The following is a 72089-nucleotide window of genomic DNA, read 5'->3' as shown; positions in this document are numbered from 1 at the left end:
CCCCCCCCCCCCCCCCCCCCCCCGAAAAAAAAAATAAATAAATAAATAAATAAACACAATAAAAGAGGTTCCAAAGAGTGCATGGCATCGTCAGTAAACCACTAGTTTCTTGTTATATTTTATTGCCGGAAAAGGCGCCGGTTACCGAAGATGAAAGCTATAGTCCCTATAGCAAGTACATGAAGTTCCTACAAAAAATTGAATAAAAACTTTATTCATTTTTTTGTCCGAGTGTCTTATGAATGCAATAGCTTTTAATATATCTGTTGTACACATCTATCGAGCTTATCTTTCTTTGCTTATAAACAGTTAAAACATTTCAAATTTCTTTCTAGAGTATTGTACTCCAATATTCTGTCGATTTCTTGCCACAGTGCAAATCTTCATTTAATCTTATCGGGACTTTTGACAAATATTTCAAATACACAGATATTACAGCCAAATACAGGTATAACCTAAATTTTTCCTTTTGTCTTGTCTCAACATTATTATGTAAACATATAATTGAAATTAAGTCGAACTCATTAAAAGAATATGAGATTGCAACGTTTCTCGTGACAAGAACGGGAAGAGTTAAATTTTCTATACTTCACGAGAGATAACAACCCTTCATATACTGCATATAACGTTTTAAGCAAGAGAATATTTTTCATTTTCCTGTGAAAGTAAAGAATTGTCTGTTTCAGCCTACGGGTCAAAGGCGGATCGAAAAACAACGTTTTTTCTAATAAAACCCCGGTTCTAAGAACTCCTGTGACATTTTATGCGATTAATAATAATAATTAATGTGTCTCAAATAACAGCAATGAAATATGCAGATTTGACATGGGATATACGGTAATCTACTGGGTGAGCATAAAAAATAAACTTTGTCTATTTCAACCAACTTACGAGGGCTGTTCAATAAATTATGTCCTCGGTGCTCGGAAAGAAGCAAATGACGCTTTTCAATAATTTAGTCTGCATGATTTACTTGTAACTTAAATATTCTCTTTGAATTAAAACACATATCCGTAATTTTTTATCCAATTTCTGAGTGTTTTTAGAACTTATTTTAAGTATGGCCCTTCGTAAACTGGATTATTGCAGATCCTTAGATTTCCCGGACTGGTTTCTTCTTTCTGAAGTTTTTTTTCCAAGTTTTGAAAATGAACCCAAGTCAAAGAGTGACAGATCTGGCGAATATTATTGTGTGACAAAATATAACGTTTATCCCAAAAACTCCTTCACTGTTCATGACGTGTGGGTTTGGACGTTTGTCTTCAAGAAATATTATGTAGTGGATTCCTGATTCCAGTTGCTTCCGCTAAAAAACCTTTCTTTTTTTTTTTTTTCTTTTTTTTTTTTTGTTTTGCAAAAAAAAATTGTTTTTCAAACTCCTCCAGAAATTAAATTGCCTTCTCAAATAAGAATTTGAACAACAAGACCATTTATATTTAAGAAAATTATATAAAACTGTCTTTGTATTCTTGTAATTCTTTGGTCTTTTCAGACCTTTGCTGTATTTGTCAAGTGAATCTTATTGTAAAAATCTTTTGAGGGTAATAAAGCAATGGATTCAAGTTTCATTATCTGTTTCAAATTCGGAAAAATGTGGACTACAATTTCTGATTTTTAAAAGTGATTGTTAAGATATTCTTACGCGATGTCGTTTTTACCCATTTTTCAAAATATATGCTGACTATTGAGTGCTTAGTTTTTTTTAATGTCAAACTACCCCCAAATTGATGTTTATTAAGTTTGCTATGTGTTTTAAAGTCAATCAAACATAATACGAGATAATTTGTTTAATCTGGCAAACAGAACATTAGTTGTTTTCAGCCCTTGTCGCCATGGACGGTACTCATTTTCGATGCCCATTACATAATATCATTTTGGTTCATTGAAATTCACCTGCTATTGTGTCTATAAAACAGGCATTGGTTGCTGTAAATTTCACAAATTTCAGTGAATATTTTTTTTTTGATTCTTATCAGTTTTTACAGCAGCTTAAATGAAGTTTTTAATTTCACTCTAGTTTACTGATTTTATACCATGCATTTTTAATGCAGTGTCTCAAATAGCCCTTGTGTTCCAGTTAAAAATCATTATATATTCAATCATGAGAGGAAATCAAGCTCAATGTCATATGATATCTGTGTTGTATGTCATAGAGTTCAGGACATTATTGAACAACCCTCGTAAACCAGAGAATGGGTTACATTCATTTGATATAATAAATTACGCTTTAATTTTTTTTATTTTACCTACTGCATGTAGTTTTCATCTTATAATTGATTTTTTCCTTATTCATGTAGTAATATGGTGTTTATTTCATCTAATGTATTCACTACTCACGAGCTTGCTCAATCAATTTTTAAAGCGAGGCATGCTACCGACTAATAAGCTGATGTTACAAGGATTCCAACAACCTCGTTTAGCATGCATGTTAAGGGATTCTGACCCTCAGCGAAGAAGGACAACTCTTTTATTTATAATTTAATTCAAAAAATCTTTAAATTTATCTTGAAAATTAAATATTTTCATGCAACAATTTTCATTATATGCCTCTCAATGTGCTTCAAGGTTTTTTGCAAAGCTCCATAAATCACTTCTAATTTTATATCATATTAATAAACATTTGTATCTAAAAATGCTTTTTCGGGATAAAAATTTCTACTTTTAATTAGACCTATCTGAGAAGTTCAAAGAACCTTGAGGCAAATATAAATGAAAATTGTTGCATGAAAAGATTTAATTTTCAAGCTTCATTTAAAGACTTTTTTAAATTAAATTATAAATTAAAGAGTTGTCCTTCCTGGCTGAGGGTCGGAGTCCCTTAAGCCGAATGTTGACTGATTTTTCAAATCAATTTTTAACCCATTATATACAAAACGATTTGACTACGATTTTTTTGCTTGTGCGATCAAGACAGTGGGCACTAATGGGGGGGGGGGGGTGACAGGTCAACAGGGAGTACTTACTCTTCCTTGGCACCTGACCCGATTCCTAATCTGATGTCTAAGAGGTCGGTGTTTGCTTTGTTCCCGATTTGTCGTGTTTGAATGGACTTCGAAGCTTGAAAAGTGTTCGTTATCTTATCTTCATATATCCTTACAGGCTATAGGAACGGTAATGACTAGATGCTATGGCGTAAAAGAAGTCGAACATGAGTTATCGTTCATATAACGAGTTACCGTTCATAAGATGCGTAATACGTCATCACCAGGGACCTATTCACTCGTACATGGAATATTCCAGTATGTTAAAATAAACAGAAATAAAATAAATATTCTTTAATCATATTTATTCGATTGGTAAGTTGTATTAATTTCATATGTAATTTACAATGGGGTTATTATATATAAATCCGTATGCCGAAAAATAGAAATGTCAGTATATATAAACAATTTATCAATATAAATTAATCATCAAACATGGATTAATTATAAATAATCGTGGATTGATTTTAATGAAAAATAAAAGGAGTTGAGGTATAGTACCTGATATATTTTCTTTCTATATATTTATTTGTATTTCGGTTAATGCAGTTTGGTTGTTATGTGTATTGCGAATGGAAAATGCACAGAAGGGGGGGGGGGTATTACCTACTGGAGACAGGCATCTATCGTTAAATGTGGTCATGTAAGAAACGAAAACCAAACGTGTTTAAATGCTGCCTTAAGATCCTTGCTCCAATTTTTCACTCATGGGAACACTAACAATTGCCGTTGGAAAGCTGCTCGACACCCTGGGTCATTGAGATGTTAGGGACCTTTTTCGTGCCAGCACCAACAGCGACAGGGAGGGGTGGAGCGGTTGTTTGTCAGAGTTAAGGAGCCCACAAGCACACTAAAATTATTGAATTATTAAATCTTATGCATATATTGTAAAGAAAAGGGGGCCTTGGTCCCCTGCACAGTGAGGGACCTTTTTCGTGCCAGCACCAACTGCAACAAGGGACCTCGGTTTATACGGTTTCATTGGAGGACCGGTCTGCACGTCCTTCAGAGGGATTCAAACCTGCAACACAAGGATTATCTCCTTAATCCGCGACTTTAAAGCAGACTTTCTTACTACTATTTCACAAGGCGGCGCAGATTTCAGTGGCGAATCCAGGAATCTTGAAAAGGGAAAATGAGGGGGGGGTGTGCTGTTGTTTATCAGAGTTAAGAGTTTGTCAGTGTTAAAATATACAGAAATATAATGAAAATTTTTTGATAATATCTATTCGATTGGTTAATTACATTTTATTAAAAATTATTGAGTTATTAAATCATATTATATATTCGACAGAAACGCGCGCGCGCGCGCGCGCGCGCGCGCGCGCGCGCGCGCGCGCGCGCGCGCGCGCGCGCGCGCGCGCGCGCGCGCGCGCGCGCGCGCGCGCGCGCGCGCGCGCGCGCGCGCGCGCGCGCGCGCGCGTTCGCGCGCGCGCGCGCGCGCGCGCGCGCGCGCGCGCGCGCGCGCGCGCGCGCGCGCGCGCGCGCGCGCGCGCGCGCGCGCGCGCGCGCGCGCGCGCGCGCGCGCGCGCGCGCGCGCGCGCGCGCGCGCGCGCGCGCGCGCGCGCGCGCGCGCGCGCGCGCGCGCGCGCGCGCGCGCGCGCGCGCGCGCGCGCGCGCGCGCGCGCGCGCGCGCGCGCGCGCGCGCGCGCGCGCGCGCGCGCGCGCGCGCGCGCGCGCGCGCGCGCGCGCGCGCGCGCGCGCGCGCGCGCGCGCGCGCGCGCGCGCGCGCGCGCGCGCGCGCGCGCGCGCGCGCGCGCGCGCGCGCGCGCGCGCGCGCGCGCGCGCGCGCGCGCGCGCGCGCGCGCGCGCGCGCGCGCGCGCGCGCGCGCGCGCGCGCGCGCGCGCGCGCGCGCGCGCGCGCGCGCGCGCGCGCGCGCGCGCGCGCGCGCGCGCGCGCGCGCGCGCGCGCGCGCGCGCGCGCGCGCGCGCGCGCGCGCGCGCGCGCGCGCGCGCGCGCGCGCGCGCGCGCGCGCGCGCGCGCGCGCGCGCGCGCGCGCGCGCGCGCGCGCGCGCGCGCGCGCGCGCGCGCGCGCGCGCGCGCGCGCGCGCGCGCGCGCGCGCGCGCGCGCGCGCGCGCGCGCGCGCGCGCGCGCGCGCGCGCGCGCGCGCGCGCGCGCGCGCGCGCGCGCGCGCGCGCGCGCGCGCGCGCGCGCGCGCGCGCGCGCGCGCGCGCGCGCGCGCGCGCGCGCGCGCGCGCGCGCGCGCACGCGCGCGCGCGCGCGCGCGCGCGCGCGCGCGCGCGCGCGCGCGCGCGCGCGCGCGCGCGCGCGCGCGCGCGCGCGCGCGCGCGCGCGCGCGCGCGCGCGCGCGCGCGCGCGCGCGCGCGCGCGCGCGCGCGCGCGCGCGCGCGCGCGCGCGCGCGCGCGCGCGCGCGCGCGCGCGCGCGCGCGCGCGCGCGCGCGCGCGCGCGCGCGCGCGCGCGCGCGCGCGCGCGCGCGCGCGCGCGCGCGCGCGCGCGCGCGCGCGCGCGCGCGCGCGCGCGCGCGCGCGCGCGCGCGCGCGCGCGCGCGCGCGCGCGCGCGCGCGCGCGCGCGCGCGCGCGCGCGCGCGCGCGCGCGCGCGCGCGCGCGCGCGCGCGCGCGCGCGCGCGCGCGCGCGCGCGCGCGCGCGCGCGCGCGCGCGCGCGCGCGCGCGCGCGCGCGCGCGCGCGCGCGCGCGCGCGCGCGCGCGCGCGCGCGCGCGCGCGCGCGCGCGCGCGCGCGCGCGCGCGCGCGCGCGCGCGCGCGCGCGCGCGCGCGCGCGCGCGCGCGCGCGCGCGCGCGCGCGCGCGCGCGCGCGCGCGCGCGCGCGCGCGCGCGCGCGCGCGCGCGCGCGCGCGCGCGCGCGCGCGCGCGCGCGCGCGCGCGCGCGCGCGCGCGCGCGCGCGCGCGCGCGCGCGCGCGCGCGCGCGCGCGCGCGCGCGCGCGCGCGCGCGCGCGCGCGCGCGCGCGCGCGCGCGCGCGCGCGCGCGCGCGCGCGCGCGCGCGCGCGCGCGCGCGCGCGCGCGCGCGCGCGCGCGCGCGCGCGCGCGCGCGCGCGCGCGCGCGCGCGCGCGCGCGCGCGCGCGCGCGCGCGCGCGCGCGCGCGCGCGCGCGCGCGCGCGCGCGCGCGCGCGCGCGCGCGCGCGCGCGCGCGCGCGCGCGCGCGCGCGCGCGCGCGCGCGCGCGCGCGCGCGCGCGCGCGCGCGCGCGCGCGCGCGCGCGCGCGCGCGCGCGCGCGCGCGCGCGCGCGCGCGCGCGCGCGCGCGCGCGCGCGCGCGCGCGCGCGCGCGCGCGCGCGCGCGCGCGCGCGCGCGCGCGCGCGCGCGCGCGCGCGCGCGCGCGCGCGCGCGCGCGCGCGCGCGCGCGCGCGCGCGCGCGCGCGCGCGCGCGCGCGCGCGCGCGCGCGCGCGCGCGCGCGCGCGCGCGCGCGCGCGCGCGCGCGCGCGCGCGCGCGCGCGCGCGCGCGCGCGCGCGCGCGCGCGCGCGCGCGCGCGCGCGCGCGCGCGCGCGCGCGCGCGCGCGCGCGCGCGCGCGCGCGCGCGCGCGCGCGCGCGCGCGCGCGCGCGCGCGCGCGCGCGCGCGCGCGCGCGCGCGCGCGCGCGCGCGCGCGCGCGCGCGCGCGCGCGCGCGCGCGCGCGCGCGCGCGCGCGCGCGCGCGCGCGCGCGCGCGCGCGCGCGCGCGCGCGCGCGCGCGCGCGCGCGCGCGCGCGCGCGCGCGCGCGCGCGCGCGCGCGCGCGCGCGCGCGCGCGCGCGCGCGCGCGCGCGCGCGCGCGCGCGCGCGCGCGCGCGCGCGCGCGCGCGCGCGCGCGCGCGCGCGCGCGCGCGCGCGCGCGCGCGCGCGCGCGCGCGCGCGCGCGCGCGCGCGCGCGCGCGCGCGCGCGCGCGCGCGCGCGCGCGCGCGCGCGCGCGCGCGCGCGCGCGCGCGCGCGCGCGCGCGCGCGCGCGCGCGCGCGCGCGCGCGCGCGCGCGCGCGCGCGCGCGCGCGCGCGCGCGCGCGCGCGCGCGCGCGCGCGCGCGCGCGCGCGCGCGCGCGCGCGCGCGCGCGCGCGCGCGCGCGCGCGCGCGCGCGCGCGCGCGCGCGCGCGCGCGCGCGCGCGCGCGCGCGCGCGCGCGCGCGCGCGCGCGCGCGCGCGCGCGCGCGCGCGCGCGCGCGCGCGCGCGCGCGCGCGCGCGCGCGCGCGCGCGCGCGCGCGCGCGCGCGCGCGCGCGCGCGCGCGCGCGCGCGCGCGCGCGCGCGCGCGCGCGCGCGCGCGCGCGCGCGCGCGCGCGCGCGCGCGCGCGCGCGCGCGCGCGCGCGCGCGCGCGCGCGCGCGCGCGCGCGCGCGCGCGCGCGCGCGCGCGCGCGCGCGCGCGCGCGCGCGCGCGCGCGCGCGCGCGCGCGCGCGCGCGCGCGCGCGCGCGCGCGCGCGCGCGCGCGCGCGCGCGCGCGCGCGCGCGCGCGCGCGCGCGCGCGCGCGCGCGCGCGCGCGCGCGCGCGCGCGCGCGCGCGCGCGCGCGCGCGCGCGCGCGCGCGCGCGCGCGCGCGCGCGCGCGCGCGCGCGCGCGCGCGCGCGCGCGCGCGCATGGGCCGGGATGGGGGTGGGGGTGGGGTGGGGGGTGCACTACCTGTAAACTAATCCGCCAGTGTAATTGAATGACTATTATACTGAGGTTGTGAGATAGAAATAATTATTTTCTTATTTTAATTAGAAACTTATACCTATACAACAACCACTAATAAGAAATCTGGTATTGTTTCACATGAGTATCCAGGTTAGCGATAAGACTTAATTTCTCACAAAACTCAAGTTTTTTTCCCCCAAGGCATATCCTAACGCAATAGAGCAAGGGATACGTAAATCTCGAAACCTACATTTTTCGCTATTCGGCAGTTACTACTTTTCTGGGTCTGGTATACCTGGTATTTCACACTAGGTAATTCGAGTGAATTTTTTTTTATGAGATCCAAAGTACAAACATATGACATTATGCTTACTTTATTAATATTTCTTCACTTATTAGGGCAGTGATGTTTGTATAATACTTGTTATAATGTATAGCGACCATTTTACGTACCTAATAAATGAATGGTCTGATAGTTTAAATCTTGATAGAATTTTGAAGATGGTATCAAATAATGCTTCACTGAGAATTGTACAAAACTTTGATTTTTGTCCAATTAATTGCACCTTAAATTTTACATTAATTGAAGTTCTATGGGCTGCACATGTTTTTATTTAAGATATTGTAAAAAGTTATTTGTTTTTCAATCAAATATCTTTGTAAATATTTGAATAAACTATATCTTTATTAAGTTATATACAAAAAATGACTCCTTTACCGCAGACACTTTGAGAATTAATAAATTTTCTTCTTTTCATCAAATGCAGATAACTCTTCATAAACATTTAAGGTGAAATGTCACACCAACTTTTTATTTTATAGATCTTTGAGTCATCCTTCTTAAACAATGGTTTCAGCACTGAAAGGCTGATATTAGCTCTTGATTATTTATATTAATTTTTTGGAGTTTGACCAATTTGTCATGAAAATTTTAAACTTATTCTTTTGCCATATCTTTTGAACAGTAGATGCCAAGACATTTATACTTCACATATGTAATCTTTTTTGAAAGACCTTTCATTGGATACCAACAGCCTTGATCCTTTGACCTCGTAGATTTCCGTACTTGTGAAGAAACCTTAACCTTGGCTATAACTTTTGAACAGTAGGGGATAGGACTTTCATACTTCATATACATGATCCTTGTGAGAAGTTACTTCATTGGATACCAAGAACATTGACCCTTTGACCTTTGAGATTGAGCTACTTTAAAAAAGAAAACCTTGACCATAACTTTTAAAGTATTATGGCTAGTGCTTTCATACTTAACATATTTAATGCTTGTGAGAAGTTACTTCATTGGATACCAAGAATATTGACCCTTTGACGTTGGAGTTTGACCTACTTTTTAAAAAAATAACCTTGGTCATAACTTCTGACCGGTTAGGGCTAGGACTTTCATACTCTATATAAGAATTCTATGTGGCAAGACCTTTCATTTTGATACCAATTACATTGACATTTTGACCTTGACCTTAGAGATTTTTGTACTTATTAAAAAAAACTTTAACATTTGCTTACTTTCAAATTTTTTCACAATTGTTTTCCATTGAAAATACCTTACTTTTGGTACCTATTAATTTTTGCATTTAAGAAAAGTTTAATCTTTGCTATGTTGCCATACATCAGTGTTACACAAACACATCTTGTTCATTAGGTATTCATATAATGCATTCATTTACAGCAAATTGTTTTAAAAGAAATCATCTAATTTGAATGTAAATAATCATAATCCTACAAGTCATTCATTGCTGCTGATTTAAGATTGAAATTATTACCATGATCTTAAAAGGGTTTTCCTACCTACCTGTAGCTTGTACATGCTAATAATTCGACATCGAACTCTGCAACTTCTTCCCTATTTACCTGAGATTTAAAAAATAAGTATAACCTGAAGATATGTCCCAGATCTCAGAGCTCTTCTCACCTTGTACCAGATGTAAGAACGCGGAAAAATATTCGTCATATTCCTACCTGTGTTTCATAGATGCTGTTTTATTTATACTAACATTATTACCATGATCTTACTAAACAACTCCTTACCTGTTATGGAGATTCAAAAGATAGGTTTAACATGAAGAAATGTCCCTGATCTCAGAGCTTTCTCTCACCTACCTGTATCTTGTACCAGATTAGAATACAGTTAAATATTTGTCATAATCCTACCTGTCATTCATAGTTGCTGATTTATTTTATGCTGAAATTCTTACCCAGGTCTTACTAGGCAACTCCTTACCTGTTATGGAGAATGAAAAGATAGGTTTAACATGAAGATATGTCCCTTATCGCAGAGCTTTCTCTCACCTACCTGTACCTTGTACCAGATGAGAACGCGGCAAAATATTCGTCATATTCTTACCCGTGTTTCATAGATGCTGATTTATTTTATACTGATATTATTACCATGATCTTACTAGACCATTCCTTACCTTTTATAGAAATTCAAAAGATAGGTTTAACATGAAGATATGTCCCAGATCTCAGAGCTCTTCTCACCTACCTGTACCTTGTACCAGATAAGAACGCGGCAAAATATTCGTCATATTCCTACCTGTGTTTCATAGATACTGATTTATTTTATGCATAAATTCTTACCCTGGTCTTACTAGACAACTCCTTATCTTTTATGGAGAATCAAAAGATAGGTTTAAAATGAAGATATGTTCCTGATCTCAGAGCTTTCTCTCACCTACCTGTACCTTGCACCAGATTAGAATACAGTAAAATATTTGTCATAATCCTACCTGTCATTCATACTTGCTGATTTATTTTATGCTGAATTCTTACCAAGGTCTTACTAGGCAACTCCTTACCTGTTATGGAGATTCAAAAGATAGGTTTAACATGAAGATACGTCCCTTATCTCAGAGCTTTGTCTCACCTACCTGTACCTTGTACCAGATAAGAATACGACAAAATATTCGTCATATTCCTACCTGTGATTCATAGATGCTGATTTATTTTACACTGACATTATTACCATGATCTTACTAGACCACTCCTTACCTGTTATGGAGATTCAAAAGATAGGTTTAACATGAAGATATGTCCCTGATCTCAGAGCTTTCTTTCACCTACCTGTATCTTGTAACAGAATAGAATACAGTAAAATATTTGTCATAATCCTACCTGTCATTCATAGCCGCTGATTTATTTTATGCTGAAAATCTTACCCAGGTCTTACTAGGCAACTCCTTACCTGTTATGGAGAATGAAAAGATAGGTTTAACATGAAGATGTGTCGCTCATCTCAGAGCTTTCTCTCGCCTACCTGTATTTTGTACCAGATAAGAATGCGGTAAAATATTCGTCATATTCTTACCCGTGTTTCATAGATGCTGATTTATTTTATACTGATATTATTACCATGATCTTACTAGACCACTCCTTACCTTTTATAGAAATTCAAAAGATAGGTTTAACATGAAGATATGTCCCTGACCTCAGAGCTTTCTCTCACCTACCTGTACCTTGTACCAGATAAGTATACGGCCGTATATTCGTTATATTCCTTCCTGTGTTTCATAGATGCTGATTTATTTTATGCTAAAATTCTTACCCTGATCTTACTAGGCAACTCCTTACCTTATATGAAGATTCAAAAGATAGGTTTAACATGAAGATATATTCCTGATCTCAGAGCTTTCTCTCACCTACCTGTACCTTGTATCAGATAAGATTAGGGCAAAATATTTGTCATATTCCTATCTGTCATTCATAGCTGCTGATTTATTTTATACTGAAATTCTTACCCTAGTCTTACTAGGCAACTCCTTGTTATGTTATGGATATTCAAAAGATAGTTTAACATGAAGATATGGCCCTTATCTCAGAGCTTTCTCTCACCTACCTGTACCTTGTACCACATAAGAATACGGCCGTATATTCTTTATATTCCTTCCGTTGTTTTGTAGATGCTGATTTATTTTATACTGAAATTCTTACCCTGTTCTTACCAGGCAACACCTTACCTGTTATATAGACTCAAAAGATAGTTTTACATGAAGATATGTCCCTGATCTCAGAGCTTTCTCTCACCTACCTGTACCTTGTATCAGATAAGATTAGGACAAAATATTTGTCATATTCCTATCTGTCATTCATGGTTGCTGATTTATTTTATGCAGAAATTCTTACCATGGTCTTACTAGACAACTCCTTACCTTTTATGGAGATTCAAAAGGTAGGTTTAACATGAAGATATGTTCCTGATCTCAGAGCTTTTTCTCACCTACCTGTACCTTGTAACAGATTAGAATACAGTAAAATATTTGTCATAATCCTACCTGTCATTCACACTTGCTGATTTATTTTATGTTGAAATTCTTACCCAGGACTTACTAGGCAAATCCTTACCTGTTATGGAGATTCAAAAGATAGGTTTAACATGAAGATGTGTCCCTTATCTCAGAGCTTTGTCTCACCTACCTGTACCTTGTACCAGATAAGAATACGACAAAATATTCGTCATATTCCTACCTGTGTTTCATAGATTCTGAAATATTTTATACTGAAATTCTTACCCTGCTCTTACAAGGCAACACCTTACCTTTAATTTCGACTTAAAAGATAAGTTTAACATGAAGATATGTCCCTGATCTCAGAGCTTTCTCTCACCTACCTGTACCTTGTACCAGATAAGAATACGGCCGTATATTCGTTATATTCCTTCCTGTGTTTCATAGATTCTGAAAAAAATTATACTGAAATTCTTAACTTGCTCTTACAAGGCAACACCTTACCTTTTATTTCGACTTTAAAGATAAGTTTAACATGAAGATATGTCCCTTATCTCAGAGCTTTCTCCCACCTACCTGTACCTTGTACCAGATAATAATACGGCAACATATTTTTCATATTCCTACCTGTCTTTCATAGATGCTGAAAAATTATACTGAAATTCTTACCCTGGTCTTACTAGGCAACTCCTTGCCTGAATCTACCTTTTCATTTTTTAATTGTTATAATTATTATTAATTAAATAAATAATTTATTTATTAGGAAATTTATTTGTCTGTTTATTTATGAATACATCCTTTTCTTCATAAATTAATTATTTTAATGAATAATTAATTTTTCCATTAATTAATTAATTAATTATTGTTTTTTGCATTATTTTTAATAATTAAGTAAATGTTTGATTTTGTGATAAATAATTTATTTATTTATTTATCATATTTATTCCTTTTTATTATTATTCTTTTAAGATTATCTAAATAATTTATTTATCATTTTAGTTATCTTTTTATTTATTTTGCTATTTACTTATCTTTTGTGTTATTTATTTATTTATGTACTGATTTATTATTTATTTTTTTTTATTTATTTATTCATTCCTTCATTTTTACTTTTTTTTTGTTTTAGACAGGTTCTGTTTATATATTGCTAGGTTTTATGTTCCCATCACCAGGGTTTGTATACCCATCACCAGGGTCTATAAACCCATCACCATGGTGAATATTACCTATCACCAGGGTTTGTATACCCTCCACCAGAGTCTGTATACCCATCACAAGGGTTTGTATACCCATCATTAGGGTCTGTATACCCATCATCAGAGTCTGTATTATCTATCACCAGGGTCTGTATACCCAACAACAGGGTTTGTATTATCTATCACCAAGGTCGGTATACCCATTACCAGGGTCTATATACCCATCACCAGGGTCTGTATTAACAATCACCTGGGTCGGTATACCCATCACCAGGGTCTGTATTACCCATCACCAGGGTCTGTATTACCTATCACCAGGGTCTGTATTACCCATCACCAGGGTCAGTATACCTATCACCAGGGTCTGTATACCCATCACCATGGTCTGTATTACCCATCACCAGGGTCGGTATACCCATCACCTGGGTCTGCATAACCCATAACCAGGGTCTGTATTACCCATCACCAGGGTTTGTATTATCTATCACCAGGGTCTGTATACCCATCACTAGGGTCTGTATACTCCTCAACAGGGTCTGTATTATATACCCATTACCAGGGTCTGTATACCGATGACTTATTTCTCGTTATGAACAAGGGTCTATTACCAACAGTCTGTATTTACATGGGTTTGGTTTTGATATCACCAAGAGTATGTACATCGCAGAGGGTCCGTCAATAATCAAGGGTCTCAGTATCAACAAGGGTCAATGACTCTATGTATCACGCACAGTCTTTATCACTAAGGACTTGTGTTCACTAATATATCGGTATCACCAAGGGTATGTGTTTCATTAAGGGTCTGTGTGCTACCAACAAAAGTGTCTATCACCAACAATCTATGTATCAGTAAGGGTCTATGTATCACCAAGGGTATATTTATTACCAAGGGTATGTGCATCATAAAGTGTCTGTCAATAACCAGGGGACTGTGTTTCAACAAGGGTTTCTATCACCAGGGGTACTGTATATGTATCACCAAGGGTCCATGTAACACCAAGGGCCTATTCATCACCTATTCAATGTATCTCCAAGGGTCTATGTATCACCATGATTATGTGTATCGTCAAGATTATGTGTATCACCAAGGGTAAATGTATCTCCAAAGGTCTATGTATCACAAAGATTATGTGTATCACCAAGATTATGTGTATCACCAAGGGTATTTGTATCATAAAGGGTCTGTGTTCTACCAGGGGTCTATGTATCACCAGTGGTCTATGTATTGTCAAGGGTCTTTTCATCACCAAGGGTATATGTATTACCTAGGGTCTGTGTACCACGAAGTGTTGGTGTATTAGCTAGGGTCTATGTATCACCAAAGGTATGTGTATCACCTAGGGTATGGGTATCCCCTAGGGTCTATGCATCACCAGTGGTCTTTGTATCACCAAAGGTCTGTGTATCACCAAGGGTTTGTGTATTATTGAGGATATGTGTATCACCAAGGATATATGTATAACCTAAGGTCTGTGTATCAACTAGGGTCTGTGTATCACCAAAGGTCTATGTATCACATAGGGTCTGTGAATCACCGGTGGGGGGTATGTATCATCAAGGGTCTATGTATCACCTAGGGTCTTTATCAACAAGAATCTGTATCACAAAGGGTATGTAGTTATGTCACTAAGGGTCTGTATTACCAAGGATATGTGTATCACCAAGGGTTTGTGTATTATCGAGGGTCTGTGCACCTTTGTCCATTAGCATATCGTATATCGATTTTCTTATGATTAAAATTTCTTGATACTAAAATTGATCTTATTTACTTTTTATATTGAAGTGTAAGCCTGTTAAAAAGGATGCAAAGGACATTCAAATTAACTTAAAACGATAGGCAAAGAGTTTTATTTATGTGGATTGTGGAAATATCTTTACATTGTTAATGTGAATCATGATGTATTTTGATTCCTCTTTTGGATAAATTGAGTTAATTTTTATTAACAATATATTTATTTATACCTTAGTCCGCTACTCGATTACTTTATTCGAATGATAGTTGAATATTTGGAACATTTGATGGAAATAAAATTTTAAAAATTCAGATTTCACTTGTACATAATGAGTTATATTTATAACAAAAAACCCCTTACCTGCATTTATAAAAAGTAACATGAAATATCTATGTGTATTTTGCACATAGATGTTTAGAGGCACCTAACGTATTGACAAGGCACGTAACATGAGGAGGGAGGGTTGTCCCCTTCCCCCTGTTTTCTAAACGCATCATTTAACTTTTGAACAAATTCATCGAAAGGTCGACTCCCTATACTTTTGAGAAGATCGGACTCTCATATTCAACAATGAATTATCTATTTCAAACCGTTTATGAATACTTTATTTTTATCTTATGATGATGTTTAATTTTCATACACTTATTATAAATCAAAAGCGGCTAAGGGTAAGAATAACAATTTTATTCGTAATTTTAATTGGGCGATTGTGGCCGGTGTCAACCCTTTCCTGTCTCAAACAAGCTGACAATAGCCAGCAGTTGTTCTTTCAGCAACAAGGCCGGCTAAGAATTACTAGTGCCCTGATCAAAGCATAATTCACCTGTGTAATACCCTTGACAAAACTATTAGGAGTCCAATTTATTTTGCATATGATCTTTGACCTTGACATTTGCCCTTAACAAAACTTTAATCTCGGCCAAAGCTTTGCACCTGATTAGACAGGTCTTTTACATCTTCATGTGAAAAGATTTGACAAATGAACTTTGCCATAGACGACTGCATCCCATTCAAAAATTACAGACATTGCATATCATTTCCCTGCAGCAAAACTACACTTTGGTTTTCTGCTTGACAAAATGGCATTATTCAGAGTTTGTAGAATGCATCTATTTTGGCACTTTTGTTCTACTCTCATAAACCTTGACATCGAACATAAATGAAATTTGAATTTTGTGTTGGTCGATCTACTTTTATGAGGATTTCTACCATTGCACACTTCATTAATTATGAAGAGATGTATATGTTTATATTTTTTGTGGAACAAATGAACAACATGATGGAATTTTATGACAGCTTCCCATTTATGAAACAGATGAATCAAGATACATAATGACTGAAATTTACAATGTTAAAATATCTCCACATAACTAAAAAATCTTTGTCTATCGATATAAAGTTCAATGCCCTTTGCTTCCCCCTTAAAAGGATCAGCTACAAAATAAAAAAAAGTATGCTATAACGAAAACATAAAATAATAACTTTAAATCAAAAAATTTTAATCTCAAGAAAATCATTATAGATCATTATACAATTCGATCAGGCCTATTCTACAAGATGTTAACCTTGTAACTGAACACACCCAAAGACATCCTTAAAATTAATTGGATTTCGTTTTGATAATGCAAAAAATGTTGGACACCCTGCAGAAAATAAGGGTACTTCGACCCCGAAAATCCTAAATATTGCTGTTCAGACTTATGTTATAAGTACAGTGTTTACACACTCTTCTGACAGGTTAATGATCATTGCTGATGGACAAAAAGTTCACAAACCCTTGGTGATACAGAGACCCTTGGTGATACATAGACCCGTGGTGATACACAGACCCTAGGTGATACACAGACCCTTTGTGATACATAGACCCTTTGTGATACACAAAACCTTGGTGATACACAGACCCAACGTGATACATAGACCCTTGGTGATACATAGATCCTAGGTGTTCCATAGGCCCTTGGTGATACATTGACCCTTGGTGTTCCATTGACCCTAGTGATACATAGACCCTAGAAGAAAACCCTTGGTGGTTTACAGATCCGTGGTGATACAAAGACCTCAGGTGATACACAAACCCTTTTTGATATACAGACCCTAGGTGATTCACAGGACCAAGGTGATACATATACCTTAGGTGATACACAGACCCTTGGTGATAAAAAGGCCATTGGGGATAAACAGAATCTTGGTGATACACAGACCCTCGGTGATACATAGACCCCTGCTAATACAGAGACCCTTGGTGATACATTGACCCTTGGTGACACACAGACCCTTGGTAATACAGAGACTCTTGGTAATACATTGACCCTTGGTGACAAATAGACCCTAGGTGATACAAACAAGAACTTCGTGATACACATAACCTTCGTGACACAGTCCCTTGGTGATACACATACCGTTAGTGTAACACAGGGCATTGATAATATACATACTTTTCATGAAACATAGACCCTTGGTGACAAAGACCCTTTGTGATACATAGAGTCATAGACCCTTGTTGACACCGAGACCCTTGACAGGCCCTCTGCGATGCACATACTCTTGGTTATATTAAAAACCAAATCCTTGCAAACACAGACTCTTTCTGATACACCATTTTTAATATAGAGAAAAGTGATCAATATACAGAGACTGGTAATAATTTGTATACCCTGGTACGTGACAGGTAATACCTATCCTAAATATAAATATACAAACCTTGATGATTGGTAATAATAGCGGTAATGACTCTAGTGATGGGTATATAGAACCTGTAAAGTGGTATACAAACCCTGGTGATGGGTATAAAGACCCTGGTGATGGGTATACAGACTCTGGTGATGGCTATACAAACCCTAGTGATAGATACTATAGACCCTAATGATGGGTATGTAGAACCTGGTGATTGGTATAAAAACCCTGGTTATGAGTATATAAACCCTGGTGATGGGTATATAGACCCTAGTGATGGGTAATACAGACCCTGTCGATGGGTATATAGATCCTGGTGATGGATATATAGATCCTGGTAATAGGTATATAGACCCTGGTGAGGGGTATACAAACCCTGGTGATAGGTATATAGACCATGGTGATGGTGATGGGTAATACAAACCCTGGCAATGGGTATATAGACCCTGGTGATGTGTATATAGATCCTGGTGATGGGTATATAGACCCTGGTGCTGGGTAATACATACCCTGGCGATGGGTATATAGACCTTGGAGATGGGCAAACAAACCCTGGTGATGGATAATATGGACCCTGGTGATGGTTATATAGACCCTGGTGATTGGTATACCAACCCTATTGATGGGTATACAGACCCTGGTGATGGGTATTTAGACCCTGGTGATGGGTATACAAATCCTAGGGATGGGAACATAAACCCGGCAATACATAAACAGAACCCGTCTATACAAAAAAATATGAATAAATAAATAAATAAAACAAAAGATAAGTAAATAACAAAATAAATAAAAAGATACTGTAGATTGGCAAATAATCACGATGGTTTTGATTTCGCTATGTTCGCGATTAATCATTTTTCAGCGATATTATACCCATCGTGAATGTCTTAATTAGTTTTTAGAAACGTTTAAATGCTTATAGGATATTCTGAATTTATTTCTTGCATCGTAAAAATAAAACCATCGCGATTGGTACTTTTTGAGAAATTGTGAAATTTTAACACCGTGGAATTAAAACGATTTACAGTAATTAAAATAGTAAATAAATTATTTTTTTTAATATTAAAAGAATAATAAAAAAGGAATAAATATGATAAATAAATAAATTATAAATAAGAAAATCAAACATTTACTTAATTATGAGAAATAATAAATAAACCTTAATTAATAATTAGAAGAATTAATTACTCATTAGAATAATTAATTAATGAAGAAAAAAATATTTTCATAAATAAACAGACAAATAAATTTCCTAATGAATAAATAAGTTATTTAGTTTATTGATAATTATTACAATTAAAAATAAGAAGGTAAATTCAGGTAAGGAGTTCCCTAGTAAGACCAGGGTAAAAATTTCAGTGTAAAATAAATCAGCATCTATGAAAAACAGGTAGGAATATGACGAATATTTTGTCGTATTCTTAACTGGTACAAGGTACAGGTAGGTGAGAGAAAGCTCTGAGATCAGGGACATATCTTCATGTTAATCCTACCTTCTGAATCTATATAACAAGTAAGGAGTTACGTTTTAAGACCAGGGTCAGATTTTCAACAAATTATAGATCAGCAACTATGAAAGACGGGTAGTAATATGACGAATTTTTTGCCGTATTCTTATCTGGTACAAGGTACAGGTAGGTGAGAGAAAGCTCTGAGATCAGGAACATATCTTCATGTTAAACCTATCTTTTGAATCTCCATAAAAGGTAAGGAGTTGCCTAGTAAGACCAGGGTAAGAATTTCGGTATCAAATAAATCAGCATCTATGAAAGACGGGTAAGAATAAAACGAATAAACGGCCGTATTCTTATCTGGTACAAGGTACAGGTAGGTGAGAGAAAGCTCTGAGATCAGGAACATATCTTCATGTTAAACCTATCTTTTGAATCTCCATAACAGGTAAGGAGTTGCCTAGTAAGAGCAGGGTAAGAATTTCAGTATAAAATAAATCAGAATCTATGAAAGATGGGTAAGATTATGACAAATATTTTGTTTTATTCTTATCTGATACAAGGTACAGGTAGGTGAGAGAAAGCTCTGAGATCCGGAACATATCTTCATGTTAAACCTATCTTTTGAATCTCCATAACAGGTAAGGAGTTGCCTAGTAAGACCAGGACAAGAATTTCAGTATAAAATAAATCAGCATCTATGAAAGACGGGTAAGAATATGACAAATATTTTGTCGTATTCTTATCTGGTACAAGGTACAGGTAGTGAGAGAAAGCTCTAAGATCAGGGACATATCTTCAGGTTAATCCTACCTTTTGAATCTATATAACAAGTAAGGAGTTACCTTTGAAGACCAGGGTCAGATTTTCAACAAAATATAGATCATCAACTATGAAAGACGGGTAGGAATATGACGAATTTTTTGCCATATTCTTATCTGATACAAGGTACAGGTAGGTGAGAGAAAGCTCTGAGATCAGGGACATATCTTCATGTTAAACGTATCTCTTGAATCTCTATAAAAGGTAAGGAGTGGTTTAAAAAGATCATGGTGATAATGTCAGTATAAAATAAATCAGCATCTATGAAACACGGGTTAGAATACGACGAAAATTTTGTCGTATTCTTATCTGATACAAGGTACAGGTAGGTGAGAGAAATCTCTGAGATTAGGGACATATTTTCATGTTAAACCTATCTTTTCATTCTCCATAACAGGTAAGGAGTTGTCTAGTACGACCTGGGTAAGAATTTCAGCATAAAATAAATCAGCAAGTATGAATGACAGGTAGGATTATGACAAATATTTTACTGTATTCTAATACGGTACAAGGTACAGGTAGGTGAGAAGAGCTCTGAGATATGGGACATATCTTCATGTTAAACCTATCTTTTGAGTCTATATAAAAGATAAGGTGTTGCCTAGTAAGAGCAGGGTAAGAATTGCAGTAGAAAATAAATCAGAATCTATGGAAGACGGGTAAGAATATGACGAATATTTTGACGTATTCTTATCTGGTACAAGGTACAGGTAGGTGAGAGAAAGCTCTGAGATAAGGGACACATCTTCATGTTAAACCTATCTTTTGAATCTCCATAACATGTAAGGAGTTGCCTAGTAAGACCTGGGTAAGAATTTCAGCATTAAATAAATCAGCAACGATGAATGACAGGTAGGATTATGACAAATATTTTGGCTGTATTCTTATCTGGTACAAGGTACAGGTAGGTGAGAGAAAGCTCTGAGATCAGGGACATATCTTCATGTTAAACCTTTCTTTTGAATTTCTATAAAAGGTAAGGAGTGGTCTAGTAAGATCATGGTAATAATGTCGGTATAAAATAAATCAGCATCTATGAAACACGGGTAAGAATATGACGAATATTTTGCCGCGTTCTTATCTGGTACAAGGTACAGGTAGGTGAGAGAAAGCTCTGAGATAAGGGACACATCTTCATGTTGAACCTATCTTTTCATTCTCCATTACAGGTAAGGAGTTGCCTAGCAAGACCTGGGTAAGAATTTCAGCATAAAATAAATCAGCAACTATGAATGACAGGTAGGATTATGAAAAATATTTTACTGTATTCTAATCTGGTACAAGGTACAGGTAGGTGAGAAGAGCTCTGAGATCTGGGACATATCTTCAGGTTATACTCATTTTTTTAAATCTCCGTAAATAGGGTAGAAGTTGTCGAGTTCGATGTCGAATTATTAGCTTGTACAAGCTACAGGTAGGTAGGAAAACCCTTTTAAGATCATGGTAATAATTTCAATCTTAAATAAATCAGCAGCAATGAATGACATGTAGGATTATGATTATTTACATTCAAATTAGATGATTTCTTTTTAAACAATTTGCTGTAAATGAATGCATCATATGAATACCTAATAAACAAGATGTGTTTGTGTAACACTGATGTATGGCAACATAGCAAAGATTAAACTTTTCTTAAATGCAAATTTTATTAATAGGTACCAAAAGTAAGGTATTCTCAATGGAAAACAATTGTGAAATTTGAAAGTAAGCAAACATTAAAGTTTTTTTAAGAAGTACAAAAATCTCTAAGGTCAAGGCCAAAATGTCAATGTAATTCGTATCAACATGAAAGGTCTTGCCACATAGAATTCTTATATAGAGTATGAAAGCCCTAGCTCTAACCGGTCAGAAGTTATGACCAAGGTTATTTTTTTAAAAAGTAGGTCAAACTCCAACGTCAAAGGGTCAATATTCTTGGTATCCAATGAAGTAACTTCTCACAAGCATTAAATATGTTAAGTATGAAAGCACGAGCCATAATACTTTAAAAGTTATGGTCAAGATTTTCTTTTTTAAAGTAACTCAATCTCAAAGGTCAAAGGGTCAAAGTTTTTGGTATCCAATGAAGTAATACACCGATCCATTTCTTTTGTGGGTGTGTGAATATTGACCAATCAGAGCGCTGCATTATCGCGTCATTTGCATCTGCGCGGAGGTCGGACATCAGTCGGACAAAATGGCGCTGTGTTTACGGAGATGCTACAGAAAAAATGTTTATAATCCGTTGTTTTTTTAAAAGTTGATTATTTGCTACTTTGCCATGGTGAAGCACTGTTCGTTTGGGACGTGTAAATCCGATAGCAGGTATCAAGATAAGCTGATGGGAGCAAAATTCATTCCATTTCCCAAGCCGAAATCTGATTTACAAAAATGCCTGCGATGGATTTCCCTGTGTAGACGACCTCACGATCAGCTTAATGTTGACAAAATTACGAAACATACGACTACGTATATATGTTCAAAGGTAAATATCATAGAAATTATAATGTAATGTTACAAATCAAATGCGTACAATGACATGTGCAGATGTGCACACCTTATCAGCAGTGCAGCAATGTAAACAATGATCGATCATTTAGGACTGCATTCAAGTGCATATTGTGTGTCAGATCTATAACCAATCTTTATCATATGCTAAGTTTTAGTCTCGGATTTGCGGGATTTTTTTAGTTATCAAAGTTTAAAATATTTGTGAATCAATTGTAACAGGAAAGGAGAAAATGCATGGCTGGACCGGGAATCGAACCCGGGACCCCTGTATCTCTAGTCAGGTGCTCTACCTACTGAGCTATCCAGGCCGATATCCACGGCCCTAACCATTACATTCCTCCCTCCTTAAAGGTCTTTGGCCCTCCAAAGACCCCAACCCAGGCTCATCCCTGGCAGGTCTTTCACCTGTCAATTCCAGGGCATGGCACGGCACCAAATCTGTAACAGGAAAGGAGAAAATGTATGGCTGGACCGGGAATCGAACCCGGGACCCCTGTATCTCTAGTCAGGTGCTCTACCTACCGAGCTATCCAGGCCGATATCCACGGCCCTAACCATTACACAATAAATGAAGTAGCATAATTAAAATTATTAATCTGACATTATGTATACCATTGGGGTATACATGTAAATACAATTTTATAGAGAGAGAAAGAGGTGTATCAGAGAACTGCTGCCATGGATTTGTTTCTTGTTGCATAGAGACTTACTAAAGATAATTTTTAAAATCAGTTTAATTGTTCAATTTCAGCATTTCATTTCAATAGATGGCCCATCTGATGACTATCCAGATCCATGTGATGCACAAACTGGTGAACTAAGGAGATCAAGACGGAAAATAGTATACATGTCTCATCAGTCCAATGAGTTGACAGACTTTTCTACCAGGTTTGATCGAGCACAGTCCATTGAATTCAAACTTAATTTAATGAAGATAATACATTCATACAGATATGTTTAAACAATTTCTGCTTTCTAATAACCCACAGAAATAAAATAAAAATGATATTTAAAGTAAATGGATGTATTCAAGAGTGCATGATACTTCCTATGTAATAAAATGGATTTCAGAACAATTCGAAATATTTTCAGCAGTGGCAGTTTAGAACCTCCTCCACACAGAGATTCTGCCTTACATTATGATGTTGCCTGTCAAACAGAAGAAGAATGTAAGTCCTTTCCTAAGAATGTCAGATCTTGTTTAAGTGCAGACATATATAAGGCCTGCACAGTCTCTTTTGCTTTAAAGGCTTCATCTTAACTACCGGTATCTTTACTAGTGAAAACGAGGAGTATTTTTGATCAAGATAATTTAATGATTTAAATCATTTCTTTATAATTGATACATACATCAGAATCAATGAATCTTTATGCAACATTGAGATGAACTATCAAGCTGATGCACAATCTACTTTACTCAAAGCATGCTCCAGGAAGAAGTTAGCAAGTTTGTCAAACATCTCTTTCATGAAACTAGGATCTCTTGGTATTTTTTCAATAAATAAATCTTTCTTAGTATAGACAACAAATATACAGAAAGATGTACCTGTCACCATTAATTGGCCCTGGATTTGGAAAAAATAATCATGATTTTTTTTCAATTGGTAAGAGTCACCAGATGCCTGTAGGCAAAAATTTGGCAATTCTACAGCTTCTGAAATGTGAAGGTTTCTTGCAGAAAATGGACATTTTATCTCTAAAACTCCAGTTTGACCATCCAAACAAATTTTACCATCAGGTGTAGCAGCTAGGAATGAAAACAAAGGATTTATAACTAACCCACAGTCGTGAATGTGAATTTTGTTATGCTTCTCCATTAATTTTTGTTTGGCAACATTTTCATGACATTTCCCATAAGAAGTAGCCTCTGAACTGAAAGATTTCTGATTAAATATATTGCAAACAAAACTGTCTGTTATATCTTTTTTCCTCTTGCATATTTTATGGAATTGGGATGCAGTCACACGCTTCTTTCTTTCTGCAAACCAAACCTCATTCTTTGACTGATCGACAGTTGACCTTTCAATCCTTATAGCTTCCTCTTGTGTTGTGTTGTAAAGTTGATTAAGTTCTTTAAATTTTGTGTTTATTTCAAATGGAACCTCACTGTCCAATGGGAAAACAGTATTTCCACAAGTCCCATTTTCAATGGACGGAATGGTCTTGTAGTTTTTCAACTAGAAAAAAAAAATATATGTATTATTTTAAAATAATTCAATTCTGATTGTGTATGCCATTTGATTAGATAAATTTGTTTAAGGTAATTAATCTTTTTCCTCAAACTAAATGAATGAAAATTACATAAAGGAATGAAATTGATAGCTACTGTAACACCACATTTTATACGGTATAACATGGGTTAGAACAGTTTACGCAGTTTATGATTTATAAAGCATAAACTGCCCCAACCCAATTTATTAATTATTAAATTCATTCTTTAGATAAATGATAATTTTGTTATATAATCTTTCAATTTGTTTATTCCTGAACCATCATATGTTTTATTTCATATTTCAGTGTTCTCATCCATGGAAATGTTTTCCCTTGCATCAAGAATACGGCAACTTGAGGAAGAAAATGAAAGACTAAGAAAAGAAATCGATTCGAAAGTAAAGGAAGTTGCAGCAGAGGTCGCCGATGGTTCCTGTCAAACAGAAAGGGATACCCCTTTTACTCCTGATGATGTATCAAAGTCAAAAATTAAGAACTTATTTGAATTTTATACTGGGTTAACATTTTCAAGATTTTTAATGCTATTTGCATTTCTGTTTCCATGTAAAGACACAAACCCAATCGTCTATGAGGAGAAAAGGAAAGAAGCTCAAATGGACAGATTTCCTTTGTCACAACAAGTGTTTATGTATTTGTGTCGACTTAGAAATGGTTTACATGTTAAAGATCTGGCATTTAGATTTAATGTAAAAGTTCAGACAGTGTCAACAGTTGTAAATGGAGTGGCCAAGTATATGTATTTAAGATTAGGCTCACTAAGCTACTGGCCTCATCGAAATGTCATTGTAGATAATATGCCAGAATCATTTAAAATAGAATTTCCAACTTGTTTAGCCATTTTAGATTGTACTGAATTGAAGACAGAGAAGCCATCATCTCTGAAACAACAAAGTCAGTGTTACTCAGACTACAAATCCTCTAATACATTGAAAGGTCTTGTTGTATGTGACCCTAGGGGTTCAGTTTTATTTGTGTCAGATTTGTATTCTGGAAGTATTTCTGATAATGATATTATGGAACAGTGTGGTTTTTATGACTTTTTAAGGCACTTGAAAGAAAAAGAATTTATCTTGTCTAATGATGCCTTAATGGCAGACAAAGGTTTCCTTATTGAAAAGGAGTTGGCTCTACTAGACCTAAGGTTAAATATCCCCCTTTAGCATCAAGTGCAAAATCACTTAGTGCAGGTGAAGTAAATCTTACTAGACAAATTGCATCTCATAGGATACATATTGAACGAGCAATAAATCAAATTAAATGTTTTAAGTTACTAAAGAGAAAAATTCCTGTAAGTATGTTTAAATGTATCAATGCACACTGGTTTGTTGCAGCAATACTGACAAATTTTCAAGACACTTTAGTAAAAGTGTAAAAAATAAAAAAAAATAAATAAATAAAAAGGGAATATATTACTCGTGTTTCTTTTTTATTCAAATCTTGTTAATATTTAGTACCTGATATGGGAGCATTGATCCCTGCTGTACATCACCCAGAGGTGTCTGTGTAAGATGAAGTTCTTCCTGTAGTAAGTATGACAGGGGTGTGCCCTCAGCAGAAGGATCTGTCTTCAGTTTCTTTATTTCTTTAAAGTCAATGCTTGGAATGCTTGAAATTCAGAGAAAAAAATGCTTTCTATAAGAAAGTGGGGTATTCAGACTGGTATACATAGGAATAAAATATACATACATGTATTTATATAGAAGTACTTTATAATACCTCATCTTGGGCATGGTGCTATGGACTGGCCTCTTTTTACGGGGTGTTTGTTTTGGTTTGGCAAATACCATAGCTGACACAGGCTCAGGAAGTATCTTTGGACCTCTAGGTTTGTGCCACTGCTGTGGCAGACTAGTGCACGCCAATGCAGATGGCACTTCTGTCAAGCCCATGTTTTTATAATGTACAATGGTGTACAGTACACCAACTGCACGGGAACAAGTACCACTTATTCTGAATTAAGAAACAAATATATAATTGTACTTTGTAAGCATGTATTTATAATATTTATATATAAATCTCAAACTCTACACGCCTAAACGTTTTAAAACGAACCAGGGGGGGGGGTAATCGAAGCGAGATGGGTAGAGACTGAAAATTTGTTCTGACGTTTACTACCCATCTGAGATAAGGAGGGGGGGGGGTGATAAAATAACGAGATGGGTTTATGCATTTACCATTTTAATATATAAAGAATGCATAATATGGGTTAGAAAGACTCTACCATACCGTGAAAAAAGTACGGAAGAAAGTGGACTTGAACGAAAATATTCAAACAACATTGATAGTAAAGGCCTTCCCTGTGTCTGTGATACATCAATTCATGTTCATTATATCGATTTTTATTTCTTATTCTTAGTTTTAAATTACGTAAATTAATCATTTAATGTACATACCCAGCCTTACAGGTACAGAGACTCTCTGTGATTGCCGAAGTTGTAATCGTCATGTTGATCTTGTGCGGGGCTTCACTTTTACGCATTGAGCGAAAGCATTTTGCGGATATATCTACTGAAGTGTCATTAGATTTGAAAAGTTTCAACGCATTTATGTAGCCATTGATAAAGAAATTATAACCCCTTTCTTTAGAACGTTTTGACAATACAATATTTTTAAAATAATCGAGTGAAATGTCCGACGGGATGAAATCTAAGTTGATTTCACCCGCCATGTTTACTATGGAATGTCCGACCCGGAAGCGTAGCTAAGACGTCACTAAGGTGGGCGGGGCTTATCGATGCAAAATGGATCGGTGTATTTCTCACAAGGATCATGTATATGAAGTATGAAAGTCCTATCCCCTACCGTTCAAAAGTTATAGCCAAGGTTGAAGTTTCTTCACAAGTACAGAAATCTACAAGGTCAAGGTCAAAGGATCAAGGCTGTTGGTATCCAATGAACGGTCTTTCAAAAAAGATTACATATGTGAAGTATAAATGTCTTGGCATCTACTGTTCAAAAGATATGGCCAAAGAATAAGTTTAAAATTTTCATGACAAATGGGTCAAACTCCAAAAAATTAATATAAATAATCAAGAGCTAATATCAGCCTTTCAGTGCTGAAACCATTGTTTAAAAAGGATGACTTAAAGATCTATAAAATAAAAAGTTGGTGTGACATTCCACCTTAAACGTTTATGAAGAGTTATCTGCATTTGATGAAAAGAAGAAAATTTATTATTTCTCAAAGTGTCTGCGGTAAAGGAGTCATTTTTGTATATAACTTAATAAAGATATAGTTTATTCAAATATTTACATTGAAAATCAAATAACTTTTTACAATATCTTAAATAAAAACATGTGCAGGCCAGCCCATAGAACTTTGCTCTATTGCGTAACGATATGCCTCGGGGGAAAAAACTTGAGTTTTGTGAGAAATTAAGTCTTATCGCTAACCTGGATATTCATGTGAAACAATACCAGATTTCTTATTAGTGGTTGTTGTATAGGTATAAGTTTCTAATTAAAATAAGAAAATAATTATTTCTATCTCACAACTTCAGTATAATAGTCATTCAATTACACTGGCGGATTAGTTTACAGGTATGCACCCCCCCCCCCTTCCCCCACCCCGGCCCACTTTTCTGTCGAATATATACAAATCATTTAATAATTCAATAACTTTTAATAAAATGTATTTTACCAATCGAATAGATATTATCAAAAAATATTCATTATATTTCTGCATATTTTAACACTGACAAACTCTTAACTCTGATAAACAACAGCACCCCCACCCCCCTTTTCCCTTTTCAAGATTCCTGGATTCGCCACTGAAATCTGCGTCGCCGTGTGAAATAGTAGTAAAAGAGTCTACTTTGAAGTCGCGGATTAAGGAGATAATCCTTGTGTTGCAGGTTTGAATCCCTCTGAAGGACGTGGAGACCGGTCCTCCAATGAGACCGTATAAACCGAGGTCCCTTGTCGCAGTTGGTGCTGGCACGAAAAAGGTCCCTCACTGTGCAGGGGACCAAGGCCCCCTTTTCTTTACAATATATGCATAAGATTTAATAATTCAATAATTTTAGTGTGCTTGTTGGCTCCTTAACTCTGACAAACAACCGCTCCACCCCTCCCTGTCGCTGTTGGTGCTGGCACGAAAAAGGTCCCTAACTGCTCAATGACCCAGGGTGTCGAGCAGTTTTCCAACGGCAATTGTTAGTGTTCCCATGAGTGAAAAATTGGAGCAAGGATCTTAATGTAGCATTTAAACACGTTTGGTTTTCGTTTCTTACATGACCACATTTAACGATAGATGCCTGTCTCCAGTAGGATTAACCCCCCTCCCCCCCTGTACATTCTCCATTCACAATACACATAACAACCAAACTGCATTAACCGAAATACAAATAAATATATAGAAAGAAAATATATCAAGTACTATACCTCAACTCCTTTTATTTTTCTTAAAATCAATCCACGATTATCTATAATTAATCCATGTTTGATGATTAATTTATATTGATAAATTGTTTATATATACTGATATTTCCATTTTTCGGCATACGGATTTATATATAATAACCCCATTGTAAATTACATATGAAATAAATATAAATTACCAATCGAATAAATATGATTAAAGAATATTTATTTTATTTTTGTTTATTTTAACACATGTGGAAAAATCCATGTAAGAGTGAATAGATCTCTATGATGACGTATTACGCATCTTATGAACGATAACTCGTTATATGAACGATAACTCATGTTCGACTTCTTTTACGCCATAGCATCTAGTCATTACCTATAGGAACTAAACCATTCGCATTTCAGAATATTTTATGCATATAATGACATCTCATTATTAGAATCAATGTACTTAACGCCTATTATAGTTTCTGTCATCTTCATTAAATGATGATAATTCATTTAAAACACACTATAAATTCCTACTCAAAACTGATATAATGATGCACATACATGTATCAAGTGCAATCCAAAAATGATAATGGTAAAACAATTTCTATAAGGGTGACGCAAGTCCAACCCTATGTTCGGTTCTAGAAGATTTCAAAAAAGAAAAAAAAAACAAGTGTATTTGGAAAGGGTTTTTCATACCAAAATTGGCACAAACTCATTAACTTCAAAAGTTGTCATTTAGGCATGGATTTTATTTCATTTAAAAAGATATGCAAGAAAATAATATTTGTTGTTTTGACAATGAATTCATCATAAAGTTTCAATTGCGAGTAATTTTGCTTTTACCTTTTCTAAAAAAAAAAATCACATTTTTAATAAAATTTACATCAAGTGACATAAACAAAACAGACAAACAAAGGATTCAACACAAAATGTATTTGTTACAGTACTAGAAGTTTTTCTTAAAGCAGCAAAAGTCTCCGAACCAAAGATGGAAAAACGCTTCCGGAGCCATTATGTCAAAAAGGTTTGTCCGGAGCCAGGATGTTGAAAAGCAGCTGATTCCAAGTGAACACCGAGTTTAATACTGGAGGGTATAAAATGAGTGTCTCATATTTGGAAACAGGAATAAGATCATTCATACGATGACTCTTTTGTTCATCTTCATTGTCCATCCCATCAAAGAGTTTGTAGTTTGTTTTTTTTAATTATGCAATTTTCTGTAATTCTTGAAATTTCTTACATAAAAAAACTTTCAGTGACAGCATTTTCACTTGGGAATTACACTCTATTTGACACATATAAGTACTGTTTTCTTTGCAAAATGTGAAGGAGCGTGTATTTAAAGACAACACCTTAATGCAGGTATAAAACAGTAATAGTCAGTATCTAAGCTGTTTGGTTGTTTACTTTTGAAAATAATTGAACCCATCATTGATATCAATTTTCAATATCACATTTATAAAAATTAAAAAATATAATATATAAACACTATATAGTAACTGTTATACATGTAGTTTTTAAAAACTAATCATTCACGTCAAGCTACCGGTCACGGTAGCCTAGTGGTAGAGCGTTCGCTTCGTGATCGGGAGGCCCGGGTTCGATTCTCGATCGCGGCGCCGCGTCATACCTAAGACGTAAACATAGGTAGTGACTGTTCCTTCGCCAAGCGCTCGGCACTAGAAGTGAAAGTCACGGGTCTTTCGGATATGACCTTAAAAACGTAGGTCCCGTGTCACGGTAGGCGTCGGCACGATAAAGAACCCTCACTGCTCAATGGCCCTGAGTGCCGAGTATAGGTCTAAATTTGAAGCCCTTCACCGGCATCGGTGACGTCTCCATATGAGTGAAAAATTCTCAAGAGGGACGTTAAACAATATACAATCAATCAATCAATCACTTCAAGCTTTGTTGCTTATATTTGTCTAGTTATTTTTTAGATAATCAAAAAATCTTTTTATTTCAGGGATTTCTATAAGCAACTTGCCAAAGTCCTCAACTTCATTTCGATCAAGTCCTCTTTTTATTTTGTTCTTTAGTGAATCATTACTTTTAAGAAGTTTATCACTGATGTAACTTTTCATTGGTTCTAAACTCCGTATTGTTTCTTCTAAATCGCCAAACTTCCAAATGAATGTATTGTAATACATCTTAAAATATTCTGAAAAGTCATCAAATCCATTTGCGAGAAAATAAGATACGTTTCTTCCCACAAACCTTTTGAATTCCTCGCTTTTTTGAATTTTTCGCTTTCTTTGTCAATACTTTTTTTGTCAACAATCCCATCAAAACCTACCACAGAGTCTCCATCAGTTTTCACATAGACATCACGATCCAATAATGTCACACAAGGAAGATTTATTGATTTACAAAATTTCCGATATTTTGCAGCGTTTTCACAACCATGAACAGGGATAATTTAATAACTTGTTATTTCGAGATCTTCGTTCGAATTCTCTGGGCTGTCGTCCGTTTGACGCAATTTGTTAAAAGAGAATTTGGACAATTTCTCGGTCAGTTGGGCCTTCAACCAATAATATTTTAGTTCCAAATAGCAGGGTCCTGTATGTTTCAACGGCATGAAGTTTTGATAGTTCGTTATTAATGGGTAATCTTTTCAAGCCGTTTTTCTCTGGTTCTTTTCGAAAGAAAATTAGTGCGTTTTCGACGGATAAGGTATCTATAAAATAGGGACTATGTGTCGCAACAATGATAGTTTTGTGAAAGCCTTCTTCATATAGAACTCTTTTTAACCGCTCAGTCATTTGGGGATGCATTCCTCTGTCCGGCTCCTCTAAGCAAAGTGTTTTGATGTGTCTTTGTGCAAGAAGCAAGGAAACCTGTTTAGCTTCTAGTATTCCTACCAAAGTCTTCAACAGTGGAAATAGTGGAGAATTACCTTGTCTCACATCAATTAGTGTTCCTTCATCAGTTTCCTTTTTTTTTCAAAAAAAAATTCTTGCGGAGATGTTAGATATGTGAAAATCTTCTGTTCTTTTTTTAAATCTATTTCTTCGTCCCTATCCAGAAGTTGTGATATTATTTCTGCTTGTTCACATGTTTTTAAATAATTTACTTTTTTGAAGCCTTCTCCAATTTGTGGGCTTTTTGTCCACTGCACATTACCGATGCCTCTTAGAGGCATTGTGGCTACATACTTTTCTCCCAAGTTTTTCCATGTGATATCATCTTGCTTCACTTTTATATCAAACATGTCAAAGGAGCAATCAGTAGATTTTATCTTATTTAGCACATCCCATACAACGTCCCCCATATCTGTTTTTTCCTTGTCGAAAACATTATCCAAAGCATTGTTATCTTTTTCGAACTGAAATGATTGAAAGCGATCATCATCGTCTTCCCTGGATTCAGGGTTGTATTTAAAGGTACTTGGATTCAGGGTTGTATTTAAAGGTACTTTTACAGGAGCTAAGAATTGTTCTATCTTCATCTTTGTAAATTATTACTTTGTGAACAACTTGTCTGTGTCCTTCATTTTTCCATTAATTATGCCAGAAATCGCCGTCCTTTTATCCTCTAATTCAAATCTGCAAACAGCGTATGCAATAGAATTTTTTTCGAAGGAATTTGTCACAGAAGAATTAATTTCTCTAGGCATGCATCTTCTGATCAATTCCAAGATGGTGCTTTTTCCACAAAAGTTTGCTCCAACGAAAAGGAAAAAAACATTTCTTGAACGTTCAAATAAAATGTTATATTTTTCCTTGAAATGGACAAAATTGTAGAGTTGAATTGCTTTCAGCATCTGAAATAGTTTGAGAAATGTTATTACAATATGCATAATTTCAAGATTGCAACTAGATGCTGTCATGAGATAGTAATACCCGCACTAAGGTGTTTGCCTCTAAATGCACACTCCTCTAAAATTGGGCTTTGCCAAGGAAAAAGCAATATAATTCAAAAATTTACATAAAAGGGCCTCCATGTATTCATCAAATTGAGCATAATATTCTCAAGTGAACATGTGAGCCATGGGCCTCGATCTTATAGGTACATGTATTTAATATTCGTAATTCATTACCAGTCTTAAATTAAACAACAGAATTCAATTAATGATGTAAATTAGGTTTGAAACAAGGGGGGAGAGGTTATAAATTTTTGGCCCATAATTGGAACTTTTTTAATCTATTTTCTCATATAGATCAACAACAAATATTATTCAATTTAGTGTAAAGCGTTTTTGATGATTTTTTTTTCAAAATGTACAAACTTTTTTATATTTGATTAGGCAGAAACACCTTGAAAGCTGCCATATACCTTGTATACCCAATCAATTTAGTCAACCCCCACCCCTCTCCCATCAACACACACACACACCCTCACACAAACACACACACACACACAAACTCACCCTATTTTCCTGTTTTTGGAAATAGGCGTAGATGGCAAAGTTAAGATAAACATCTTTTGTAAATAATAATTTTGAATTTGTTCTTATACTGTAAATGTATCTGAAGACCTGCATCACATTGGGCTTGCGTCACGTACCCAACTTACGTACTAGTTTTACCATTATCATTTTTAGATAGCACTGCACGTGCAGTACTAGGCCTAGTGTTTTAAACACATCATTGCATGTATGTCAGTAGGAATTATTTTGTGTTTTAATTGGATTATACATGTATTTCATGAAGTTGGAGCTATGGCAGTCGGTAAGTACACGTTTTGGTATAGATTTGGGTAAAATAGTCTGAAATGCAACTGGTTAGGTTAAAGTTTAAAGGATCAAAGGTCATCCGATGCTGCAATAAGACGAATTTTACATTCTAAAGAGTTATCGCCCGTTATCGACGTTACATTCAGTTACAAGATACAGAATTTTTTTTCCTGGGAGGGAGGGGGGATTTCCAGACCAGAACTTCCTGAGAAGCAAATAAAAGGAGAAGTTATGGTGGTGTCTGTTTTCTTAGGTGGAGGGCATCCAAAGTCTTTTTTATATTATAGTCCTGCAAATTCGGGGGGGGGGGGGGGGGGGGGGATCTCAAAATACACTTCCAGTCCCTGTTAACAGTAATGGCAAATGATCATGTGACTCCTAAATAGTAGGAAACTTTTTCCATGGGACCATACATAATTTTGCACTTTTTGTGTTATTATGTTATGTAAATTTAATGGTATAAAGGTTTTGAACCCCCTGGAGGTCATCCCCACTCACCTAATGATTCTAATTGGAAATGTCCACAATACGACTGCATTAAATTAAATGAAAGTGCATCAATAATAAGATTGCTTGACATTTCATTCATCAACCTATCCTCCTAGAATTAGGAATGAAAATTATTCAAAGAGATGGACCACATTAAAGTATTTGTATATAGGCTATTAACATATTTTTTAAAAAATGTAAAACAAGCAGTAGTTTGCATACATGTCATAAATAAACCGGGGTCTGGGATTGGGTGAGGGGAAGGATCGAGTTCCTGTCTCTTTACGTCTTAATTGTTGAAAACTCCTAAAATGAATGTTGACCTCAAATCTGACTTGTCCTCATTATTTTTCAAGTGGTGATGTCTCCATTTGAGTGAAAATTCCTGAGAGGGATGTTTAGCAACAAACAAACAATTAAATGACATAAAAACACAATATTGATTTGCGTTAAGAAATATGCATGGGACTTTTTCCATCATAAATCTTCTTCTCAAGAACAGCAAGGGCATTATTGTCCCCCGTTTTGGGAGAAAGGGAGGGAACATTAAATCTTATTCGTCTGTCAGTCTGGCCATCTTTGACAGTGGCTGCGCTCCTTTGACTGTTCAGAACACTCCGAACATGTGCGGGGTCAATGGAGTGTGAAAGTACACTGTTCTCGGACAGTTCTTGCTGTCCACGTGCGAGAGGTAGTGCACCCAGAATTCAAGATGGCGACAAACTCACAGAACCGAGCGACGCTCTTTGAATGTATGGACTGTCATCGTCTGTTTCAGGATATGGAAGTATTTAGGGGCCATGCATGTGATGATCCAGGTAAATATAAACGAATTTTGTATGATTTTAGTTCAGATAACTTTTTCTTAAGTTTTTCTAACATGTGATCTCCAAAATATGCTTCGTGTACTATTTCTGCAGCATTTTTGGAAACTTTTAAATGCGTATCGATTTTTAGCTCTACTGGTCAGAGACCAGAAGAGCTTATGCGATAGTAATGCGTCCGGCGTCCGTCCGTCTGTCTGTCCGTCTGTCTGTAAACAATTTTTCAAAATGCTACTCCTCCTACAGTTTTGGTCTAATTTCAATAGGGTGAGTTCACCATGCATCGGACACCTACCTTGCTTCGGACAACTTTAGGCAATAAACTCTCTTTCAACTTAAGAGTTCCGTGTATTTATTTGTTTCTGTCATAAAGACGAAGATTTAAATTTTTTAATGATACCGATTGTGTTTATCATGCTGTGATAAAAATACCCCGCAAATGGCCTTGAAGTTACGTCATATTTTACATCATCAAAGGGGAATAACCCGAAATTTATGATTTTGCTATTTTTAGAGTTATCGTTCTTTTAAATTCGACTTCCACGGAACGAGTCGGACTTTGGTGAATTATGTCAAGGATTGGTAATTTTACATAAATTATAATTAAATTTCACTTCAGTGTTTGTTTAATTCTTATTAGAGCTGGTTTTCACTAGTATGCTATTTTCACCGTACATCGGACACAAATTCACCATGCATCGGACACTTTTCGATGCAAAGGTAAGCACTGCCATTTTCATACAGAACCCAGCTGACAGCTGTTTTTTGCGGGAAAAGAAAATAAAAACTCTATATTTTCAGTCAAAATACAAGTTATTGATATATGACGTCTGGAATTTTTTCTCAATTTATTTCTTCAAACCAGAGTATGATAAACCATGAGAAAAAGGCGCGAATTACGGCATTATAAGCATTTTAAAGCATTTCTAAGGCAGAGTGAGGTCTCCAGAATCGTTCTACATTTGTGCAATAATATCGTCGATTAAATTAATGTTGAGGGTTATTTCTTAGATAAAAGATGAAAATATATCCATATCAAGGATTTTAAAGCACTGTGATAAAGGTATGATATTTTTCCGGTCTCCATACCGTCTGTCCGATGCATGGTGAACAATGTCCGATCCATGGTGAATTTTCAGTTTTTTCTAAAAACTCGATTTTGGGGGATATTTTCTCAATAAACTGCATATAATTGTGTCCTAAATTGTTATTTTAATCACAAACTTAATGTTAAACTCCATTTTGATAATTTTCCGTCGTTAGCGATATCGCTAGAACTTGTTGAAGTACAAGGGTGTCCGATGCATGGTGAATTCACCCTATAACTTGGCACACAAGTAGACTACACTAAGATACATAATTCTGTGTATCGGTTTTTGATTTCGATGAACGGTGTTGCCGTGGTTACTAAAAATAGAAATTTCTGTGAAATTCTTTCAAAATGCTACTCCTCCTACAGTTTTGGTCTGATTTCAGTATAACTTGGCACACAAGTAGACTACACTAAGATACATAATTCTGTGTATCGGTTTTTGATTTCGATGAACGGTGTTGCCGTGGTTACTAAAAATAGAAATTTCTGTGAAATTCTTTCAAAATGCTACTCCTCCTACAGTTTTGGTCTGATTTCAGTATAACTTGGCACACAAGTAGACTACACTAAGATTCATAATTCTGTGTATCGGTTTCTGATTTCGATGAACGGTGTTGCCGTGGTTACTAAAAATAGAAATTTCTGTGAAATTCTTTCAAAATGCTACTCCTCCTACAGTTTTGGTCTGATTTCAGTATAACTTGGCACACTAGTAGACTACACTAAGATTCATAATTCTGTATATCGGTTTTTGATTTCGATGAACGGTGTTGCCGTGTATATAGAAATTTCTGTGAAATTCTTTCAAAATGCTATTTCGATGAACGGTTTAACTTGTTGCCAAAAATTACATAACTCTGTGGTTTTGAAAAATAGAAATTTCTGTGCGAAATTCTTTCAAAATGCTACTTGACATGACCTACAGTTTCACTGGTTTAATAATTACACAAGAATGATTAAATAAATGTGTATACCATTGCGAAACAGTTTTTGATACTAATCATTAAAACTAAAAGAAAATAATTAATTCCTACAGTTTTGATAACCATATAACTTGGCAAACAAGTAGAATATTCCAATGAACAGTGTTGCATGTAAAATTTGTAATATTTATGTGAATATACTCTGTGTATCAATTTTTGATTTCAATGAAATTTTCTTGAAGTGTTGCCTTGGTTACTAAAAATAGAAATTTCAAGCGTGCAAAATTCATTTAATCGTTAAAATTATACAATGTCTCTCTGACAAATCAATGATACGGGCGATGTAACTGAAAATTCTACATACAGTACTATTGATAGCAATATTACAGAGAATTTTTAAAAGTACAGTTTTGTGGGATTTTAAAAGAAGCTGGTATTTCAATATAACTTGGCACACAATATATAGACTATATATAAATATATATATAAGATATATATATATATATATATATATATATATATAATATATATATATATATATATATGTATTCATTTAAAATGGTTTTAGATTTCAATTAACTTTTTCAGTGTTGTCGTGTATCACGATTTAACTAAAAACTAGAAATTTCAGTAAAATACTTTCAAAACGCTACTCCTCCTACAGTTTTGGTTTGATTTCCATATAACAAAAAATACGTTAGGTGTACCATGTCTTTTTGATTAATCAAATTTAATCGGGTTCGATGTTCTTGAAAATCATACTTTAGACGCCATATTGGACAACGTGCAGTACTGAGGAATTGACTAAAACTTTTGCAGTTTGCGAGATTTAAAACTCTTAATTGCGTTTTTTTTTTACTTAACAAGGTATTGATAATTGGTTGGCATATTGTCTTTTACTTTTAATGCTTTAATATATGACATTATTATATAAATGATCTTGAACTCTGAAGTCAAGTGGAACTGTGTCTTGTTGTTTCGAGTTCCACATCATCATGAAGCTAAATACGTGTAGTGGTTTTACCGTGGTCTTTTTGTAGTTTGCGGAATTTTAAAAGACGATAAGCTGAATACATGTAACGAATTAATAGTTGATGTGGTAGTGTGAAAACGACACATTGGCCGAAACGCCATCTAGTATAGACGAATTTCACATTCCTAAGAGTTATCTCCCGTTGTCAGCGTAACGCTCATTTTTCTCACTTTGTCTTTTGTAAGATGCCCGTTAATATTTTTAAATTTTTAAAGGTTATAGTGCAATTTCGATATATACCTGTATTGCCAGAGTATGGGGCAACATGAAAAACATAATGAGCATATTCATATAGATTTTATTTTTAGGATACTGACCCATAAAGTTGGTAACTATCAAAACTTGTGGTTATTTCATCTGATATTTTAACTTACTGTGTAATTTTCTAATTTTCTTGTTATTAAAAAAATTTCTAGGCGCTTTATTGAATTCAATATGGGGGCACAAAACAAGCGAGGTTTATTTCGGCCATCTTTGTTTTAGACCAAAGAAATTTAATATGTATGTGAATCAGTTAAACATAGCTTAATTTGTAAATTGCAAGTACTAGTAGTTTTACAACAAGCTTCCTTGATTTCATGAAAATTAAAAAGTTTCTTCATCCGGCAGATACTTGCAGTGCAGAGAAATACAGCAATATGTGCTTGTAAATCGTGTCAAGATTATTCCATCTCCAATGCAAGCAATAATGAGAAATCGGGAATGATTTTTTTCTCAATTAAGTCTACCATTATGGAAAAAAAATGGAATATAGGACAATCAAAGAACAAAAATGAAAGAAAATTAAAAATGTAGAACTGTGACCATTTTGTTGAAAATTTTGTAGCAAATAAATTTAATAGATGATATTACATGTACTTATATATTTTATTTTACTTGTCAACGTGAAGGTTAATTGCAATCTTATTATTTTTCCCAATTTGACACAAATGTCGACAGATTTCCCCAATTGAAAAGGCCTAGGCCCCTTTTATATATTGTAGAAAAATCACTGATTGGTGGGATGCGTTCAAGATGTGGGCTAGCCGCTTACTCTCAATACTACATATACTCGCCCTCAATCTGAATACTCTGACTATATACTTCATATTGAATTCACTCTTTGAAATAGCACTTCTTATATCATAAATTTGATTGCAAAGGATGATGTGACATAACTGCAATCTGGGGCCCCTTTTTCCCACGACAAATTATATTTAATCTACAACGATGTTGGTAGTTTTCAAATATGAGTGAATGAATAAGACGCCTTTTGAATAGTTTCAATAGTTCAGACATATTTTATTTATAAGGAATACTGCATTATCTTTGGTTTTTAAGACCCTATCACAGCTAAATTCAGCCAGGTTTGTGAGAATATGTTCTTTAATGGGAAGAGAATGGGTGGGTCTTAGTACACTAGAGGGATAAACGTATCGGAGAAGACCTTATATGGCTATTATTATTTCGCACATAATCATTGTCAAATCCGATGACAGAATAACAAAACATGCTGGTTTACTACGTTTACATTTTATCACAGACACGTGTAGTTTTCTACATTTCAAACCTTCATAAAGGTCAGTCAAGGCTGTTTCTATTTCAGACTTGTCGAAATTTTTTAATTGCTGTCAGACATTTCGTCTGACACGGTCGAATGTTTTGTCGGACCAGTCAAACTTTTGTCAGACCAGATACTTGTACGTTATTTTGATGCCGGTAAAATCATATGAATAACAGCACCAAAATGTCCTTTATTATTTTCAATAGACTTCAATCTAATAAGTTTCCTTTCTTGGGATAGAGAGTCTTGAACATAAATGACATGTTTTATGACTTCGCTATAACAAATTTACTTAGATAGCGTCAACATGCTGCGTTATTAAATTTGCAATTACGCTCATTTTTTTCAAACGGTCATCTGGACCGAAGTTTTCTTAAATGCTATCGGTCCAGACAAATTTTTACCGGCCTTGCTGACAGGACCGACGGATTTCGACAAGTCTGCTATTTTATAATACGCATGAATTTCCAGCATTTACGTTTCTTAGGACAAGAAATGCACATGAAAGTTGTATTCACTGATACTTGGGAATATGTGTAGACCTAGCGAATTGCTCACCAAACATACATGTACTACAAAACTTTGAATTAATGTATATATTTATCAATTGTATGTAACTGTATATAAATTTTACTGTGATCTCGGAAATTGTAGATATGTGTCTAATCTTTGACTCGGATGCATAAAAATATTATCCGAACCCATTAAAATTCCAAGCATGTTTCAATAGTATTTTTGTAGTAATCACTCGTAACGAGTTTCATTTAGCTGATTGGTCAGTTATGAATTTATTCTAACGTCAGAAAATCTAGTTCCGTCGATCTGTTCATAATAGGAAAGGCTAGCTAGATTTTTAAACATAGCATGTGAGTGCAGTTAGGTACAATTTTCTCTTTTCCACATATAGGTAGATTTCAATAAAATAAAGTGACCAGCCAAAGGAGAAAATTGTACCTACCTGCGCTCGTATATTTTAAGGGCTTCAAAGAGTGGAGCGGGGTTAAAATGCAATGGGAACTGGATGTAAACATGATACCCCTACCCCAATAAAAGATCTATGTATTTCAAATCATGTTTCTATTTTTGTTAAAAATAGTATTCTATGAAGTTACACATATCAGTAATTTGGTATATACAAAAATTTGAGTAAAATTTAGATATTTGATTTTTAGCTCACCTGGGCCGAAGGTCTGGAAAAAACCAGCCGTGTGCATGCATATATGATGTTTGATAACCATGCATGTCAATCTTTTTAAACAAAAGAGTTTAACTTCAAAGAATCTGGGTGGATTAGGCGAGTCATATGCCCACACAGATTTTGTCGCGCTGTAAGCATATCGGAAATTTCATAGCTGTACATGTACGATACGATTTACCTAAACATTTAAACTTTGTACAGTACCGTCCAAATGACAATTTCTATATTTTTAGATCTTGCGGTTATCACTACAATATTTTTTTTTAACGTGATGCTTTTCATACTGCGTGTTAATTGTTCTATCAAATATGTTTTCAGGGGTTTGGAGATGGTACGCTTTACCTTTCCTTTTAACTGTTTTTGCATGCAGAAACGCCATATCAAAATATATACACATGTATCTTGAAAACTTGTTTATAATAGGAAATATATTAATTGACCGTAAATAAATTCATCATCTTATCTATTCGTTTTTAGTGAAAAAAAATATATTTATCTAAATTTCAACCTGAACTCAAAAAATCGTGATTCGAACACTCGCGACAAATAACTAAGTGCTTCAACACCGCCGCTATGACTACTGAGCCACGAAGTCACACATACAGTGCCTTTTAAATAGCAAACAGTTCTATATGTATAGCAAACGCACAATTGGACTTGGAGTATTTTGAGAATATGTTCCGAAATTTAAGTAGGTAAACTAACTTTTTAATATAGTTCTTCGAATTTTTTTGAAAATTTAAGTTTACGAAAAAATGTAAACTATATAAAAAACACAGTTTTAACATTCCATTTCTATCATTTTTATGGTTTCTAAAGCATGTTACCATTTTGGTGGATTAATTATAGGGGTGTGCAATATTATCGGTATATTGCGGTATTATCCATTTATTATGAAAATCAGAAATTTCATATTTATAAAAATACATTAAAAACTTCCTTTATTGTAGAAACTGTTAAAATAAAACTGGAAACTTCTAAGTCTTTTTCTTTCTCGTTGATTCCTTTTCCAGAGAGAAAGAGAGAGGAGAGAGAGGGGGGGGGGGGGGTGGAAGCACACTGTTGCTTTTGAATATCTTAAAATAAAAGTTTGACTTTAAAATAAAATTTATAAGGAAGAAAATATATAAAACATTTTTACAGGGATTCTCAATTGAATCTACACGATCGACATCGTGTACATATGTATATTACAAGTAAATGGTCATCCATGTTTTCACTTGTAGCAGTAATTATAAAAATGCCATTTTAAACACCTTATGTTTTAACATTATATATATATTAAAACAGGCATTTCTATTATACATTTTTATGGTTTTCTTTCTGGTTTTTTAAATTTTATTTTGTAACATGTTACCATTTTGGTGGATTATATGATCTGTACAATGTGAAAATTCTCCAAGAGAGTTTGTACTGGAATTTGATTAAAAGTAAAGTGCAATTTGGTGTGCATCAATGTCATCCCTCCTCCCGCTTTTAAACTTAAAGATAAATTCAAATAGTCTTTGAGCTTGACAGCATTTCAAACATTCTGCTCAAATTTATTAATGATAATTAATCTACAATATATTGCAATATTCAAAGTAAAATATTGCAATATATCGCAATATGGATTTCCTTCGCAATACCCAACTCTAATTAATTACAATTAATTTGTATGTCATTTGATTCAGGTTTTATCTTTAATGTATGTATATGGTTATAAATAACACCCAAATTTAACAAAAAGTTGAATTTGCAAAAAAAAAATTTAATCAATATTTTACCTGCCCTTGCGTAGGCATATGACTCGCCTAACCCACCCAGATTCTTTAGATAAGACATGCATAAAATTTCTGCGAAAAGTCATAAGCATATGAAAGAAAACAAATAACGAAAATTTGAGGTGTATGTTTATTCATTAGAAGGAGTGATAATAATTTGTGGGTGAATAAATTTTGATGTGGGCCCCAGAATTGCAAGATTTAGTAGCCGACATGAGGATTACAAGTTAGTTTAAAATCCTGACAGCTCTTTTTATCTTTGTAATTGATAAACATTGGAAGCTCATGCTAGGTACAAAGATTGCTGATGCCCTGAGGGTGTGTCCTGATCTTGACCCAAAGTCATTTCTGCAAGTTCAAGGTCACTGACAGTAAAAAGTGTTGTTCTGACCCTGACTTCCTTATAGAGAGTCTTTGGAAAGTCATATTTTGAATAGATATTGTTATAATCAGAGGGTGCATCATGACCTTGGGCCAAGGTCATTCAGCCAACTTCAAGATCACTGACAGCAAGGGTATAAAATCCTTGTTTTGGCAATAACTTTGTAATGGAGAATTATTGAAAGCTCAAACTAGATACTAGATACAAAAATTGTTTATGAATTGGGAGTGTGTCGTAATCTTTACTGAAGATTTCTCTGACAAGTTCAAGGTATCTACGGTAACAGGAAAAGTATTTTAAAAATATTTTTATGCACACGGATCAATAGATCCAGGGTGTATATTGTTTCTGTCCTGTCTGTTTATCTGTTTGTCTGTCTGTCTGTTGTCAACTTTAACCTTCGCCAAAACTTTTGAACCATAAGAGATAGAGACTTCATATTTGGTATGCATACTCCACAAATAAAGTTCTTTCAAATGACATCAAGGTCAATGACCTTGTGACCTTGACTGTGACATATATGCTAAAAATAGCTTTTTTAACTGTTTGTGATAACTTTTGAACCATAAGAGATAGGGACTTCATATTTGGTATGCATACTCCACTAATAAAGTTCATTCAAATGACATCAAGGTCAATGACCTTGTGACCTTGTCTGTGACCTATATGCTAAAAATAGCTTTTTCCTCTTTTTGCCATAACTTTTGAACCATAGGAGATATGGACTTCATATTTAGTATGCATACTCCACTAATTAAGTTCTTTCAAACAACACCAAGGTCAATGACTTTGTGACCTTGACTGTGACCTATGTACTAAAAATAGCTTTTTCGAACTTTGTTGACGCCGGGCGCATAGTGTTTTACAAACACATCTCGTTCCAAACTGTAACATGGCAAAGGAGATTTCTTTTCAAGGTCCCACATGGTACACTTGAAGTTGTGTCCTGACCTTGTCCAAACATCTATCTAGCAAGTTTAAGGTATCACTAATATAAATAAAAATGGAAAATTCATGACTGGTCTATAATTTTCTGGGGAAATATTGGATGATATCCATATTTTACTAAGAGATTACTTCTAACCATAGAATTTTGAATGGGCCTGATGAAAAGAAATTAAAAGGGGGAGCCGAAGGCACAAGTGAGCTTTTCTGATAAAAATTTGTCTGTCGTTGTTGTTGTTGCTGTAAACTTTGCACATTTTCATCTTCTTCTCAAGAACCACTGGGCTAGTTTCAACCAAACTTGTTAAATCTTCTCAAGAACCACTGGGCCAGGAAAGATGAAACTCGTGTGGAATCATCCTTAGGTAGTGTAGATTCAAGTTTTTTCAAATCATGCACCCCGGGGGTAAGGTGGAACCAAAATGGCGATCAAAGTTTTACAAATGAATATATAGGAATAATCTTTAAAAATTTTCTCAAGAACCACTGGGCCAGGAAAGATGAAACTCATGTGGAATCATCCTCAGGTAGTGTAAATTCAAGTTTGTTCAAATTATGACCCCTGAGGGTAGGGTGGGGCCAAAATTGCCGATCAAAGTTTTACATAGGAATATATAGGAAATTTTTTTTTTAATTTTCTGAAGAAGAACCACTGGGCCTGGAAAGATGAAAGTCATTTGGAATCATCCTCAGGTAGTATAGATTCAAGTTTGTTCAAATTATGACCCCTGAGGGTAGGGTGGGGCCAAAATGGCCGATCAAAGTTTTACAAAGGATTACAGTAAAACTCGTTTAGTGCGAACACAGATATTGCGAATTTACGGATATAGCGAAGTAATCTTGGATCCCCAACAGTATAAATTTAATGAATTTCTAATACGGTTATAACGAATTACGGATATAACGAAGTAATTTCATAGGTCCCAGCGACTTCGTTATATCAGAGTTTTGCTGTTTATTGGAAAAATCTTTAAAAATTTTCTCATGAACCACTGGGCCAGGAAAGATGAAACTTGTGTGGAATTATCCTCAGGTAGTGTAAATTCAAGTTTGTTCAAAATAGACCCCCGGGGTAGGGTGGGGCATAAATGGCATTTACAGTTTTACATAGCAATATATAGGAAAAATATTTTAAAATCTTCTCTTCAAGATTCATAGGAACAGGAAAGATAAAACTCAAATGGGATCATCCTCAGGTAGTGTACATTCAAATTTGTTCAAATCATGACCTCTGGGGGTAGGGTTGGGCCAGTATGGCCGATCAAAGTTTTACATAGGAATATGCAGGAAAAATCTTTAAAAATCTTCTTTTCAACAACCATTGAGACAGAAAAGATGTAACTCATTTGAAATTATTCTCAGGTAGTGTAGATTCAGTTTTGTTCAAATCATGACCCCCGGGGCTAAGGTGGGGCCAAAATGGCCGACCAAAGTGTTACATAGGAATAAAAAGGGAAACCTTTAAAAATCTTCACTTCAAGTACTTCAAAGCCACAATTACATGTAGTAATATTTATGAGGAATCATCCTCAGGCAGTGTAGATTCGAGTTCCAAATCATGATTTTCTGGGGTGTTAAAATTCAAGCCCCCCCCCCCCCAGTAAACTTTCAGTTCTGATCTGATGTGTGCTTTTTCCTAGCCAATGTGCTTAGGTGAGCGCTATTGCCCCTGGGCCTCTTATTTTAAATTTGCTCACAGTAGCTTTACACATATTTCTAAATCCACTATCAATAATACAGGTACTTAACTTGGAACTTGTGTGTTCTTTTAGGATAAAACTATGTCAATTTTTGAAAATCCCTTATGAACTTAAGGCCCTAATATTGTGAGGATGAGGTTTTTTGTTGTTGTTCACAATTGTTTATAAATTTCTTAGATGCCAAGAAAGGGAAAAGCATCCCAAAGAGCCAGAGATAAAGTTCACAGCAGATGGGTAGCAGAGACTGCCTCAAAGGATGGTAACGATTCTGTTTCAGGTGCAGATCCTTTAAATGCCTTGAAGTTGGTACCTCTTCAAGGAAGTCTGCCTATCCCAGAGAGGGGTAACATAGCTATGTCTGACTCGCCAGCGTGCGTTTGTACACCAGCGAGTGTACCTTCACCAGTGTGTGAAGCAGGGCAGACGCCACTAACTGACTCGCCGCGATGCGTTTGTACACCAGCGAGTGTACCATCACTGTCAGAAGTGGGTGATGCAGTTAGTAAGACAAATCAGAAAAGGTGCAAGATTCAAAATGAGGAAAATATACAAAACAAAAATGAGAAAGAAATACATGAGAGCAAAATAGAAAAATTGGAGAACACAAATGAGAAAGAAATACATGAGAACAATATAGAAAAAATGAGGAACAAAAGTGAGAAAGAAATACATGAGAACAATATAGAAAAATTGAAGAACAAAACGGGGGAAATGTCGGAGAACAGAATGGAAGAGAAATTTCATGATGTCAGAAGCAAGGAATCGTACCAACAGAAAAGAAATATTCAATTAGAGGCTGTGAAAGAAAAGAGACATAAGGCACAATTGGGTATGAGTATTGGTACTGGAATATTTTTATCTGTGCAGGGTAACTTTCATCAAGGTTGTGCGGATGTTTTTGGAATTGCAAGTGGTAAACAGTGTGTGGCTAATGCATTATCAAGCATAATTTTTTCCAAGGTAAAAATTCAAAATGCTTGGATTTCATCAGATATTGACAAAATTTTGACAACTGGAAATGAACTTTATGGTTATTTGCAAGCAAGTTCAACTGTGCAGCATGAATATTTATTGATAAATGAACTACCAAGTGAGATAGAAGTTTACGACAAGTTATTTTCAGTGCAAACTTTTGAACCACAAGCTGGTTTGATTGGGAATGATGAAAGATTGAGAAATGATAGTGAAACATTTGGCATGTCCATTCTCGAGGCATTGCAAAGGTCATTTGAAATGGCAGAATGTTCATTTGTTTGCTTTGGAGGAAATGCTTTTACTTTGATGAGAGTTGGAAAACGATACTTTCTTTTTGATTCCCATGCACGAGATCCAAAAGGATTACTTGATGCTAATGGAAAAAGTACATTGATTGGAATAGAGACATTAGAAGGTGTGGCACAACATTGTTTGCAGTTGGCATTATCTCTCTCTATTGACCAAAACTCTCAGTTTGAAATAACTCCGGTAAATATAGCTGAATTAGGTACAGATGACATACAAATAGAAGAGGAAAGTTCATCTGATAGAATAGCAGAAATTAAAAAAGGTGATGTCCTTCTTGACAGATATTTTGATGATCAAGAATGTAAACTGAAAGATATGGTCAAAAGAAAGGAAAAGGAAGGGAAGATCAACCACTCTAGAAAGGAGTACATTAAAACTTACATGAAAAACTGGAGGAAAAAAGAACATGCTAGAAATATTGAGAAAGAAAGAGACAAAATTGCAAAGCAAGAAAAAAGATTAGACAAGAAAAAAAGAAACATTGAGAAAGAAAGGGACAAAACAGCAAGAAAGGCAAAACGATTAGACGATGAGACAAGGCAAATTGAGAAAGAAAGAGACAAAAGAGCAAGACAAGCAAACCGATTAGACAAAGAGTCAAGAAACATTGAGAGAGGAAGAGAAAAAAGAGCAAAACAGGAACAACGATTAGACAAAAAAATGAGATACATTGAGAAAGAAAGGGATAAAACAGCAAGACAAGCCAAACGGTTAGACAAAGAGACAAGAAACATTGAGAAAGAAAGAGACAAAACAGCGAGACAAGCCAAACGGTTAGACAAAGAGACAAGAAACACAGAAAAAGAAAGGGACAAAACAGCAAGACAAGCCAAACGGTTAGACAAAGAAATGAGATACATTGAGAAAGAAAGAGACAAAACAGCGAGACATGCCAAACGGTTAGACAAAGAGACAAGAAACACAGAAAAAGAAAGGGACAAAACAGCAAGACAAGCCAAACGGTTAGACAAAGAGACAAGAAACACAGAAAAAGAAAGGGACAAAACAGCAAGACAAGCCAAACGGTTAGACAAAGAGACAAGGAACATTGAGAAAGAAAGAGACAAAACAGCAAAGAAAAATAAGAGAAATGACCCAGTATTTAGACTTTCTGAGAAAGAAAGAGAGAGAAATGCTAAGCAAAAAGAAAGAGCGAATATAGACGTATTGAATAATGAACGGGACAGAGATGTCAGAAGAAAAAGAAAGTGTAGGGAAGATTCTGCATTTCTTGACTTGGAACGCATTAGAAAATCTGTGAAGAGAAAAAACAATGATTATCGAGAGAATGAACAACTTAGAGAAAAAAGTGCTAAAGCCTACAAAAGAAAAGATCCTCAGTTTTGTAGTTTGGAAAATATTGCAAAGAAACGCAGAAGGAATGGAAGAACACTGGCAGAAGCAATGTTAGTGTTTAATAAAAGAATAGAAGAAGGACCATTATATGTATGCACTTGCTGTCACCAGACCTGGTTTTCTCATTCAGTTGTTGATAGCAACTTTCTAAGAAAAAATTTACCACCTGAAGATGTTGCAAAATATCTCACCAATTATGTTTCAGTTGGAGGAAAAGAGTGGATTTGTTTAACATGTAAGAATTCAATACAAGAAAAGAAAATGCCAAAGTTGTCAATAGCAAACCATGTTCAGTTTCCTCCCAAACCTGAAGAACTTGAACTTTATCAGTTAGAAGAACGCCTCATAGCTTTACGGATTCCATTTATGCAGCTAAGAGAGTTGCCTAGAGGAAGACAATTGTCTATAAAAGGAAATGTTGTTAATGTTCCAGTAGATATCCAACCAACTGTAAACTCCTTGCCAAGACAGTTTGACAATGACATTACAGTGCCAGTCCGCTTAAAGAGGAGACTAAGTTACAAAACTTGTGATTTTGTGGAAAATGTGAGACCACAGCATGTCATCATTGCATTACACTGGTTGATGAAAAATAGCCAAATGTACAAAGATGCAAATATTCATTTAGATGATGAATGGGAAGCCAGAATAAATGCAGATAGCAGTGAAATTATTTCAGAATATTTTAACACAAGTACTTCTGGGTGTACTGAAGGAAGAAATACAAACCTTGATGGCACATTGGATGTGTTAGAAGAGAGTCATTTTGAAGAAATTGATGAAAGAGAGGGGAATTCTGGCAGCTGTGACACATTACTGGATGATGCAAATCCTGTTCAAGATCAGGTATTTACGTTTGCTCCAGGAGAAGGACAAACCCCATTGAGTCTGTACACTGATAAGGATGCAGAATTCTTGTCTTTTCCAACCATTTACTGTGGTCAGAGGATGACATCAAATGATGATCGTGAAGTTAAAGTTCATTACAGTGATCTTGTGAAATGGGAATTAAGAAACATTGACAGACGTGCAGCAAACAGTGTGCCAAATTTATTTTTCAAAATGAAGAAAATTCAAATGAAGCAGATATCAGACAAAGTCAATCTTGTATTAAGAAGATGCAAGGGCACAGAGAAGAAATTAACAGCTGGTGATGTTCTCAATCAAGAAGTACTTGACAAGATCACAAGATTAGATGAAGGATATTACATTTTTAGAACTTTACGTAACAGTCCTCCGTATCTTGAGGCAAAAAAGAAAGAGTTGTTTGCAATGATTAGACAATTGGGATTACCAACATGGTTTGCATCTTTATCAGCAGCAGATACAAGATGGCCTGAGTTACTCAAAACTCTTGCTCAACTGAATCTCAAGAAATCACTAACTGATGAGGAAATAGAAAATATGACATGGGCTGAAAAAACTGACTTGGTACAAAAAGATCCAGTAACATGTGTTCGCTTTTTTGATCATAGAGTTCATGTGTTTATCAATACTGTTTTGAAAAATGAGGATCATCCTGTTGGGGAACTGATAGATTTTTTTTATCGTGTTGAATTTCAGCATAGAGGATCACCTCACATTCATATGCTCATGTGGATAAAAGATGCTCCAAAATTTAAGGAAGATTCAGTTACTGAAATTGCCAAATTTATAGACAAGTATGTATCTTGCTCTGCAAACTATGCTGATGAAAATGCAGAATTTGTAGATTTACAAATTCACAAACATTCCAGAACATGTCGGAAAAAAGGAAAAGACATTTGTCGATTTGGATTTCCTCAGCCTCCCATGGATTCAACATTGATCTTAGAACCTTTATCAACAGATGACCTAGATTCAATGAGATACAAAGAAATATTTGCAAAGGTTAAGAAAGAATTAGCAGATATGAAAGAAGGGAAAAGTATTTCTTTCAATGAATTTCTACAATCCCTGAATCTGGAGAAAGAAGATTATATTAAGTCAATCAGAAGTTCCCTTGATGGACCACAGCTTTTTCTGAAGAGAACCCCTAGTGAAATAAGAGTAAATCCTTATATGAAAAATGTTTTGACAGCATGGAGAGCTAATCATGATTTGCAGTTTGTGTTGGACCCATATGCATGTGCCATGTACATTGTGTCCTACATTAGCAAGTCCCAACGTGGAATGAGTAATCTGCTTGATCAAGCATGTAAGGAAGCAAGAGAAGGAAATATGGATTTGAAAAAACAGGTTCGGCACATGGGAAACAAGTTCTTGAATGCAGTTGAGATAAGTGCACAAGAAGCTGCATACTTAAATTTACAATTGCCTTTGACAAAAAGTTCAAGAGATGTTGTATTCATAAATACTTCACCACCAGAAGAAAGAACTCTTCTATTGAAATGTAAGTCTGCTTTAGAAGAATTGCCAGAAAATTCCACAGACATCCATGCAAGCAGTCTGATCAAGCGTTATTCTCAAAGACCAAGGCAACTTGAAAACTGGTGTTTAGCAGATTATGCTGCAGAACTAGAAATTGTATATCCAAAAGAATTCAAAGAAAATGATGTTCTAGAGCAAAATGATGATTCTGAAGATGATCAAGAATTAAAAGACTTGGAAGATGAAGAGATCGATTCAGAGCTGATTAGGATAGTTTTGAAAAATGGCATCATCATAAGGCAAAGGAGGAAGGCGAAGTGCATTCGTTATGTCAACTACTCAATCAAAGTTGATTCTGAAAATTATTATAGAGAAAAGATTTTACTTTTCCATCCATGGAGAAAGGAAGAAATAGACATTAAAGGAAACAAATCAACTTATGAAGAAAAATACAACCAACTGAAGAGTTTTATAGGTGCTAAAGTAAAGAAGTATGAACGTAATGCAGAGGAGCTTGAAGAGGCACAGAGGCAAGCTGAGGAGGTTGATGTACAATTTGATAGAGTAGCACCTAATGCAGAGCAAATGGAACAAGAGGACTTAGATGAAGGGAGTAAGGAAAGTGAGGCATTTGTGTATTTTGACCCAAAGCGTCCAGAAAATCACCAGAACTATGACATTGGAGTAGATCTTGGATTACCTAGTAGTTCTACTAATGATGATCAAACTCTTCAGTACAAAATGACCAATGAGTTGTATTTTCAGTTAGTTATGAAGTTAAACAGAAAACAAATGGAGTTTTTTACTCATGTGCTTCATTGGATTAAAACCAAAAAGGAACCACTTAGAGTTTTCCTAACTGGTGGTGCAGGAGTTGGAAAGTCTGTTGTTGTAAGAGCTTTGTATGAGGCACTCACAAGACACTATTGCCCTACTGAAGGGGAAAATCCAGATGACTGCAAGGTTTTACTTTGTGCTCCAACAGGAAAAGCTGCATTTAATATAAAGGGACAGACAATACATTCAGCTTTCAAAATTCCAGCAAGTCAGGGATTTAACTGCAAGCCCCTTGATAGTGAATCTTTGAACAGCCTTAGAACAAAGTACAAATATTTGTCAACAGTCATCATTGACGAGGTTTCAATGGTTGGAAATTCACAATTAAATTGTGTACATGAGCGTTTGAAGCAGATAAAAGGCAGTAAAGAATACTTTGGAGGTATCAATGTCATTTTGATTGGGGATCTTTTCCAGTTAAAACCAGTGATGGATGGATGGGTTTTTGATGACTTGAAGAAAAACTTTGGACCATTGGCAACAAACTTATGGCGGGAATTGTTCACAATGCATGAACTTACAGAAATAATGAGACAGAAAGATGATGTTCATTTTGCTGAGTTGCTTAACCGTTTACGAGAAGGAAATCAAACTGAAGCCGATATAAAGAAGCAGCACTGTGTAATGACACAATCAGAATGTTTTAGAAATGTTACTTGTATAGAAATGAAAGTGTGAATGCTCACAACCTGTATATCTCAAGGTGAAAAGGTCAATGCTCATGATTCTGTAGTAGGAAGGGAAAATTTAATACAGCATTGTATACAAGAAATGAAAGTGTGAATGCCTACAACAACCAAGTGTTTCTGCTTAGCTGATGGTGAAAAGGTCAATATACCAGCTTTGCGTCTTTCACTCTGTAGTAGGATGGTGAAAAGGCACTTGAATTACCAGCTCATGATTCAGTAGTAGGAAAAATGTTCCCATAGAAAATTGGTAATACAGCACTTGAATTTGCCAGATGACAAATCTTTGTTTTAAACAGCTGGATTGGCTAAAAATTGCCCATAGCACTTGGTCTCCAGTATGAAATCACTGTTTATGTGTTGAGGATGGGCTCACAAATGGTACATCATGTAAGGTAGAGTACATAGAGAGGAGACAAGAAAGCACTGAAAGGCCAAGTATAATATGGGTTTCTTTTGATGACAGAAATACTGGAAAATCATGGAGATATCAGTATAGACATTTGTTTGGGCATGAGGTAGATAAGTCTTGGACACCAATATTTGATGTGAGAAGGAGCTTTCAGTACCTGAGACACACTGTTGTTCGTATACAATTTCCATTGCGACTTTCTGCTGCCAAGACTGTGCACAAATCTCAGGGAGACACAATGGATCAAGCTGTAATAAATCTTGATATGAATCCAAAATTTACATTGCCACACATTCACTATGTTGCACTAAGTAGGGTTACGAAGATTACAGGACTTCATATCTTGAGTTTAAATGAAAACAAAATTTGTGCATCTGAGAAGGTGAAAAAAGAAATGAGTAGGCTACGGACAGAAGCAACATTACAGTTATGTTATCAGCCCATGGATTCTACAAACAACCAGACCATAAACATTGCATTTCAGAATGTGAGATCACTGCATGCCCATTTTGCAAGTTTCAAAAATGAGCCAAATCTTCAACAGTCTCATATAATAGGAGTGGCTGAAACTTGGTTGTCAGCATCAGATGAAAACGAAGATTATGGATTGGAGAACTACAGCATGTTCAGGTTGGATTTTGCATTGAATCAGCAATGTGGCAGACCCCATAGAGGCATTATTACATACATTAGAAATGATTGTCAAATCATTAATCATGTGAGCCACTCAGACAAAGACTTAGAATGGCAGTACATTGAAGTAAAGTTAAAAAATGAGAATTATCAAGTTGTTGTGCTATATAGAAGTCCAAGTTCTACTGTTGAAAGAACAAAAAACAATTTTATCAACAAATTGTCCAAAGTTATGAAGAATCAGCAGAATGTAATCATTATTGGGGATTTCAATATAGATCTATCTCATGGAGGCTCTTCAGTGGCTACATACATGTCTGAAGCTTTCAGTTGTAAACAGATTGTGTCAAAGTCAACCCATTCTTCTGGATCATTGATAGACCATATTTACACAAATGTGACATGTAATTTTATCACTGATGTCATTGAAAGTGTTTATTCTGACCACAAAGTAATATATACATCTTTAGCTAGAGATATTTGAAGGATCAATTGAGGAACAATTGAGGAAAGAAAAGGTCATTTTATTTTTTTCAATTTTAAAGGCATTGAAGCCAATGCCTCTTCAATGAAGTTTGCCTCTCCCAGAGAGGGAGGGGTAACATAGCTATGTCTGACTCACTGTGTATGTTTGTACACCAGTGAGTGTACCATCACCAGTGTGTAAAGCACTGGGTAGGTGCCACTACCTGACTCGCTGCATGCGTTTGTACACCACCGAGTGTACCATCACTAACTTTGTGATGTAGGTGTTTTTGGAAGTCATTCTCATGAGGTGTTCTTCACTTAAAGTGTATATCCCTCAGTATTTATTTCCCACTGAAATTTTTGTGCCCCTAATGCTGTATCATTAATATTTTTTTAAATTACATGTATAAAAATGTTACATCTTCAAGATTACTACTGAAAGAGAATTATCTTTGATATTCTGTTCTTTTCATGATATTTGTGAATACATGATATGACTTATGTCAAATTTAATTTGAGTGTCTACAAGTGCATGAAACTCTTTGCTTTACATTTATATAATGTATATGAATCAACTATATGCATGCCATACTTATTACTTTTAATGGAACTAAGAAAGCCATTATGTTTAATAAATGAGAGAGACTTTTTATATGTTTGTATAATTTTTAAATTAATTGTGCTGAGGGATACACATTAAGTGATATTTGTTTTCTTGCGTGATATAAGCTCCAAAAAATAATTACTGTACTTGCTAATTTCATTTTTATATTAATGCCTCTATCATACCCATAATAACAGAGTTGTTCATTTGCTTGTAAATATTTTTACTTTGGAACCTTTCTGAAAAGGTTATGCAGTTTGTTTTGTTTTTATCTGATTTTTACTTTATTTATTAATGAGCTTTTTTGGAGATGGATGTTATTCAATGTTATTTTCATTGGTAAAAATTGTTATATTATACAGTAAAACTTGTTTTCCAAGGAATATATATCACAGATATAGTGAAGTCATCTTAAATGCTCAGTTATATATTAAATAAACGAATTCCATCTATATAGTGAATTGTCAATATATTAAAATAATTTCATAGATTTCTGGAAATGTACTGGGTTTTTATTTTACATACTAGCTGCTAGCAGAAATATAGATACAACTGTAATAATTTCTGCTCCAAATAATTTGCTTTATTTCTAATAACATATTTATTATATCAATATCTTATAAATACTAAAGCTTGTGTATATGATGTATAATCCAGACAATACTGAAAATATTCAATGCATCTATATAAGAGTACATATAAATGTTTGTATTTACTGATGTGACATTACTTTCAGGAATATAGACAATAATTTTTGCACCAAAGAATTTGCTTTTGTTCTTATAACATATAAATTACCATAATTATTGATGTCTTACAAATGAGAAAACTTGTTTATATGACATACATTCCTGGCAATACTGAGACAATGCTTAATGCATCTACAAAATAATGTGCAAATGCATGTATCCTGCATACAATGATGTACAGTGAACTATTATTGCTGCAATATGACAATTAAAGCTGAACAAAATTTGAATTGATTATGTAATGTTCATAGTCATTGAAATTATATGACAGTATCAATATCACATTTTATGACATACATATTTATATCCCTCACTAAGTCAATCTTATGGTTTTTGTATATCACATTCTTTAGCTATTATGAAAAATATGTATACTGTAAAAAGAAGGTTAATGCTTATAGCAATGTGATGTAGATTTGAAGTATATATCTGAAATATTTTGTGTAACAAAATTTAATTTAATTGGTAACCAATTTTTGAACAAACACTGCTGCAAGATATTGCACAGATATTTTAAAAAGACATATTGAATATGTTACATGATTTGATTTTATATTGTACTTAGTTAAATGCAAGCATTAAGTATTTTATAGTTGATATGCTTTTAATTTTCATGATTCTTAAAATCAATACTGAATTTTCAATCAGGACAGATTGTGTTTTGATTTGTCAAAAAATCATTTTATGGATTGCATTTTACACTTCTTTGCACCACATTACCATATATTATGATAAGTGTATATAGTTAAAAAAAGAGAGTTTAATAACATATTTATAGACATGCATGTTATGAAAAGAAGGATATCGCATAAATATATATGCAGAGGTAAACCATTTTAAAACAAGTCAAAGTCATATAACAACTATCTGTAGCATACAGAGAAAGACTTATGAAAATTATGAGTATATAGAAGGATGACAACTAAACTCAAGAATTGACTGCACAATATAAGTGCCCAAAGGTTATGTTTCGTTGTTTCGTATATATGAAGGTCAAACCATTTTTAGCTCATTGTAAACAACATTCAACTGGAGCATGCAAAGGTGGGAAATATGTTCTAACAACTTTTTTAAAAGATTAAATCAATTTTTTTGTCTTTTTACATTCATTCGTGGATACCTGAGACCATGGTAACTATGGAAACTTATTCAACACTTTTCTGCGCACGCGTACAATGGGAAGAAGGAGGTATTTTCACTGGCCAGAAATTATTTTTACTTTTATTTTTCCCCATAAAAATATAATTTTTAGGTTCTGAAACCTGGGAGGTAAACCATCCCATTTGTCTTTTCCCCTTTATGCGTCATGTTCCAATAAGAGTCAAGTATTATTCATCAAGTATATACTATGATTATGAAATAAATATTGAGAGGTGAGTATAATGGGAAGAGGGAGGTCACTGGCCAGCCTGTAAAGGGAGGTAAACCATCCCTCTTCATAATGTTCCATACACTACTTATCAAGTATATACTAATTGAATGTAAAACATGATTGACGTATAATATATTTTAAGCACAAAATACTTAAATATATAGAATTTGAACATGGATTTGTATGTCAAAGAAGAGTGAATATATATAATAGCATATACTTCAAATTATGATCTGTCCTGCTTCGTGTAATTTACAGGATTTAAACACACTTTTCATATTGTAGTAGAATACAATCAATAGAATCAGATGTTACTTATTACCTGTGTATATATTATTAACAGTTGAAGATTTTAATGTATTCATACTTCCAAGCTGTTTTGTCACTAAATATTATACAAGTTTTGTTCATGACTATCAGTATCAAAGCTAATGTCTAACAGTGTATTCTTTATATGCTTATAATTATTACAAAACTGATTCTTTTTATTACCATTTCTAGTACCTAAGTTCAGAATATATAAATTAAATAAACAACATTCATTTTGTCTTATGTCTTCTCTCATTGCAAGCTTGTATTTACAAAGTGTCCAAAGGAGAAAAAATGCTATAAATTATGAATTGAGTTAAATGGTTCAATTGTTCATGGAGCATTTGGCAAACCTCGGCTGATTCTGTTATCTTCATCAAGTGAGATTAGATGAGCTACAAATTGGCTGAGATGTACCAAATGGTTTCATGGGGGTTATCATAATGACTGTAGAATCTTTCCATCTTGTATCAGACAGACAACTCAATCATTAATGTCTACTACAAGGTACCTGTATTGGCATATGATCCACTGATTTGCATAGAAAACTGATAATTAAATTTTAATCTCAAAATCTCAGACATATAAATACCTCCCACCTCATTTCTGCCTGTTCAATCAAACCAGTAGAAATTTTCAATGCCTATATTATCCTATATATATATTTGCAAAATAGGGGGGGGGGGTAAGTCCCCCCGGTTCCGACGCCTATGTATCTAGTACTAGTAGGCCTATCTTTACCTATCTTGGCCAGAAAAAAGTGGGGGTATTGAGCAAAGTTCTTACCCCTAAAAACATTACTAAGTACCTTGACATTGACAATCATAATTTTTTTTATTTATTTATTAAACCCGTTTTGGAGAGCATCAAGGTAGTAAAGTATTAAAGTTGTGGTTGCCGCTTTCACTTTTAGGGTATGCTACATGGTTATTTGAAAAAAAGGTTAATGAACAGCTGATAAACATGCAGTTGAAATGCAAAAGATTCAAATGTTTTGCCCATGAGTCTGTAACAGTATGTATACTAATGGCTAAGGAATTTGGGTGTTAGTAAAACTGTAAAGTAAAAGTTACATCTTCTTACTCAACAAATCAGTATACAGTAGGAAAAATATATTTGTTCGGTTAATTTTATTCATGTTCTGCCTAAAATTTATGCGAAAAAGAAAGTAATAATACTATTTTCTCACTCGCCCGCTACTACTTTTTTCAGAACAATAAAATTAATTGGTAAAGTCTTAAGGAACAATGTCAGCTAAATGAAAGGGCTATTAAATAAAATTTATACAGTTATCAGGATTGGGTAATGAATCATACATCCGATATAGATGGTATTAAATACCCCAGAAAAGAAATACTCTATTTATTAATTTTACTCTTAACAGGTAGTGGTGGCTATGATTGCGCAACTCTGCAGCAGGAGGACGAAAGCCTTGACCTAGAAGGAGAAGACGGGCGATCCATTGAGTTGGCATCCGACTCAGCTGTCCTTTGGACCAGACCTGCCACACTCCTACTCATTAATCAATATAGAGAAAACGAAGAATTGATAACTAGTGGGAAATTGAGAAAAAAGGCTCTCTGGAACAAAATTGCTGCAACTCTTAAAGAAAAGGAAAATGTAATTTCAGTCCAGGTCAAGTAGAAGGGAGATGGAAAACTTTAATGCGAGGATTGAAAAACGTGAAAGACCACAACAAAAAAAGTGAATCCGAAAGAAAAAGTCATCCTTATGAAGATGAATTAGATTTTATGTCGGCAAAGCCCAACATTCAACCTGAGTGTGTAATTGGCACTAAATCCAACACTGAGACAAAGTCAAACACAGAAACCAAGTCGAACACGGAAGCCAAGTCGAACACGGAAACCAGCACGGAGGAAAGCAACACAGGTAGGCCTGACACTCCTTCAACTTCTACTAAGAGAAAATGTGTGTCTCCTGAAAAGTTAAATGAGAGTTCTAAAAGACGTCGGTCAAATGAAGTTGTAGAAAGTTTGGAACAAATTATGAAGAATGAGAATCAGCGTTTTGAAGAACAAGTGGAAAGGAGACACCGCAAAAAAATGGAAATGTTTGGAAATTTTTTGGAAATTCTAACGCCCGCTCAATTGTCACTCTTGTGCCGGAATGACGATAGTTGTAATTTCTCTGTTGGGGTGTCAAATGGCCTGTGTCACGATAAGGAGTAAGCAACCAGCTTCTCAAAGGATAGGCTCCATCTCCAAGAAAATGTCCATTGCCACAAACTGCCAAACCATTTTCCCATATATCTGTATTCTTAAAAACCTTGGCATCATGGCAGCTTCCAGGCCAACCTGCTATGCAGTGAATGAATCTAAGGTCCTCTCTGCAAATTCCTTGCAAGATAATTGAGTAAAACCCCTTTCTGTTGACATAAGTTTCTGGATGGTTTTTAGGTGCTTTTATTGCAATATGAGTTCCATCTAAAGCACACAATACACCAGGAAAATTTTGTTTTTGTTCAAATTTGTCCATTATTTCCTGGCGTTCATTAGCAGAAGGTAGTAAAATAAAAACTTGTTTTAGATGATTAACAGAAATGTCAGTGATCCTTGTTCGACATCTAATAACAGAGGACTCTGTAACATTAAATCTGTCTGATATGCTGTGAATGCTATCTTGGGTTGCCAAATACCAAAGGCTAATTAACAAGTGTTTATCTGTTGAAATAAATTCTCTTCCACCCGTCCACCCAGGTTGTAACTGTTGAAAGTGGGCAATATTTCTACATAAACATTCAATTGTTGCTCTGGAAACCCGAAAGAAACGTCGGAAGTCATCTAAGTTGTGGAAGGGTACCGTTTCCTCCACATACAATTCTATTCTTGTCTTATTATTCCTTGCCCTGTAATACATTTAAATAACAATTATATTAGCTCATTATTAATTAAAGAGTTTACACATGTACATAATATTAAGCAAAAAATGACCCTTATAAACCTCTCTTTATTTTCAAAATATATCATCTGTCTGGTTTTAATCATTCTTGTCCTATTTAATTACAATACAAAATGTACAAGCAAAAACATAAGATAATTCTCGAGTTTGAAATCGTTTTCCTCTACTGAGACCCCCCCCCCCTTTGCGCGCCCATAAGCAACACTCATTACTGCTTGTTATATTCTAGATTTAGATATTATTTAAAATCACGTTTGATAAATAAAAAAAAAGTTGTACTGGTAAAAACTGAGGCAAAATTTGAGAAAATGTCTATTAATAAATAATAGGACCTGTGAACACTGGTTTACTCACGTTGACAACAAAGTAGCGGCAAATAGTTGCATAAATCTTTGAAAATGTTGACGTGATTCCCCCTCGTTTTCAAGCAATTCATCCAGAAAAGTTGCATTAACGCCTGAAATAACAAGTTGTCCGCCATAGTCTGTGTTCTTTCTGCACCATTCGCTTTGCACGAGAATTTGTCTGGGACTTGTCTACAACAGGTCAATGGGACCAGTATGTGCATCTGTCACAATAAATTTAACCTTGATCATAACTTTTGAATAATATGAGATAGGGCTTTCATATTTCACATGTACATTACCACAAAACTTTCTAAATGTACTATGATTTTTTAACCCAAGTGAGACCTTGAACTTAAAATTTTACCTACTTTCCAAAAAATAACATTTTAAATTAATCATTTTGAAAGAGAAAAGATATGCCATTTAAATTATACATGTATATTACATGTTAAAAGACTTTTCTAAATATATCATGACTTTTGACTCTGTGACTTTTCAAAAATATTATATTATAATTTTATATATCATAGACCTAGAAGTTTAACCTACTTTTCAAAAATATTATATTATAATTTTATAAAAATATTATATTATAATTTTATATAATATATAAACTTTTGATTGAAAAGAGATGGGACTTTCATATTTGACATGTACTTTACCTGCAACAAAATATTTCGAGCATGCGATGATTTCCCCACTTTGACCTAATTTTCATAAAGTGACATATGATAGGGGTGCATATTTGATACACAATCTGCCATAAATTATGGCATCCCATTCACTTCAACACAGAAAGCAGAGGACCACAATTCTTTGAATTTGCATGTATAATCTTGATATGGAAACATTCTCATATAATGTAGATTCAAGTTTTTTATGCTACGCCATGATTAGGAAAACATGTATTAGTTTTTTTTGTCATGTCCGTCCTCCGCCCTTCCATCTGTCTTTCCATCGAGCTCAAAGAAATTACTTTCTAGATATTATTATCAAAGTTCATATGTTGATGCATATACTGATGTAAACTATCCAACCGCGGCAATATTTTTTTACCTTTACTTTCCTTTGACCTTAACTTTTCTTAAAATTAGTGTTTAGCTTTATTTTAAAGAAACCATGATTTAAGTTGTGTAATGAAACTTCACATGATGATACGTACTGATGTAAGCTTTACAATGCTTCACTCTTTTTTACCTTGACATTTCCTGTGATCTTGACCTCACTTTTCTAAAATTAATGTCTTAAGTAGACTAGATCAGGCCCCGGGATTATGAAGCATCTTAAGCTTATGTCAAAAAATAACTTAGATGCTAAACTTTTTTATAGGTTAAGCAGTCCAAAATGAAAATGCCTTCCGATTTTGTATTATCAGTCTGCTGTTGTATGCAAATTATGAATTTCCTTTAACAAGTTTCAAAGACTTTATAGATAATTGAAATTTTGACTTAAGTCTAAGTCTGTTTCATGATCCCGGGGCTAGTTTTGAATAAACAGTTCAAGATATATTTATCAAACTTCATATGCTAATACATATTGATGAGAGCTATTATTGCATTAACTTATTTTGACCTTGACCTCACTTATTAAAATATGTGTTTTTTCTAAGTTTTAAATAAACCATTAATTATATTTTTATCAAACTTCATATGCTAATAGTAAATTCACACTGATGTAAGCTTTTCAGCTAGAACAACATTTTGACCTTAACCTTTCCTTTGACCTCTCTTTTCTTAAAACAAAGTGTTAAGTTCAGTTTCACTCAAGACATTTTTATCAAACATAAATATATATGCTGATATGTATTAGTGAGAGCTATTCAGCTGCATCAAAAACTTCATCTTGCACATCCCTGTGACCTTGACCTCCCTCCTCTTTAATTTGTTTTTTTTGCTTAGTTTTTAAGAAATAATTCAAGACATTTTTATGTTTAACATGCACTTAGAGTGCAGGGAATTAATTTTGTTACATAAACCAGCATCAGGATCAGTATAAGTAGGATCAGGATAGAACTAGCATCAGGATTTTAAAAAAAACAGCATTACTTGGATCAGCATCAGCAAGCAAAGGATAGAACTAGCATTGACCAAAGTGAAAACATATAAAGGAAAGTCATTTAATACAAATTACAAATAAAAATTACCCCCAAAATTAATTTTAATGGCTTAAAATACCGATGCTGTTTTTTAGCTCTACTGGTCAGAGACCAGAAGAGCTTATGCGATAGTAATGCGTCCGGCGTCCGTCCGTCTGTCTGTCTGTCTGTCCGTCTGTCTGTAAACAATTTTTCAAAACGCTACTCCTCCTACAGTTTTGGTCTGATTTCAATATAACTTGGCACACAAGTAGACTACACTAAGATACATAGAATAGTGCATCGGTTTTTAATTTCGATGAACGGTGTTGCCATGGTTACTAAAAATAGAATTTTCTATGAAATTCCTTTAAAATGCTAATCCTTCTACAATTTTGGTCTGATTTCAATATAACTTGGCACACAAGTAGACTACACTAATATACATAGAATAGTGCATCGGTTTTTGATTTCAATGAACGGTGTTGCCATGGTTACTAAAAATAGAATTTTCTATGAAATTCCTTTAAAATGCTAATCCTTCTACAGTTTTGGTCTGATTTCAATATAACTTGGCACACAAGTAGACTACACTAAGATACATAGAATAGTGCATCGGTTTTTAATTTCGATGAACGGTGTTGCCATGGTTACTAAAAATAGAATTTTCTGTGAAATTCCTTTGAAACTCTACTCCTTCTACAGTTTTGGTCTGATTTCATTATAACTTGGCACACAAGTAGACTACACTAAGTTACAAAGAATAGTGCATGGGTTTTTGATTTCAATGAACGGTGTTGCCATGGTTACTAAAAATAGAATTTTCTGCAAAATTCTTTTAAAACGCTACTCCTTCTACAGTTTTGGTCGGATTTCAGTATAACTTGGCACACAAGTAGACTACACTAAGATACATAGAATAGTGCATGGGTTTTTGATTTAATGAACGGTGTTGCCATAGTTACTAAAAATAGAATAATCTGTGAAATTCCTTTAAAACGCTACTCCTGCTACAGTTTTAGTGTGATTTCGAAATAAGTTGGCACACAAGTAGACTACACAAAGATACATTAAATAGTGAAATGGTTTTTGATAAGTGCAAACCAGTAGAGCTACAGTCTCGACAGAGACTTCTGGTTAATTATCCACTTCTGGCAGGATAATCCTACTTTCGGTAGCATTACTAGCATAGACCTAGTTTCAAACCAGCATCGGGATAAGGATCAAACCAGGATCCGGATAACTAGCATCAAAATCAGCAAGCAAAGGAAGCATCAAAATCAGCAAGCATAGGAAGCACCAAAATCAGCATTCTGTAACAAAATTATTTCCCTGCATTGTATACATTATTTGATGAGAATTTATTATCTATAATGAATCTATATCCAATTTATTTATATTTTAGTTTCAATTCTGAAAAAAAAAACTGTTTAAGATATTTTCATAAAACTTTATACACTAATACAAATACAAATAGCTCACCTGAACCGAAGGCTCAAGTGAGCTTTTCTGATCACATTTTGTCCGGCGTCCGTCTGTCTGTCTGTAAACTTTTCACATTTTCGACTTCTTCTCTAGAATCACTGGGCCAATTTCAACCAAACTTGCCACAAAGCATCCTTGGGTGAAGAGGATTCAAGTTTGTTCAAATGAAGGGCCACGCCCTAATTCAAGGGGAGATAATTGGGAATTAATGAAAATTCGGTGGCATGTTTTAAAAATCTTCTTCTCAAAAACCACTGTGCCAGGAAAGATGAAACTTTTGGGTTAACATCCTCAGGTAGTGTAGATTCAAATTTGTTCAAATCATGACCCCCGGGGGTAGGGCTGGGCCAAAATGGCCGACCAAAGTTTTACATAGAAATATATAGGACAAATCTTTAAAAATCTTCTCAAGAATGACACAGCCATAATTCATCAAATTTGTATGGAAGCATCCTCAGCTAGTGAAGATTCAAATTTGTTCAAATCATGACCCCCGGGGATAGGGCGGGGGCCAAAATGGCCGACCAAAGTTTTACATAGAAATTTATGGGAAAATTCTTTAAAAATCTTCTTCTCAAGAATGACAAAGCCATAATTCATCAAATTTATATGGAAGTATCCTCAGGTAGTGAAGATTCAAGTTTGTTCAAATCATGACCCCCGGGGGTAGGGCGGGCTAAAATGGCCGACCAAAGTTTTACATAGAAATTAATGGGAAAATTCTTTAAAAATCTTCTTCTCAAGAATGACAAAGCCATAATTCATCAAATTTATATGGAAGTATCCTCAGGTAGTGACGATTCAAGTTTGTTCAAATCATGACCCCCGGGGGTAGGGCGGGCCAAAATGGCCGACCAAAGTTTTACATAGAAATATATGGGAAAATTCTTTGAAGAAAAGCAAATCCATGATTGATCATGGGATTACTTTTGGATTTTAACTTTTCAATAATAAACCAATTTCTACTTTTTTTTAGCTACAGTACTCAGGTGAGCGATGTGGCCCATGGGCCTCTTGTTTAATGTACCATTAGTAATACACATCTGGCGGGACATTCATGTCCTATAGACATATTTCTAGTTTTTCAAATCATCACCTCAGGCTAGGGTCAGGCCACAATTAGGGATCAAAGTTTTATTTAGGAATAAAAGGAAACACATCTTTAAAATTCTTCTTTTCAAGAACACCAAGAGCATGATTAATATGGAAATATTCTCAAGAGGTGTAGATTCAAGTTTGTACAAATCATGACCCTCAGGGTTAGGGAGGGGCCATATTTTTCCAGTCCCTTTTTGCCATCCATACGAAAATTCAAATTCTGAAACCATTTTACACATACACAAAACAAACCAATCATTTCTAAATGATCATGGTTTAAAGCTATTGCAGCATAAGATATTAGGGAAGTTCTTGAAAGCAGGGTGATTAAACATGTCAAATATATGTAAAAAAAAAAATCTACCCCGATTTGACCCCCCCCCCCGGGCAAAATGAAAATTCCGAAACCTTAATGCACATCTACATGACATCACCAGCCATTTCTTAAAAGATGATTAGGCTACTGAGTAAAATGTAAGAGGAGTTTTGGGAAGACGGGGCTTTTTGCATAAAAAACATCAATTTTTTACCCTCATTTGACCCCCCGGGGCAAAATCAAAATTCCAAAACCTTACTGCACATCTACATGACACCACCAACCCTCTCCCAAAAGATGATTAGGATATTTATTCAAATGTAAGAGGAGTTCAGGGAAGACTTAGCATTTTACAACAAACGTCATTTTTCTACCCCAATTTGACCCCCAGGGGCAAAATCAAAATTCCGAAACCTTACTGCACATCTACATGACACCACCAACCATCTCCCAATAGATGATTAGGCTGCTGAGAAAAAATGTAGAAGTTCAGGGAAGAGGGGGCTTTTAGCATAAGGATATGGAAATAACGAACAGTATTCAATCTCAACGTCCATTAAACAAATATACAAAATAAGAGCAGAGCAAACACGGACCTCCGAAACATCAGAGGTGGGATCAGGTGCCATGGAGGAGTGAGCATCCCCTGCCGACCGGTCACACCCGCCGTGTGCTCGTTGTCATAATCAGGAAATAACGGAAAAAATCCGTGGTCAATTCAGTGTATAAATAATGGACTAACAATTGGTATGAAAAACGTCAGTCAGCATTTCATTCAATGATAAATTGTATTTGCTGACAAGGTCATTGTATCGACCATAAAATTTACGAAATGATGACTTTAAACGAGACTGTTCAGGGAAGACTTAGCATTTTACAACAAACGTCATTTTTCTACCCCAATTTGACCCCAAGGGGCAAAATCAAAATTCCGAAACCTTACTGCACATCTACATGACACCACCAACCATCTCCCAATAGATGATTAGGCTGCTGAGAAAAAATGTAGAAGTTCAGGGAAGACGGGGCTTTTAGCATAAGGATATGGAAATAACGAACAGTATTCAATCTCAACGTCCATTAAACAAATATACAAAATAAGAGCAGAGCAAACACGGACCTCCGAAACATCAGAGGTGGGATCAGGTGCCATGGAGGAGTGAGCATCCCCTGCCGACCGGTCACACCCGCCGTGTGCTCATTGTCATAATCAGGAAATAACGGAAAAAATCCGTGGTCAATTCAGTGTATAAATAATGGACTAACAATTGGTATGAAAAACGTCAGTCAGCATTTCATTCAATGATAAATTGTATTTGCTGACAAGGTCATTGTATCGACCATAGAATTTACGAAATGATGACTTTAAACGAGACTGTTGATATTCTTGTTTCATCAACTTGTTTGTCAATAATTTACCTCGTTTAAGAAATTGTTCATACGTAGAGCATGCCCTTGCGTATCGAATCAACTGAGATATAAATACTCCGTATGCAGGTGATGAAGGTATATTGCTGCATAAGTAAGGGAAGTTGACGATAGAAAAGTTAAAGTCATCACGTTTATCATATAGCTTGGTTGTTAGAATACCATTTGTGTCTTTTTCAAGTAAAATATCCAAGTATGAAGCAGAAGTGTCGGACTCTGTGGTATCTTTTATCTCAAGCTCACCAGGATATATCGTGTCGACGTAGGAATGGAAATTATCATTAATTGACAATACGTCGTCGATATATCTAAATGTCGAGTTGAAGGCCACAGCAAGTGTTTTTTTCTTTTCACGCAAAAGATTTTGCATAAATTCTGCTTCATATGAATATAAAAATAAGTCTGCTAATAACGTAATTTTTCGACCCTCATTTGATCCCCTGGGGCAAAATCAAAATTCCAAAACCTTACTGCACATCTACATGACACCACCAACCATCTCTCAAAAGATGATTAGGCTTCTAAGTAAAATGTAGAAGGAATTCAGGGGAAAAGGGATTTTTGCATAAAAAACGTCATTTTTCGACCCCCATTTGATCCCCCGGGTCAATATAAAAATTCCGAAACCTTACTGCACAACTACATGACACCCCAACCATCTTCCAAAGGATGATTAGGCTACTGTGAAAAATGTAGGAGGAGTTCAGGGAAGAAAAGTGTGACAGACGGACGGACGGACATGAGTAACAACAATATACCCGAACTTTCTTTAGAAAGTGCGGGTATAATGATAAATGAAAAAGCTCTTAAGCTTAAGTCGCTCGGGTGACGCAGTGGGTAGAGCGACTGCTCTAGAGTCACGAAGTAAGTAGTAAATCTTCACCTCGCGAATTCGAATTCCACTGTGGAACTGGTCCTTCGGATGAGACAGTGTAAACAGCCGATGTCCCGTATCGCAGTAGATGCTGGCACGAAAAAGACCCCTCCCTGCTCAATGAAGTGCAAAGTACAGGACAAATTTTTAGCCCTTTACTCGCAAATGGTGGCTTCTCCATACGAGTGAAAATTATCGAGAGCAACGTTAAACAATATACAATCAATCAATCTAAAGCTTAGTTTTTTATGCGCCCGGATCGATAGATCCGAGGTGTATATTGTTTTTGTCCTGTCTGTCTGTCTGTCTGTTTGTTTGTTTGTTTGTTTGTCCCCAAACTTTAACCTTCGCCATAACTTTTGAACCATGAAAGGTAGAAACTTCATATTTGGTATGCATACTTCACTAATGAGGTACTTTCAATTGACACTAATATAAATGACCTTGTGACCTTGAATGTGACCTATATGCTAAAAATAGCTTTTCTGTCTGCAAACATTAACCTTCGCCATAACTTTTGAATCATAAAAGATATAGACTTCATATTTAGTATTCATACTACACTAATAAAATTCTTTCAAATGACACCAAGGTCAATGACCTGGTGACCTTGACTGTGACCTATATGCTAAAAATAGCTTTTTTGTAACTTTCACCATAACTTTTGAACCATAAAAGATAGAGACTTCATATTTGGTGTGCATACTCCACTAATTAAGTTCTTTCCAATGACTTCAAGGTCAATGACCTGGTGACCTTGACTGTGACCTATGCAAGTATGCTAAAAATAGCTTTTTAGATTTTTGTTGCCGCCGGGTGCATTGTATTTCACAAACACATCTTGTTTTTTCATTTTTAGAATACGAGGGGTTATCAAAAAGTTCATGGACTAGTGCCTTAAAATTAAAACCGCTTAAGGTAGATCAATGAATTTTGAAATATCTAGTTAACATCTTCTTTTCTATCCAAGGAATAAACCGGAGAATAATGAATTTTATTTTGAAATAAATTAGTAATGTTTTTATAAGCAATGGTATGTCCAGACGGCGCAACCTCGAAAACGCCGTTTTTTTTCGACTTATGTGTAACTGAGTAAAACTCCTTTCATATGATAATTTGATATCCAACAATCCCGTTAATTCAGATATGTGTTAGGACACAATTGTTCTATCAAATATGAAATTTTCACTTCATTCTGGAAGTTCTATGAAATTTTATCGTAAATTTTACACGGAATGCCCAAATAAATGAGGCCTTAAAATGACGTCAAAGGGAGGGGGGTCCGTTTCCAACATTCTATAAAGTTTTGCCCCAGAAAAAAGTAGTATAGACCTTAAATATGTTGAAACTGCTCTGCTACAGAGAAAATATGCATCCAAAGTACTTGTCTTTAAATTTCAAAATAGATTCAGAGAGGAAAGGGATACACAGTTAATGTCGATTTGCAGTCAAGGTGTGAAAAATCAATCCCGTCAAATATGACGTTGATCATGCGTTGTTATTTCGAGACTTCGTGTTAACCCACAAATAAGTCAATTGTTTTTAAGGTGCTCTAAAACTTTTCATTTTTGGAAGGGGGTGTAAGTTCTGATAAATAACCATGGTTCATTTATTTACCTAATGCAGGCAATGGCTAAATTTTAAAAATAAGACCAAAGACCCTTCTTTTGTCATTTTGGGGTTATATCAATTCTCAGCAGTTAAAGGTCAAGTCATTGTAGATTTTGATCTATCGAGACAGTATTATTTTTGATTCTTCCAGAATAGAGGCTACATTTATCATAAGTTTTCACATTCAATTGTACTAGCTTGCATGCATTGGATAATAAATATTACTGGGTTCCCCAAACCAGGTTAATTTATAGTATGGATATCTGGCACTGCTGATCAATTATATAAAAAGGGGAGGTCATCAATAGCAGTGTGTGTTAGAGCAAGGGTGGAATCTTGGGCTAAAACAAAGAGAGATATAGATTCTGATGGCAAATATACGGGGATTAATTCATTGAACTAGTTCAGAAGGTTAGGTACTTGGAGGATCCTCTAACATATAATTACACACGATGGGGTCAATGATGTGGTTCAAATTAAGCACACGACTATGGTATAGAAATAAGTGGGATATCTAGTTTAATACTCACTAGTATCTTCATCAATACTACTCTTTACTAGTATTTGGTTTTTCTACTACCCTGTATTTCATTGAGATTCTCGAGGAATGCTAGAGCAATGAAGCAGCTATACTGATGGGAAACAAAACGGGTACTTCACGTGGGACGGGGGGGGGGCTATCATGCGCCCCCAATTGATAGGCGGATAATTACAATATATCACTCAGATGAATCACACTTGTCAGAGTTAAGAAATCAATCAAATTTCTATCATCATCATTAAGGGGCCCTTGGGGGTGTTTTCTCAGATGGGGTGAAAGCAAATAATTTCCTGGTAAGTAATAACAAAGCATGAAAGCAAATAATTTCCTTGTAAATAATAACAAAGCATATTTATAGTCCATAGAATTGGGTATTCCTTTTGGCAGAGTCACAGTGGTCAGCTTGAAGGTTCCTACCCCCACCATGTGGCGGTGGGCAACCTGAATGTATGTCTGCAAATACACACATTCATCAGGTGCCCATGTGGCCATATCGTCACCTTCAAGTTGGTTGTGAAATATGATGTTGACTGTTGTTACGTTGATGGTTGACTGTTGTTACGTTGATGTTGATTTGATAATATTTTCATAATATAAATAAATAATATAAATAACCTAAAGTAAAAAGAAGGTTGATGTTTATGTGTCGGTAGCATGATTGTGAAAGCCAACCCAGCATGCTACTTGCCGTTTCGGACGACACATAAAATGTTGTTGTAGGGGGTGAGCCCTGTTGTCTGGCGGCCCCAAAGTTGTTGTTGAAATACATTTATCTGACCACTGTGGCCAAAATCTGCCATACAATAAACAATAAACTTTAAATTTGTTTTTAATTCTGAAAATATTCATAAGCAATGTTGCAAATACAAGCATAGGGCTTATGTAAGCCCATGTATATTATGGATGTCTGGGTAGGATATTCCATAAGACATTACTGTCCTTGATAATGAACTCCTAAAAGCAAAATATTCTGGCTTATAATCAAGCGCAGATCTCTCCCAATGTATTATTCCATCTGGAATGTTGTATTCATTGAAGACTAATGTTCATGACATTGTAAAGTCATATAAAAAAGGCGGGTATAAGTCCTTATTCAGCTCTAGGGAATCTCTTCAAAAAAGAGTATGAGGTAGAAGAGGAGGGCATTGAAAAAAACAATGACGTTGTTGGACGTCATGAAAATAAACGACGACAGTGCCGGATGATCATATAATGTCGTTTTCATTTTATATAATAATTTCGAAAATAATGATCATATCAGGCTAACATTTTCAATACTTCTTTATTTTGTGTTGTTTCATGTTCCATATAAATTTTTACAGCACAAACTATATAGTTATATTTTTTAGCCTCACTTCATGAATTTTTTGATAACCCTTCGTAGATATATGGACTTATGAGTTGAATAACTGTTCATTATCTCTAAATCCTCGTGTATTAGAACAAAAAGATTTATTAAAATAGTTCAGTTTTCACCAACACAATATCGATATAAAAAAAGGTGGAAATAACACCATCGTTGTTATCATCCTTGTAAAGGAAATATTTAAACAACATTTTTATCAAAGAAGGAAATTATAACATAAATAAATAAGAAGCAGTCTATATTAAAGTCTGAAGGAATTATTTAAAACAATGTTTTTTGAAATAGGGAAATATACGTCACATGAAAATAAATAGTGAGCAATAATCTAAAATAAAAGGGAAAAACTTCAAGTAGTACTAGTAAATATTCAAATCCTTTGAATATTTTCTTTAATTTAAGGAATGACTGTACAAGAGTCATTCCTTCAATTTACGCTTTAAAATCCGCTTAAAAAAGCGTTAACTGACCAGAACCAAATTATACTCGATAATTTGGTTAAGAATTAGAGTCATTCCCTATAATTATATTTTAAAACAGTAAAACAACTGAATTTAAAATTGTGTTGCTTTTTATGAGTTCAAATTTACTGCGCAATAAAACAAACGTAGTAACGGAAGTTATGGAAAGCGAAGGGAGGTAATAACTGATACATAGTTCTAGCAGCCATGGTGTTTGTTAACATGAGGTAAGATCGATTAACATTAAGATTAACATTTGAACATTTTCAGCTTCCTCTCCGAAACCAGTAAATCAATTTCAAAGAAATTAAGTACAAAGTATCCATGGGTGAATGGGAACAAAACTTGTGAATTTCATGGTCTCTGCCCCCTGGGGCCTTGGGGGTGGGGCTAAAACCACTAAAATTACCGAAATCTTAAAAAATCTTCTTTACTCATGGACAGCAAACTGTTAGTATGATTGTAATCAGTATTGAATCTTCTACCAGAATTGTGAAATTAATGGCCCCAGGGTCAGGGTTTCAAGTACTAGGGCGGGGCCTCATAGGTTTTATAGTCAAATGCATTATTTCTTTGAAATTCTTCTTTTCTGCTCTTAGGCATTAAAACAACCAACAAAGTGCATAGCTATGTTGAATAAGAATGCCTCTTTCAAAATTTTGAATTTCATTGCCAAAGGGTCAGTGGCTCTAGTGCTAGGGCGGGGTTATTTAGATTACAATGATTTATTTCTTTGAAAATCTTCTATCACTGATCCTGAGTGTTATATAAACTAACAAAGTACGTAGTTATATTGAATAAGGCTGCTCCTTCCAAAATTGTGAATTTCATGACCCCTGGGTTAGGGGTTCTGGTGTTAGGGTGGGGCTTTATTGATTTTATCATAATTATAGTAAAAACGCATAGATTCTTTAAAAATCTTTTTTTCCCTCTACACCTGGATATATATATAACCAATGAACTATGTACAAAGTTATGAGAAGGAAGGATGCCTCTTTGAGATTTGTGAATAGCAGGGACCTTAGTCAGGGCTTCTTGTAATAGGGCGGGGCTCTAATGTTTATCAAGTGAAAATTGATGAAATTTTGGAAATGTTTTTTTTTGTTCTTGGGTATTATGCCAATGATCCTAGTTTATATTTATGACGAAGAATGCTGTTTTTTCAAAAACCGTTATTTTACTGGCCCCAAGGACAGAG

General features: G+C 37.4%; 2 protein-coding genes and 1 pseudogene across 3 annotated transcripts; 2 read left to right on the top strand and 1 right to left on the bottom strand.

Annotated features, from left to right (window-relative positions):
• The first annotated feature begins 21856 nt into the window (after positions 1-21856).
• On the top strand, positions 21857-25791 carry LOC134245632 (uncharacterized). 2 transcript variants are annotated; one of them, XM_062727896.1, is made up of 4 exons: positions 21857-22124; positions 22902-23038; positions 23246-23319; positions 24668-25791. In XM_062727896.1, the coding sequence occupies exons 1-4, from the start codon at positions 21921-21923 to the stop codon at positions 25540-25542; spliced, it is 1290 nt and encodes a 429-aa protein (XP_062583880.1). In that variant the 5' UTR covers positions 21857-21920; the 3' UTR covers positions 25543-25791. The 2 variants fall into 2 exon arrangements, with proteins under 2 accessions (XP_062583880.1, XP_062583879.1); XM_062727895.1 differs by having other exon boundaries at positions 21858-22124; positions 23243-23319.
• Positions 25792-34623: 8832 nt separating this feature from the next.
• LOC134245615 (uncharacterized) lies at positions 34624-58464 on the top strand (annotated as a pseudogene).
• Position 58465: 1 nt separating this feature from the next.
• Positions 58466-59251, bottom strand: LOC134245626 (putative nuclease HARBI1; the record flags this gene model as incomplete). The annotated part of the gene is made up of 1 exon (XM_062727889.1): positions 58466-59251. A coding segment is annotated over exon 1 (786 nt), but the record flags the coding sequence as incomplete, so codon positions are not given.
• Positions 59252-72089: the final 12838 nt, after the last annotated feature.

Source organism: Saccostrea cucullata, unplaced genomic scaffold (assembly GCF_032062105.1).
Source record: "Saccostrea cucullata isolate Sc308-1 unplaced genomic scaffold, CSIRO_AGI_Scuc_v1 ctg181, whole genome shotgun sequence".
Lineage (NCBI taxonomy): Eukaryota > Metazoa > Mollusca > Bivalvia > Ostreida > Ostreidae > Saccostrea > Saccostrea cuccullata.
This window is presented reverse-complemented; position numbering and strand designations above follow the sequence as displayed.

Excerpts from the sequence above, each read along its gene's own strand:
- LOC134245632 (XM_062727895.1), top strand. The coding sequence starts at position 21,921 with ATGGTGAAGCACTGTTCGTTTGGGACGTGTAAATCCGATAGCAGGTAT. Across the intron at positions 22,125-22,901 it reads CTACGTATATATGTTCAAAG|CATTTCATTTCAATAGATGG; the intron begins GTAAATATCATA and ends GTTCAATTTCAG. Across the intron at positions 23,039-23,242 it reads TTGACAGACTTTTCTACCAG|CAGTGGCAGTTTAGAACCTC; the intron begins GTTTGATCGAGC and ends AAATATTTTCAG.